The 60,948-nt window shown below is 38.5% G+C and overlaps 6 protein-coding genes across 11 annotated transcripts in view; 4 read left to right on the top strand and 2 right to left on the bottom strand.

Annotated features, from left to right (window-relative positions):
- The first annotated feature begins 2,041 nt into the window (after positions 1-2,041).
- LOC143571048 (ubiquitin-like domain-containing protein CIP73) lies at positions 2,042-8,716 on the top strand. Its single transcript, XM_077056566.1, has 19 exons — positions 2,042-2,149; positions 3,178-3,307; positions 3,394-3,511; positions 3,600-3,710; positions 4,251-4,360; positions 4,430-4,501; positions 4,610-4,756; positions 4,830-4,899; positions 4,991-5,145; positions 5,252-5,416; positions 5,488-5,559; positions 5,638-5,758; positions 5,822-5,881; positions 5,965-6,036; positions 6,129-6,169; positions 6,259-6,414; positions 7,192-7,695; positions 7,788-7,937; positions 8,493-8,716. Exons 2-19 carry the CDS (start codon positions 3,191-3,193, stop codon positions 8,550-8,552), a joined length of 2,301 nt encoding a protein of 766 aa, XP_076912681.1. The 5' UTR covers positions 2,042-2,149; positions 3,178-3,190; the 3' UTR covers positions 8,553-8,716.
- Positions 8,717-8,969: 253 nt separating this feature from the next.
- On the bottom strand, positions 8,970-9,636 carry LOC143571034 (heat stress transcription factor A-7a-like). The gene is made up of 2 exons (XM_077056547.1): positions 9,343-9,636; positions 8,970-9,260 (listed from the first exon to the last, which is right to left on the bottom strand). Exons 1-2 carry the CDS (start codon positions 9,634-9,636, stop codon positions 8,970-8,972), a joined length of 585 nt encoding a protein of 194 aa, XP_076912662.1.
- An 8,160-nt stretch (positions 9,637-17,796) lies between these two features.
- On the top strand, positions 17,797-24,758 carry LOC143571046 (ubiquitin-like domain-containing protein CIP73). Of its 4 annotated transcripts, none has more exons than XM_077056565.1 (19): positions 17,797-17,923; positions 18,949-19,078; positions 19,165-19,282; positions 19,371-19,481; positions 20,022-20,131; positions 20,201-20,272; positions 20,381-20,527; positions 20,601-20,670; positions 20,762-20,916; positions 21,023-21,187; positions 21,259-21,330; positions 21,409-21,529; positions 21,593-21,652; positions 21,736-21,807; positions 21,900-21,940; positions 22,028-22,183; positions 22,961-23,464; positions 23,557-23,706; positions 24,630-24,758. In XM_077056565.1, the coding sequence occupies exons 2-19, from the start codon at positions 18,962-18,964 to the stop codon at positions 24,687-24,689; spliced, it is 2,301 nt and encodes a 766-aa protein (XP_076912680.1). In that variant the 5' UTR covers positions 17,797-17,923; positions 18,949-18,961; the 3' UTR covers positions 24,690-24,758. The 4 variants fall into 4 exon arrangements, with proteins under 4 accessions (XP_076912680.1, XP_076912677.1, XP_076912678.1 ...); XM_077056562.1 differs by having other exon boundaries at positions 20,016-20,131; XM_077056563.1 differs by having other exon boundaries at positions 17,838-18,036; positions 20,016-20,131.
- Positions 24,759-33,920: 9,162 nt separating this feature from the next.
- LOC143571045 (ubiquitin-like domain-containing protein CIP73) lies at positions 33,921-40,519 on the top strand. 3 transcript variants are annotated; one of them, XM_077056561.1, is made up of 19 exons: positions 33,921-34,047; positions 35,073-35,202; positions 35,289-35,406; positions 35,495-35,605; positions 36,146-36,255; positions 36,325-36,396; positions 36,505-36,651; positions 36,725-36,794; positions 36,886-37,040; positions 37,147-37,311; positions 37,383-37,454; positions 37,533-37,653; positions 37,717-37,776; positions 37,860-37,931; positions 38,024-38,064; positions 38,150-38,305; positions 39,084-39,587; positions 39,680-39,829; positions 40,383-40,519. In XM_077056561.1, exons 2-19 carry the CDS (start codon positions 35,086-35,088, stop codon positions 40,440-40,442), a joined length of 2,301 nt encoding a protein of 766 aa, XP_076912676.1. In that variant the 5' UTR covers positions 33,921-34,047; positions 35,073-35,085; the 3' UTR covers positions 40,443-40,519. The 3 variants fall into 3 exon arrangements, with proteins under 3 accessions (XP_076912676.1, XP_076912674.1, XP_076912675.1); XM_077056559.1 differs by having other exon boundaries at positions 36,140-36,255; XM_077056560.1 differs by having other exon boundaries at positions 34,012-34,160; positions 36,140-36,255.
- Positions 40,520-41,988: 1,469 nt separating this feature from the next.
- Positions 41,989-44,752, bottom strand: LOC143571027 (cytoplasmic tRNA 2-thiolation protein 1-like). The gene is made up of 9 exons (XM_077056541.1): positions 44,607-44,752; positions 44,328-44,442; positions 44,094-44,236; positions 43,882-44,001; positions 43,363-43,475; positions 43,065-43,273; positions 42,909-42,975; positions 42,720-42,831; positions 41,989-42,166 (listed from the first exon to the last, which is right to left on the bottom strand). Exons 1-6 carry the CDS (start codon positions 44,697-44,699, stop codon positions 43,117-43,119), a joined length of 741 nt encoding a protein of 246 aa, XP_076912656.1. The 5' UTR covers positions 44,700-44,752; the 3' UTR covers positions 41,989-42,166; positions 42,720-42,831; positions 42,909-42,975; positions 43,065-43,116.
- A 16,038-nt stretch (positions 44,753-60,790) lies between these two features.
- Positions 60,791-60,948, top strand: part of LOC143571026 (tetraspanin-10-like) — a 1,873-nt gene continuing 1,715 nt past the window's right edge. The window contains exon 1 of the mRNA XM_077056540.1: positions 60,791-60,841. Within this exon, the coding sequence (XP_076912655.1) occupies positions 60,795-60,841 (47 nt within the window). The 5' untranslated portion in view covers positions 60,791-60,794. The remainder of the gene's footprint in view (positions 60,842-60,948) is intronic.

Here is a 60,948-nt window from a genome sequence, read left to right as displayed (position 1 = left end):
TTGAAATGACAATTATGTTTAAATTAACCAAATGACTAGCCATAAATTCACGGTGACTAATCAAATGGACTCTTTGAGTGAATAAGGGTTATTAAAATTGGATTGGGAAGTGATGATACGTTAATTTAATTAGTTATTTTCATAAGTCATAACAAAGCAAGTCTATATGATATCAAGAATAAGTTGTATTTTGCAATTCTATTTTGATACAAACAATACTCTTTAATGAATGAAAGTGAGTGATTCAATTTTCTAAATCATACAAACTAATATATATGACTATATGTCATCAGATATATAATCCAGACACTCGTAATGAAGCCCATTATTTGTGTTTTGTGTTTAAGTCAAAACTTATTCATTCAAAAAAGAAAAAGTTTCATTTAAACAAACGTAATTTTTTTACGACAATGTAACTCTATTTTCAAATTAAAATTGATTTGACATAACATGATTTGAACTCTTACTCTTTAGAAAGAAAAAAAAAAAAACCTTATCCACATAAAGATATTTATTATGTTAACTCAAAGACAGAATCATAAAAAAAATAATTTATTAGGTATATTTTATGTACATGTTAAATAGTTTACAATCACCAAAAGTACCAAAATTCACATATGCATTCATCTTTTCATCTCTTGTGCTTGTGTCTTTTTTATGGCTAGCAATCGGTTATATTACTATATATAACATAGATGGTCTAATCGTACATCGTAACACAATAGAATTCCCCTTTTAGTCATGTTGGGAATCTCTTGTCACGCAATACTCCGGTAGCTGCTCTCCACTTACACCATTATGCCTAAATGTAATGAGCTACATTGTTGCCTATATTCCCATCACTATTGACAAACAACTATAGATACTTAAACTTATTTGTATGTGGGACAACTTTCAATTTGGTAGTCTTCATCATCGTTTGTGTCATTAAAGTTACAATAAAGCACTCTGTTTTATAATGCCTCAATCCTTAAACGTTGTTGCTCGACACTCTCCGGTCACTCATTAGCCTTGTGTATTCTTTGCGACTAGTACAATTTCATTCGCAAAGAACATTCACCACACAATTGCTTTCCAGGTCGGCTTGGTGGATGCCGCCTTCACAGCGGAAAAAGTCGATGTCCCCACTAGTGCACACACATGTTTCAACCTTGTGATACACACCCTTGACTATCTCCATAGACCTCCTAAACACTCCTCTTTCTCAAGGCTATCCCATATCACTAGACGTGGCACATTTAAAGTAAGCCCTCTCAAAGTCAATGAAAATCATATGCAAGTCTTGTTTCTTCTCTTGATAACATCATTACACCAGCCTCGTTTTACCCTCTCTTGTCTATACTTTTTATACGCGAATTATTTATGCACACGATTTTTTATGAAAAATATTTTATACATTCACAAAATCAATCAAAATGAAATGATATTCTTTGTTATAACAATTGAAAAGAGAACAACTTTTATAACTTATAAATATAACCATTAAATAACATATTTATGACATTATCTTCCAGGAGACCACAATCCACACCCTAATATATGAATTGTCATGTTTTGATGCTACACACCAATAACATATATTATTGTGTGAATACATGCATAGTCAATTGAACGCCATCCTAGAATCAATTTAACCGAATACATATAGAAAACCGAATAAGATTAACACATGCCTTGTTTCATGATGCGATGGCGGGGGACTACTAACATCGTACATACTTATAATAGAGTGATACAAAACTTAAAACAACATACCTGATAATACATAGTCGATTTAAATCACTGCAAATTGAATTCCGTAACCGACTGAATCCCAACTGAACGCATGTTATAACCGCTCAATTCAATTATTAAAATATAACGAACAATAACGACTGTAATTAATATAACCATAACCGTAGATACAAGAAGCAACGCCCGAGATCAACCTGTAACATCACCAGGGTAATAAATATAACGGAATCTGATGGAGTGTCAAATTACCCGTTTGCCCATTCAATCCGATATACATACATACATATACAATATTATACATACATACATACATATAGTCAATTCTTAGTTTGTTTGTTCTAGATCGTTCTACGAATCTTCAGGGAGTCAATCAGCACGTCAGTCACTATTCGGCATTCAACCATCCATCCACTCTGTAAGTTATTAAGTAATATATATTTACACACACATACATACATATATATCATCCAAATTAACCTTCTTTGTAACTTATACGGATTGATTTCTGATCTCATCGACGTCAATCAAGTGAGTTATTATTCAATCAGAACCATCGATTGGCAAAACCCCCAATTTTTTACTGTATGATTGAAACCCAAAACCCTAATTAAGCTGTATGGTTTTGTTCTTGTTATAGATTGGAACTTTATTAGGATTAGCATCAGGGTTTTGATTCACGATCTGGGTAGTTGATGAATTGTTATAATATGTTGATATGGTCATGTTTGAAGCTGAATGTGTGCATTATGTGCTGCGGTTTACATATATTGATATTAGGTTTATATTACGTTTTGCTTAATTACTTGATCAGTAGTGATAGTAGCTCGTGGAGACGTAGGATTAGGGATTTCTAGGAGAACGTATCGGCTTTAGGGATTAGGCGTGCTTTTTGGTGTAGGGGAGCGCGTAAGCCTAGGTCGGTTGTGTGTGTGTGTGTGGGGGGGGGGATCTGAAAGTTTTTTAGGTTTTCGTTAATTTGTATGGGCCCTCGGGTGGACAAAAGTGAAATTGCATTAATTTTGACGTTATTTTACTAATCTCGTGAAAATAACGTTAAAAGTGGCGGAAGGTTAATCAGACATCATGTGGTGGTGTTGATAGAGGTAAGGCCAATGGTTGAGTGTTATGTGCCTTGTGTCCAAGGCTTGATGCAAAACCACTATCGAGCTGGGTGTTTCACTGGAAGCAACCTTTCTATTCCTATGGGGTAGAGGTAAGGCTGTCTACATTTTACCCTCCTCAGAACCTACCATAGCTTTGCTATTGGTGGGATTTACTGAGTACGATGATGATGTTAATACGTGCTTGTGTATGCCTTCCTGACAAGCTTTTTACATAGATTTTGATGTGTTGTTTATGTCTTGTTATGTGTTATGTGCGCGCTTTTTAGTGATGTTGGCATGTGTTTTTATTTACCTCATTGTGTTATGGTTCTTGTTTCAGATTCAACCATCCAATGGCAGACGAACATGCGAGCATGAGCAATGTTGCTGGTGAAAGTTCTAACTCAACAGTTGACATCCATATCAAGACACTTGAATCACAGCTGTACAACTTTCGTGTCGATAAAAATGTATCATGTGTTTATTTTTTACTTTACATATGTTTATTTTTGTTAATCAAATTGCTCATTTGGCTTTTTCTATGTCGAAACTTCAGATGCTAGTTTCAGCATTTAAGGAGAAAATAGCTAATGATGTGGGCCTCCCGGTTGGACAACAAAGACTGATCTTTAGGGGCAAGGTTCTGAAAGATGAACATCGTCTTTCTGAATATCGTATCCTATTTTTAATTAGTTTGCTTATTATTATTATGCTAAAAGTGAAGATCATATGTTCATGCTTCAAAGCCTTAACGGTTTATAGACGTTGAAAGCGGGCACACATTGCATCTTGTGGCTAGACAGCCTGTTGAATCACAACCTTCTTCTGGTTCTTCTGCCAACACAACTACAAATAGTAGTAACACTAACACTGGTATGAATATGATTACCTCTTTATCACATGAGTAAACTGCGGTTGCGTCTCTGTGGTTTGTCTAAATCTGCGGTTTTAGTCCGATAGTTTCAAATTTGTGATTTTCGTCCCTATGGTTTCATTTCACTTGCAGTTAAACCCGATCACACTAACGCCGTTAAGTTTGATCGTTAAACCCATCAGTTTGCCCCTTACGTGAGGGGCAGTTTTGTCCTTTTTTCCCCGAGTACACACCACCCCCTCTTGTGAGGGGGCTTGCGAATTAGGGTTGGGGTTTAGTTGGGGAGAATAAGGACAAACCTGCCCCTCACGTGAAGGGCGCTTTGATGGGTTTAACGACCAGACTTAACGGGGTTAGTGTGGTCGGGTTTAACTGCAAGTGAAATGAAACCACAGGGACAAAAATCACAAATTTGAAACTATCGGACTAAAACCGCAGATTTGGACAAACCACAAGGACGAAAACCGCAGCTCACTCTTATCACTTTATGCCATGTTAAGTGCTATAATTTCATTGTCGCATTATTGTTACAGGACCAGATTCTAATGCTCCTGGTTCACGTCCACGTGTTACTGTTTCACACAGTGTTGTACTTGGGACCTTCGGTGGTGGGGACCAGAATGCCGGTGGTGCTCAGGATATTAGTCGGGTGTGTTAGCCTTTTGGTGTTCTGTACTACGTTGTCTGTAAACTGATAATTTAAACCTTTTGGTGGTAGGTTATATCGGCTGTTTTAGATTCTTTTGGAGTTAGGGATGCTAGTGTGACAGTGCCACAACAAAATATGCAGGTGAGTTTATGTTGCGGTTTTGTGTATATTGTACTCAAATAGATATAAAAAAAAGAGAAAATAGGATTTTATCTGATATTATTTTTTTGGTTGTGTATCTGTTTACAGTTTAACATTCCTAGACAAACTAGCCAAGGAAATGAAGGTGGAGCTAATGTCAACAGTCAAAGTCAACCGGGAAACCCTAGTCAAACTGTCCCTCAAGGGGTGCAAATTCCTTTAGGAGCAGGAATAGCTATACCGACACTTGCTACGGTAGTAAAAAATCAACACAACTTTTTAAAACTTTTTTTGCAACTTGCTATATTGTCTTTTGTTTGTATTTCAGCCAATTCCCAATTCGTTAAACACGCTTTCTGAGTTTATGAACCGCATGGAGCAGGCGTTGTCAGAAAATGGTATTGACATAGAAACTATTTCTTTTGTTTCTGCTTTTTGTGCAAAAATAATATATCTGAAAGTTTTCTTTTTCTTTGGGATTATTGCAAGGTTATCAACCGAATCAACCTTCAAACGGTGCTGAACGCTCACCGCCTGTAGAATTACCTACCGGTGCTCGTGGTGTGCCATTACCTGCAGCTCTGGCTGTTGTTATGCGTCATGCACAACGGCTTCTCAGCGGGCCTGCTATCGATTCTCTATCTGTACTTACTCTCCTTTCACCCGTTTTAGTATTCTTTTATGAATACAAAGTTAAAAACAATTAATATACTTACTATGTGTTAATTGTAATATGCTGCAAAACTGTAGCATACTGCGGGCCGACTAGAGGAAGAGGAGAGTATTACTGACCCGACAGTTAGAACTCAAATTCAGTCGGAAGCAATGCAGTCAGGGCTTGCTATGCAACATTTAGGGGCTCTTTTGCTTGAACTCGGTCGTACGATGTTGACTTTGCGTGTTGGACAGTCTCCTGTATGTTCTTTTTTGTTTTTCTATTATCTTTAGATGAGCCTTTTGGTTTGATTAGGGTTTGCATGTTTTAGGCTGAGTCGTCTGTGCATTCTGGACCTGCTGTTTATATCTCCACATCAGGACCTAATTCTATAGTGGTTCAGGTTTGTTATTATATATCTCTGTCTGTGTGCGCGTGCATGCAAATACTTATAAGTATGCAATTTACTGTTTTCGTGCAGCCGTTTCCTCTACAAACGAATTCGCTATTTGGCGGTAATGCTATTCCTATAAATTCAACCGGGTTCGGTCCTGTTGGCATTGGTGCGGTTCCAAGACACATTAATGTTCATATCCATGCGGGTATGTATATAAGCTTCTTGTAATTTAATTAACAATATCTCACATTACGTAAGTTTTTTCTAGGAATTGGTCAAAGGGGAACTAATGCCGAGCCAAACCAAGGAGAACGTGCTAATGGAACAGGTAATATTTTATCTTATTTTTGCATTATAACAGTTAACAAACATTTGACTTTTGTTTTATCTCATATAATTGATTAATTTTAGCTGCAACTGGAGTCAATTCGCAACCTAGAGGAGCCGACGATAGCACAAGGACTGAAAATCAGGCTCCTGCAGGTATTATATTATGTCGAATGTCTAATTGTCTGCATTTTATGTTTAATTGGATTTTGTGTTTACTTTTTAAACTTTATTATTTGTAAATCCAGCCCAACCAGAAGGAAGCGTGCCAAAACCTGAGACCAAGAAGGTATTTTTTATTCATCTTTTTTTTTTTTTTTGGAAATTTTCAGTTTCATAAATGAAAGAAATAAAGAACACTTACCAAATATTGTGCAGGATACAGAAGGCACGGAAAGTACAACTTCCAGTAGCAGTGCAATAAAATCTACTAACGATGCAGAAAGCGCTTCATCATCAAACACGGTTACTGATAACTCGGGAAATGCCCCGACTGTTCCTCTTGGACTCGGCTTTGGAGGGTTACAGCCCAAGGTTTGCTCTTGCTCTGTATTTTTATGTACTTGTAGCGCATAAAAATCATAGTTGTTAAAATCGAGCGCTTTTTGCGCATTTAAAGCGCCAGGCGCGTTAATTGCGAGTTGCATGCCTCAGATATTTAAAGCGCCCATTAAATGTTCCCAACCTTCCCATGCATATTAAATATCAATTAAACAACCTGTTCATATTTTCTAGGAGTACCTAAAAGTCTAAAACTCCACTATTAAAGTACCATAATTTGTTCCAACCTGCCCATGTGTATTAAATATCATTTAAATGTCATTTGACTTCTTACAAAATGATTACAATATTCAAAATTCGTGATTAGGTTTTATTTTTTAATTTTTGGAAATCTGGATATTATGATAGATGTGGTAATGCTTCAATTGTGGATGGATCAAATTTTTGTTCTTGGCAGTTAAAAATGAATGCTTATAGAGTTGTTGAATCACTGGATATTATGATAGATGTATTAATGATTAGGTTTATTTTAATTATTAAGATGTACTTGGTACATGTTTTGGATTTTGGTGTTTGGTTTTTCTATGAACTATTTCAAGAATGAATGTATGTTTTCTTATTAAGATGTTCTATTTTAGTTAAAAAAAATTGTTTTTTTAATGTGCGCTTTTTTTTAAAAAAATCGGGCGTTTTTTTTTGCGCTTATTGCCTGAGCACTAGGCCCAGCCTCAACTCTTTTGAGCACTTATCGCATTTGATAACTATGATAAAAATATATAATTATTTATAATATTTATAAATGTGATTTAGAAAAAAAGTCGGCAGACAAAACCAGAGGCTACTAGTAGCAGTGCGCCTCCTGCTAATGAACCTGCTTCAACTCCTGTTGATGGTGAATTGAATTCTGCTGCAATGATGAATGAAGTTATTGCTAGTCCCGCTTTAGACGGTTTGTTGTCTGGAGTTGCAGGCCAAACCGGGATCGGGTCGCCAGATATGTTAAGAAATATGTTAGGTCAACTAACTCAGAACCCTGCAATGATGAACACAGTCAACCAAATAGCTCAGCAGATTGATGGTAATCAAGATTTGAGTAATATGTTTTCCGGTATGGGTGGACCTCGTGGCGGCAGCGGTGGCGGCGGTGGTTTTGATCTGTCAAGTATGGTTCAACAGATGATGCCCCTTGTTGCTCAAGCTTTTGGCGGTGGCGGTCCAGGTTCGGGTTCAGGTTCAAATATGTTTCAACCACCACCAACTGTAAATCGTGAACTTCAGTCCACAACGGTTAATGATATTTCAAGTGATTCTCAGGTTGGTTCTTGACTTAACGAAGAAAAGATTCATAAAAGCACAGAAAGTTTGGATCTTGACGAATAAAAATCTATCTTTTTGTTTGTTAGCAGGTGAATCTTCAAGATCTGGTTGAGAAGATTGAACAACAGGAGTCACCGGAAGTGGTTTTTTCGTCTGTTGTTGAAGCTGCTGCTCAATTGAATGATGATAATGCTGATGGGATTACTGATATATGTATTGATGAAGAGGGTCTTGCTCATGTTAGTATATTTATATTTTCTATTTTCTTTTTTTAACTTTGGGAGTATGTGGTTAAAAGTGGTGTGCAAGAAACCGAAAAAACCAAAAAACCCAAACCGAAAAAACCGAACCGAAACAAAAACCGACAGTTTAGTTTTATGTTTTTGTAGAAACCGAACTAACAGTTCGGTTTTGGTTTTGCATATAATAAAAACCGAAAAACCGAACCGAAATCCTAAATTTTTGTTTTTTATTTTTTATATTTTATATTAAGTAATTTTTAAGAATTTAATAAACATGTAACTCAAAATATTTTTGGTAAAATCTTTAATAGTCAATTATTTTACAATTAACAAAATTATTTATTCCTAAATTAATTATTTTTTGAAACCTTTTTTTTTTTTGACCTAAAGTTTTCAAGATCAAATGACAAAAAGCGAATAAACCAAAACCGAACCGAAACCGAAAAACCCGAAACTGAAGTTTTGGTTTTGGGTTCGTTTTAATCAAAACCGCACCGAACAGCACCAAGCACACCCTTAGTTAAAACGGTATTTGATCGTGCAAATGTGCAGGAATTTATGGAAATGTTGAAGCGTGATGTGTCAAGACGAGCTGAAGAAGAGGGAGAATGATGGTTTTGTTTGTTGATTCTTGTTATGTGATGATTGTTTTATAAAATTATTGTACAAAGAACCCTTGAGGCATTGGTATTTTGACATGATTGTTAAAATTAAATTATATATCTTCTATAACTTTAATAGACAGCTTGAGTATGAAATTTGATTTTGATGGGATTCATTTGGTTTTACTTTCTTATATGAAACAAAACACTTGATAGTCACTTACATTAATATTAATCAAGAACATTTAAGTAAACATTAGTTAAACACTAGTTGATAATCATGAAAATTAATTTTATGTTCATTGTAAATGCGTGTTCATCTCTTCAGGCATGATCTCATTTTTTGGAGTAAAGCTCGATTCGCATAACTCGCTACTTTCATGACTTTGTTGACCAACCAAAGTCAAACTCGCATCGTTATCTTCATCTACAACCTCATGAGAACGGTGGCGATCAAAGGCCGAATGGATAATGTTTGCAATAGCTTTAAGGACTTTTGTTGGTTAGATATAGTGTCATCTACATACGCTTTAAACGCATGTAGTTCATCATCAAGTTCTTTGGATTCGGTCTCAAGCTTGTTTGTTTCATGCGTTAGTTTCTCGTCAGTCGTAACTTGTTTGTTTCTCCTCTTGATGTTTATCAACAATTGCGGTTTTCCCTCTTGGAACCACTCGTTTGCATACTCACGACGATCCCACGAGACCTTCTTGAACCCCTGATTCATATATTAAGTTAAATGTATGGTTAGTTATTTTAAACTATAAAAAAATTTGGTTTAATATTCAGTTAAATCTTACATAGTTGTCAAGTTGGGTGATGAAGCTATCGAAATTATTACTTTTCGACATCAAAGGGAGGACGTTGTTAACGAAGTCCGTTACATTCCAAATAGCAAAGCTTGTAGCACCACCAGAAACTTGGTTTTCCATGCGGTTCGAAACCCATGAGATGGTGGAGTTGATGGCCTCATTACTAACCAACTCATAGAGCTTGGTCAAAAAATTAGGAGGCCGACCGCAGTTTCGTACACCCTTAATTGGTTCCGGTTCCGGTAACCCCTCACTACCATCACTCATCTCAATATCTGCCATGGTAACCAAAGGTTATATGAGAAAGTTTTGTGTATGAAAATGTTATGTGTTTACTGTTTAGTGATATATTTATAATAGAAATTGTGTGGGATTTTGGTACAAGTATCACACATATATTTAAGTGTTTGATTGGTACAACTAACACACTTATCAAGTGTTTTGAGGTACAACTTTCACACTTATAGCGTATGTTTAATGCACTCGATAGTCGGTATAGCAAATGAAAGGGAAAACCAATAATATAATCGTAATATGTCCAAAATTTGTTCGTTCTTTTGTATTTTTTTTAAATAATAGAAACTGTTCATGAACATTATAAGACAATCAAGGTTAAACATGTCTTCATCATCCTATATTACAAATTTATTTTTTAAACGATGAAAAATGTATATGTTTTTTTCAAATTAATTCATAACTATACTTTTGATTATATTATAAATAAATTACAAGTTTACTTATAATACATTTTCTTTTTCTATACATACAGAAAAACCTATTATATATTAAACAAAACTTTAAAAAAAAATAAAAAAAATAAAAAAACCGTCTTTTAAAAACCACACATCCTACCAACCCATCTTTCTTCTCCTTCAACTATACCTACAAGACAACCCATCTTTTTTTCTTCTTAAGACAATGTGTAATAGGGCGTTATCCCCTCTCATAAAGTAGTAGTGAAGGCTAGTAGTCATGATCTTTGATTCTTTGTTACTCATATTGCATTCATATGCTTTTCACTTTGCTCTAGGCTTACCGTAACCTTTAATATGTCTTACATCGATTTTCTAACTGTTTTATGTTTACTAATAGTGTACCAAAGTTATATATATATTAAAAATCAAATGATTGTTGTCTCACAAGACTTTTACATATATATTAAAATTTACTATAGTGTACTATTCATGAGTTAAATCAATAAGGCCTTTACATGTATATGCATTGCATCTCTACTTTCAATATAACTAGTTACAACAAATTCACTTTCAAATTTGATTTTAATATCATTTTATGTTTACATGAACATATTGATTTCCAAGAGTTTTGTCGCTATAGTTTGGCACATATACATTTTTAGTCACTAATTTTAAGTTTCACGTATATATGTTATTGGCCCCTCAAATTTAAGTATCACATGTATACGTTTTTTGCCCATCAACTTTTGTTCTCCCTGTCTCGCATATATATGTGGTTGGCTACTAAATTTTGGTGATTAAACTTTTGCCACGTAACCTTTGTCTTACGAATCGAACCCACACCGATTGATTTCACGTTGTCACACCCCCGTCTAAGGCCTAGGAGCGTGACCTAATAGTTGGTATCGTGATTGTAAATAAATCAGAGTTGCATTTAGTTGCGGAAGACTTATAAAACTTTAAGGATCGAAAGTGTAACTTTATATATATAATCAAAAGACGTGATTATAAAATACCCGTTTAAGTTATTACAAAATATTTATGTGTTTATGATTACAACCACCATATTAAGTTATTACAAAATAATCCGAGCCATCGGATATTAGTAGCACTTCGACACTCCAAGTGCTAAACTTGTTCACCTGCAAAATGTAAGAAAATACGTCAGCAACGAATGCTGGTGAACACGCTGACGCAAAAATAATTCTTTTACTTTATTACCCCTCGAGACTACGCCTGTCTCGCCCAACGTGGCTTAGGAATAACAAAGTCAAATAACACATTATAAACTAGAGCCTCTACACTAGGTCACCTCACAAACACCGCAACGTTTGACTTCATTAAGTACCCGTAAATATACACATACGGTCGTACTCCCTGCAGGAGAGCGTCCTACGACCAAGGGTGGTGCGATCATGCCCATACATCGCATAGTACCACCTATGTAAGGATCCAGACATATGTATACCACAGCCTGAGGGCTAGGTTTATACCCATAGTTATAACGGTTTTAGGAACACATAGTTCCTTGTAAACAATTTCATATAACAAGTTGACTCTTTTGGAAATAAGTTTTAAAAGTTTGGGGGCGTATTCACCTTGTCTCTTTAGGATCGGCTTCACTCACCGTCCAAGGGTCTTTCCCTTTCTTTTATCTCGAACCTATAGTTACGAGTATAAATGTTTGTTAGTCGGATACACGATCCGGCTTAAGACCTTTAGTCTTATATCTCAATCCTCGATTGAACCTCTAGTTCAATTCTTATTTACTTGAAAACCTCTTGTTTAAAACTAAATTTATAAACCTTTAGTTTATATTCAAAACCCGACGTTTCTTCTTCTCCAAGAAACGTAATCATTTTCTTTTATTATTTAAGAATACTCTTTATTCTTTAAATAATATTTTCATAACAAAGAATATAATCATATATACTTACACACATATATATGTTATCACTATATTCATCAATCATATTTTCATTCATTTCTTTGTTATGTTTTATTTTCTTTTATCAAGGCATCGAGTATAACCTCGACTTAAGGTTTAAGCCTTGAATACAATATTGAATTATATTAAGTTCGATATTACGCCTAACCTCAAGTGGCGTATAGAAACTCTAGGGACTCGAGCAGCATTCCAACGCTGCTTTACTTTGCTCGACACGCTAATCGAGAAATGCCAAATCTTCAACACTTGTTGACACGACTTTCGAGATTCATCACCATTATAACAAACACCTTTGATCGTATGTGGGTAAAGGGTGGCACAACTTCGAGGAAACGTTGTTACACAATTGAGGGATCGGGACACGCTTAACGAGGTATTAAAGCACGTTTATCGAGGTAAAGCTAGAGAGAGAGAGTAGTGAGATGTGAGGGCAATGTTGGTGTGCAGAAATGAGCTGCCCTTGGCCGCTATTTATAGACCAAATCTTGGGTCCCATCGTGTACCGCGCCCGGCTCCAAAGTACCCCGTCGCGTACCGCGACGTAGGGTTGATGACGCAGAGGTGTAGGCCTGCCACGTGTCGACACGTGGCAGTCACCGCTCCACGTGGCAACACGCGGCGGCAGTGTTGACACGTGGCAGCACATAGTGCCACCGTGTGCCACGTGGCACACGTGTCACACTGTGTCAGACTCCCCATTGCGTACCGCGATGGGAGTCTATTCTGACCTGTCGCGTGCCGCGATGAGTCAGGAAAATTAGATTTTACAATTTAGACCCTCAACTTTGGAATTTGGCAATTTCAGTCCCTAGATTTTGGAAAGTTGATACTTTGAACTCGAAATTTTCACAGTGTTACACACGTCGTGTGCTAATCGCAACACACAATAGCTTTTGAATTGTCACGCAAGTTTCACATATATATTTTTTGGCCCCTCAACGTTTGTTTCACATATTTTACTTTTTGGCTCATCAACTTTGGTAATGAATTTTTTACCCTTACGTATTTACTTTTTGGTCTACTCAACTTTGATAATACACTTTTGCCACAATACTTTTAGTGTAACACATCGAACTGATATTGGCCGACTTCTTGTCGCATACTTGCCACAATGCATGCTAGCTTTTCAAATATGTAACGCATTTAACCCACATACCTGCAACGCGCGGGTACAATTGCTTGTTATTATTAATACTCATATGTCTTGGCAATTTATGATTGTTTTAGTTATGTTGTACATTATTAAAACGTTTTTTTTTCATAACAAGGTTTTCAATGAGAGTAGCCTTTCTATCCCTTGAGATATTATTCGGCTTGTTCTCATCCTATCCTCTGTAGATCATACTAGTAGTTTTTGCTATAAGCAAGATTTTAATAGGTACATTTGTTTGTTTGTAAATTTTATAAATGAAATTTGTAACATTGATTTGTACGTTTAAGGTGGAAATGAACGCATTAAAATGTAAGATCGCTTCAGGGGCATCCGATAAAATTGTAACGATATTAACTTGTAAATACTTAAAAAGATGTAATAAGTAAAACTTGATTACAAAAATGAGTTTCCACATCAAAATTGTATCTTCACTTTACAATTAAAATGTTAGTGTGAAAGGGTGGAGACTGACGGGAATATGATAGCAACGAACGAGGTTTTGATGCTTGAAAGGATTGAAGGTTAAAAGTGGATAATTAAGCCTATAGTCGTCTTCAATCAAAGAAGAACAAGCGGTAAGCTTTTCTTTTGACACTAATCCTATAAATCCTCGAACAGAAATGAGTTTTGGGTGAAATGATGTTGTACGTAGAAATTCCGTTTTATTAACATTGTACGTGAGACTGTGAGTCTAGCCTTTCATTTATTAGACTTGAAAAGATGACGTGAATTTTTAAGCGCTAAGAAGCGATAAACAACACATGTAAGTGTTGTGTAAAAACTATGTATTCAACTTCATGAAATTAACCCAAGTTGGATTTTCTATATGGGTAGTACTATACACAATTACACACTATAACTTTATCAAAATGAATTATAATCATCTTTAATAAAGTTTTGAATAGAAATCCATTTATAAAGATTTACTAAAAAATCAGCTAAAGAACGAATAATGATTAAGTTTGGTGTTTGATGGTTTATATATGGGGGACTTTAAAAGACTTATTATAATGTCACTTCTGAAAGTGACATTGGCTTGCCATTTTATTACTATATATAAACTAGATTTTCACACGGCGTGTTACAATTGGCGCGTTACAATTGGTAAAACCTTAATGTTGAAACCTGAATGTTGGTACAACCTGAGCGTTACGTCGGTTTGAATTCAGCTAGTATCATTTACGTTTGTTACGACATAGACACCATTGGTTAACCTTAACGTCCAAAAAAATATATTACTCAAATTAACATATAAACAAAATAAATTATTTAAAATGGCGTTTTTTGGTGGATAAACCCAGGTGGTGTAAAACCCAAGTGATGTCGGGCCTCGACATTAAGGCTTAACTGCACAAAAATTCGGTCGGTTTTGGCTGCGTTTGTTACTGTAAGAAAGGGGGAAATATAATAAATTGAGTGTACCAATTGGGTGATGTCGGTCAGTAAACTCGGGCTTTAGTAAAACCGAGCATTGTCGGTCATGGGCGTTGAGATGTTGAGTCTATGCAAATTCAGTCGTTTTCCGTCACGTTCGGTATGATATTGGGATTAAAACAAACAAAAGAAAAAACAAAATTGTCATTTGACCAACTTCCATTATTTTCGTTATGATAACAGAACGAAACAAATACAAAAATAAAAACAAAATGTTATGGACAAGTTCGGTGACGCAAAGTGGCCCATTGGCGACTTAGCGGCACCAAACTTATCATTTATGTATATTAGATAATAAGGACATTGGTGCCGCAATTTGGTGACGTAAGTGGTTTATTGGGCCACTTGATGGCACCGTGTTGGTTAATGAATTTTGTTTTTTTTAATTCAGTTTCCATAATAAACGTAACTAAAACCGATCAACGCCAATTTTTTTTGTTTTAGTTCCGGTATCATAACAAACCTGAAAAAAACCGATCGCGTTCGCACATACTCCGACCTTATTTAAAGCCCAAGACCGGCAACACTCGGTTTTTACCAATGTGCAAGTTTATCGACCGACCGAACCCCCCCCCCCCCAATTGGTCCTTGGTTGGACCACCTCAATATTTATATTTTTTCAATTTTTAGTTCTGGCACCGTAACGTACATAATCAAAACCGACTAAATTTGTGTCAAGTTATCGCCTCAATGCTCGGGACCACAACGTTTGGGTTTCACCACTGGCCGGGTTTACCAACCAAATAAACATCGTCTTAAATACTTTGTTTTCTTATATGTTAATGTTTTATATGTAAAATTGACGAATTAAATTTTTGTGTAACGCTCAAATTTTACCAATTATGTCTATATCGTAACTGCAACTGATACTGACTGAATTCATGTCGACTCATTGTCGTAACGCTCGGATTTTACCATCTGCCCGACGCTACGCACCAGGTAGAAAAATCTAGTTATATAATACTTTGAATTGGTTGAATTTGTAACCACATGGAGAAGTTTTGAATAAAAACTCGGTTATCAAAGACTCATAAAATGAGTGGTGAGAAACAAAGATTTTTAACTCAAATGTATAATGTATAGAACTTTATGAAAATATGAAATTAATATTATATTATTATAAACATAACCAATTGTAAGTATTGTAGAAATGAACCGATAATAATAGGTTGGACTTTAAAAAGAAGATATTTTGAAATGACAATTATGTTTAAATTAACCAAATGACTAGCCATAAATTCACGGTGACTAATCAAATGGACTCTTTGAGTGAATAAGGGTTATTAAAATTGGATTGGGAAGTGATGATACGTTAATTTAATTAGTTATTTTCATAAGTCATAACAAAGCAAGTCTATATGATATCAAGAATAAGTTGTATTTTGCAATTCTATTTTGATACAAACAATACTCTTTAATGAATGAAAGTGAGTGATTCAATTTTCTAAATCATACAAACTAATATATATGACTATATGTCATCAGATATATAATCCAGACACTCGTAATGAAGCCCATTATTTGTGTTTTGTGTTTAAGTCAAAACTTATTCATTCAAAAAAGAAAAAGTTTCATTTAAACAAACGTAATTTTTTTACGACAATGTAACTCTATTTTCAAATTAAAATTGATTTGACATAACATGATTTGAACTCTTACTCTTTAGAAAGAAAAAAAAACAAAACCTTATCCACATAAAGATATTTATTATGTTAACTCAAAGACAGAATCATAAAAAAAATAATTTATTAGGTATATTTTATGTACATGTTAAATAGTTTACAATCACCAAAAGTACCAAAATTCACATATGCATTCATCTTTTCATCTCTTGTGCTTGTGTCTTTTTTATGGCTAGCAATCGGTTATATTACTATATATAATATAGATGGTCTAATCGTACATCGTAACACAATAGAATTCCCCTTTTAGTCATGTTGGGAATCTCTTGTCACGCAATACTCCGGTAGCTGCTCTCCACTTACACCATTATGCCTAAATGTAATGAGCTACATTGTTGCCTATATTCCCATCACTATTGACAAACAACTATAGATACTTAAACTTATTTGTATGTGGGACAACTTTCAATTTGGTAGTCTTCATCATCGTTTGTGTCATTAAAGTTACAATAAAGGCACTCTGTTTTATAATGCCTCAATCCTTAAACGTTGTTGCTCGACACTCTCCGGTCACTCATTAGCCTTGTGTATTCTTTGCGACTAGTACAATTTCATTCGCAAAGAACATTCACCACACAATTGCTTTCCAGGTCGGCTTGGTGGATGCCGCCTTCACAGCGGAAAAAGTCGATGTCCCCACTAGTGCACACACATGTTTCAACCTTGTGATACACACCCTTGACTATCTCCATAGACCTCCTAAACACTCCTCTTTCTCAAGGCTATCCCATATCACTAGACGTGGCACATTTAAAGTAAGCCCTCTCAAAGTCAATGAAAATCATATGCAAGTCTTGTTTCTTCTCTTGATAACATCATTACACCAGCCTCGTTTTACCCTCTCTTGTCTATACTTTTTATACGCGAATTATTTATGCACACGATTTTTTATGAAAAATATTTTATACATTCACAAAATCAATCAAAATGAAATGATATTCTTTGTTATAACAATTGAAAAGAGAACAACTTTGATTACTTATAAATATAACCATTAAATAACATATTTATGACATTATCTTCCAGGAGACCACAATCCACACCCTAATATATGAATTGTCATGTTTTGATGCTACACACCAATAACATATATTATTGTGTGAATACATGCATAGTCAATTGAACGCCATCCTAGAATCAATTTAACCGAATACGTATAGAAAACCGAATAAGATTAACACATGCCTTGTTTCATGATGCGATGGCGGGGGACTACTAACATCGTACATACTTATAATAGAGTGATACAAAACTTAAAACAACATACCTGATAATACATAGTCGATTTAAATCACTGCAAATTGAATTCCGTAACCGACTGAATCCCAACTGAACGCATGTTATAACCGCTCAATTCAATTATTAAAATATAACGAACAATAACGACTGTAATTAATATAACCATAACCGTAGATACAAGAAGCAACGCCCGAGATCAACCTGTAACATCACCAGGGTAATAAATATAACGGAATCTGATGGAGTGTCAAATTACCCGTTTGCCCATTCAATCTGATATACATACATACATATACAATATTATACATACATACATATAGTCAATTCTTAGTTTGTTTGTTCTAGATCGTTCTACGAATCTTCAGGGAGTCAATCAACACGTCAGTCACCATTCGGCATTCAACCATCCATCCACTCTGTAAGTTATTAAGTAATATATATTTACACACACATACATACATATATATCATCCAAATTAACCTTCTTTGTAACTTATACGGATTGATTTCTGATCTCATCGACGTCAATCAAGTGAGTTATTATTCAATCAGAACCATCGATTGGCAAAACCCCCAATTTTTTACTGTATGATTGAAACCCAAAACCCTAATTAAGCTGTATGGTTTTGTTCTTGTTATAGATTGGAACTTTATTAGGATTAGCATCAGGGTTTTGATTCACGATCTGGGTAGTTGATGAATTGTTATAATATGTTGATATGGTCATGTTTGAAGCTGAATGTGTGCATTATGTGCTGCGGTTTACATATATTGATATTAGGTTTATATTACGTTTTGCTTAATTACTTGATCAGTAGTGATAGTAGCTCGTGGAGACGTAGGATTAGGGATTTCTAGGAGAACGTATCGGCTTTAGGGATTAGGCGTGCTTTTTGGTGTAGGGGAGCGCGTAAGCCTAGGTCGGTTGTGTGTGTGTGGGGGGGGGGGATCTGAAAGTTTTTTAGGTTTTCGTTAATTTGTATGGGCCCTCGGGTGGACAAAAGTGAAATTGCATTAATTTTGACGTTATTTTACTAATCTCGTGAAAATAACGTTAAAAGTGGCGGAAGGTTAATCAGACATCATGTGGTGGTGTTGATAGAGGTAAGGCCAATGGTTGAGTGTTATGTGCCTTGTGTCCAAGGCTTGATGCAAAACCACTATCGAGCTGGGTGTTTCACTGGAAGCAACCTTTCTATTCCTATGGGGTAGAGGTAAGGCTGTCTACATTTTACCCTCCTCAGAACCTACCATAGCTTTGCTATTGGTGGGATTTACTGAGTACGATGATGATGTTAATACGTGCTTGTGTATGCCTTCCTGACAAGCTTTTTACATAGATTTTGATGTGTTGTTTATGTCTTGTTATGTGTTATGTGCGCGCTTTTTAGTGATGTTGGCATGTGTTTTTATTTACCTCATTGTGTTATGGTTCTTGTTTCAGATTCAACCATCCAATGGCAGACGAACATGCGAGCATGAGCAATGTTGCTGGTGAAAGTTCTAACTCAACAGTTGACATCCATATCAAGACACTTGAATCACAGCTGTACAACTTTCGTGTCGATAAAAATGTATCATGTGTTTATTTTTTACTTTACATATGTTTATTTTTGTTAATCAAATTGCTCATTTGGCTTTTTCTATGTCGAAACTTCAGATGCTAGTTTCAGCATTTAAGGAGAAAATAGCTAATGATGTGGGCCTCCCGGTTGGACAACAAAGACTGATCTTTAGGGGCAAGGTTCTGAAAGATGAACATCGTCTTTCTGAATATCGTATTCTATTTTTAATTAGTTTGCTTATTATTATTATGCTAAAAGTGAAGATCATATGTTCATGCTTCAAAGCCTTAACGGTTTATAGACGTTGAAAGCGGGCACACATTGCATCTTGTGGCTAGACAGCCTGTTGAATCACAACCTTCTTCTGGTTCTTCTGCCAACACAACTACAAATAGTAGTAACACTAACACAGGTATGAATATGATTACCTCTTTATCACATGAGTAAACTGCGGTTGCGTCTCTGTGGTTTGTCTAAATCTGCGGTTTTAGTCCGATAGTTTCAAATTTGTGATTTTCGTCCCTATGGTTTCATTTCACTTGCAGTTAAACCCGATCACACTAACGCCGTTAAGTTTGATCGTTAAACCCATCAGTTTGCCCCTTACGTGAGGGGCAGTTTTGTCCTTTTTTCCCCGAGTACACACCACCCCCTCTTGTGAGGGGGCTTGCGAATTAGGGTTGGGGTTTAGTTGGGGAGAATAAGGACAAACCTGCCCCTCACGTGAAGGGCGCTTTGATGGGTTTAACGACCAGACTTAACGGGGTTAGTGTGGTCGGGTTTAACTGCAAGTGAAATGAAACCACAGGGACAAAAATCACAAATTTGAAACTATCGGACTAAAACCGCAGATTTGGACAAACCACAAGGACGAAAACCGCAGCTCACTCTTATCACTTTATGCCATATTAAGTGCTATAATTTCGTTGTCGCATTATTGTTACAGGACCAGATTCTAATGCTCCTGGTTCACGTCCACGTGTTGCTGTTTCACACAGTGTTGTACTTGGGACCTTCGGTGGTGGGGACCAGAATGCCGGTGGTGCTCAGGATATTAGTCGGGTGTGTTAGCCTTTTGGTGTTCTGTACTACGTTGTCTGTAAACTGATAATTTAAACCTTTTGGTGGTAGGTTATATCGGCTGTTTTAGATTCTTTTGGAGTTAGGGATGCTAGTGTGACAGTGCCACAACAAAATATGCAGGTGAGTTTATGTTGCGGTTTTGTGTATATTGTACTCAAATAGATATAAAAAAAAGAGAAAATAGGATTTTATCTGATATTATTTTTTTGGTTGTGTATCTGTTTACAGTTTAACATTCCTAGACAAACTAGCCAAGGAAATGAAGGTGGAGCTAATGTCAACAGTCAAAGTCAACCGGGAAACCCTAGTCAAACTGTCCCTCAAGGGGTGCAAATTCCTTTAGGAGCAGGAATAGCTATACCGACACTTGCTACGGTAGTAAAAAATCAACACAACTTTTTAAAACTTTTTTTGCAACTTGCTATATTGTCTTTTGTTTGTATTTCAGCCAATTCCCAATTCGTTAAACACGCTTTCTGAGTTTATGAACCGCATGGAGCAGGCGTTGTCAGAAAATGGTATTGACATAGAAACTATTTCTTTTGTTTCTGCTTTTTGTGCAAAAATAATATATCTGAAAGTTTTCTTTTTCTTTGGGATTATTGCAAGGTTATCAACCGAATCAACCTTCAAACGGTGCTGAACGCTCACCGCCTGTAGAATTACCTACCGGTGCTCGTGGTGTGCCATTACCTGCAGCTCTGGCTGTTGTTATGCGTCATGCACAACGGCTTCTCAGCGGGCCTGCTATCGATTCTCTATCTGTACTAACTCTCCTTTCACCCGTTTTAGTATTCTTTTATGAATATAAAGTTAAAAACAATTAATATACTTACTATGTGTTAATTGTAATATGCTGCAAAACTGTAGCATACTGCGGGCCGACTAGAGGAAGAGGAGAGTATTACTGACCCGACAGTTAGAACTCAAATTCAGTCGGAAGCAATGCAGTCAGGGCTTGCTATGCAACATTTAGGGGCTCTTTTGCTTGAACTCGGTCGTACGATGTTGACTTTGCGTGTTGGACAGTCTCCTGTATGTTCTTTTTTGTTTTTCTATTATCTTTAGATGAGCCTTTTGGTTTGATTAGGGTTTGCATGTTTTAGGCTGAGTCGTCTGTGCATTCTGGACCTGCTGTTTATATCTCCACATCAGGACCTAATTCTATAGTGGTTCAGGTTTGTTATTATATATCTCTGTCTGTGTGCGCGTGCATGCAAATACTTATAAGTATGCAATTTACTGTTTTCGTGCAGCCGTTTCCTCTACAAACGAATTCGCTATTTGGCGGTAATGCTATTCCTATAAATTCAACCGGGTTCGGTCCTGTTGGCATTGGTGCGGTTCCAAGACACATTAATGTTCATATCCATGCGGGTATGTATATAAGCTTCTTGTAATTTAATTAACAATATCTCACATTACGTAAGTTTTTTCTAGGAATTGGTCAAAGGGGAACTAATGCCGAGCCAAACCAAGGAGAACGTGCTAATGGAACAGGTAATATTTTATCTTATTTTTGCATTATAACAGTTAACAAACATTTGACTTTTGTTTTATCTCATATAATTGATTAATTTTAGCTGCAACTGGAGTCAATTCGCAACCTAGAGGAGCCGACGATAGCACAAGGACTGAAAATCAGGCTCCTGCAGGTATTATATTATGTCGAATGTCTAATTGTCTGCATTTTATGTTTAATTGGATTTTGTGTTTACTTTTTAAACTTTATTATTTGTAAATCCAGCCCAACCAGAAGGAAGCGTGCCAAAACCTGAGACCAAGAAGGTATTTTTTATTCATCTTTTTTTTTTTTTGGAAATTTTCAGTTTCATAAATGAAAGAAATAAAGAACACTTACCAAATATTGTGCAGGATACAGAAGGCACGGAAAGTACAACTTCCAGTAGCAGTGCAATAAAATCTACTAACGATGCAGAAAGCGCTTCATCATCAAACACGGTTACTGATAACTCGGGAAATGCCCCGACTGTTCCTCTTGGACTCGGCTTTGGAGGGTTACAGCCCAAGGTTTGCTCTTGCTCTGTATTTTTATGTACTTGTAGCGCATAAAAATCATAGTTGTTAAAATCGAGCGCTTTTTGCGCATTTAAAGCGCCAGGCGCGTTAATTGCGAGTTGCATGCCTCAGATATTTAAAGCGCCCATTAAATGTTCCCAACCTTCCCATGCATATTAAATATCAATTAAACAACCTGTTCATATTTTCTAGGAGTACCTAAAAGTCTAAAACTCCACTATTAAAGTACCATAATTTGTTCCAACCTGCCCATGTGTATTAAATATCATTTAAATGTCATTTGACTTCTTACAAAATGATTACAATATTCAAAATTCGTGATTAGGTTTTATTTTTTAATTTTTGGAAATCTGGATATTATGATAGATGTGGTAATGCTTCAATTGTGGATGGATCAAATTGTTGTTCTTGGCAGTTAAAAATGAATGCTTATAGAGTTGTTGAATCACTGGATATTATGATAGATGTATTAATGATTAGGTTTATTTTAATTATTAAGATGTACTTGGTACATGTTTTGGATTTTGGTGTTTGGTTTTTCTATGAACTATTTCAAGAATGAATGTATGTTTTCTTATTAAGATGTTCTATTTTAGTTAAAAAAAATTGTTTTTTTAATGTGCGCTTTTTTTTAAAAAAATCGGGCGTTTTTTTTTGCGCTTATCGCCTGAGCACTAGGCCCAGCCTCAACGCTTTTGAGCGCTTATCGCATTTGATAACTATGATAAAAATATATAATTATTTATAATATTTATAAATGTGATTTAGAAAAAAAGTCGGCAGACAAAACCAGAGGCTACTAGTAGCAGTGCGCCTCCTGCTAATGAACCTGCTTCAACTCCTGTTGATGGTGAATTGAATCCTGCTGCAATGATGAATGAAGTTATTGCTAGTCCCGCTTTAGACGGTTTGTTGTCTGGACTTGCAGGCCAAACCGGGATCGGGTCGCCAGATATGTTAAGAAATATGTTAGGTCAACTAACTCAGAACCCTGCAATGATGAACACAGTCAACCAAATAGCTCAGCAGATTGATGGTAATCAAGATTTGAGTAATATGTTTTCCGGTATGGGTGGACCTCGTGGCGGCAGCGGTGGCGGCGGTGGTTTTGATCTGTCAAGTATGGTTCAACAGATGATGCCCCTTGTTGCTCAAGCTTTTGGCGGTGGCGGTCCAGGTTCGGGTTCAGGTTCAAATATGTTTCAACCACCACCAACTGTAAATCGTGAACTTCAGTCCACAACGGTTAATGATATTTCAAGTGATTATCAGGTTGGTTCTTGACTTAACGAAGAAAAGATTCATAAAAGCACAGAAAGTTTGGATCTTGACGAATAAAAATCTATCTTTTTGTTTGTTAGCAGGTGAATCTTCAAGATCTGGTTGAGAAGATTGAACAACAGGAGTCACCGGAAGTGGTTTTTTCGTCTGTTGTTGAAGCTGCTGCTCAATTGAATGATGATAATGCTGACGGGATTACTGATATATGTATTGATGAAGAGGGTCTTGCTCATGTTAGTATATTTATATTTTCTATTTTCTTTTTTTATCATCATCTACAGCCCTGCTTGCAGTGCGCACATATGATGTATATATGTGTGAACCCTCGGGTGGGCAAAAGTGAAATTGCACTAATTTTGACGTTATTTTACTAATCTCGTGAAAATAACGTTAAAAGTGACGGACGGTTAATCAGGCATCATGTGGTGGCGTTGATAGCCGAAAGACAAGGGTACATGCACCGATCAGCCGGTGTCCCGATGATTGAGTGCTATGTGCCTTATGTCCAAGGCTTGATGCAAAACTACTATCGAGCCGGGGGTCTCACCGGAAGCAGCCTCTCTATCCCTATGGGGTAGAGGTAAGGCTGCCTACATCTTACCCTCCTCAGACCCTACCATAGCTTTGCTATTGGTGGGATATACTGAGTACGTTGATATTGATATTTTCTTTTTTTAACTTTGGGAGTATGTGGTTAAAAGTGGTGTGCAAGAAACCAAAAAACCCAAACCGAAACAAAAACCGACAGTTTAGTTTTATGTTTTTGTAGAAACCGAACTAACAGTTCGGTTTTGGTTTTGCATATAATAAAAACCGAAATCCTAAATTTTTGTTTTTTATTTTTTATTTTTTATATTTTATATTAAGTAATTTTTAAGAATTTAATAAACATGTAACTCAAATATTTTTGGTAAAATCTTTAATAGTCAATTATTTTAGAATTAACAAAATTATTTATTCCTAAATTAATTATTTTTTGAAACCTTTTTTTTTTTGACCTAAAGTTTTCAAGATCAAATGACAAAAAGCGAATAAACCAAAACCGAACCGAAACCGAAAAACCCGAAACTGAAGTTTTTGTTTTGGGTTCGTTTTAATCAAAACCGCACCAAGCACACCCTTAGTTAAAACGGTATTTGATCGTGCAAATGTGCAGGAATTTATGGAAATGTTGAAGCGTGATGTGTCAAGACGAGCTGAAGAAGAGGGAGAATGATGGTTTTGTTTGTTGATTCTTGTTATGTGATGATTGTTTTATAAAATTATTGTACAAAGAACCCTTGAGGCATTGGTATTTGACATGATTGTTAAAATTAAATTATATATCTTCTATAACTTTAATAGACAGCTTGAGTATGAAATTTGATTTTGATGGGATTCATTTGGTTTTACTTTCTTATATGAAACAAAACACTTGATAGTCACTTACATTAATATTAATCAAGAACATTTAAGTAAACATTAGTTAAACACTAGTTGATAATCATGAAAATTAAATTTATGTTCATTGTAAATGCGTGTTCATCTCTTCAGGCATGATCTCATTTTTTGGAGTAAAGCTCGATTCGCATAACTCGCTACTTTCATGACTTTGTTGACCAACCAAAGTCAAACTCGCATCGTTATCTTCATCTACAACCTCATGAGAACGGTGGCGATCAAAGGCCGAATGGATAATGTTTGCAATAGCTTTAAGGACTTTTTGTTGGTTAGATATAGTGTCATCTACATACGCTTTAAACGCATGTAGTTCATCATCAAGTTCTTTGGATTCGGTCTCAAGCTTGTTTATTTCATGCGTTAGTTTCTCGTCAGACGTAACTTGTTTGTTTCTCCTCTTGATGTTTATCAACAATTGCGGTTTTCCCTCTTGGAACCACTCGTTTGCATACTCACGACGATCCCACGAGACCTTCTTGAACCCCTGATTCATATATTAAGTTAAATGTATGGTTAGTTATTTTAAACTATAAAAAAATTTGGTTTAATATTCAGTTAAATCTTACATAGTTGTCAAGTTGGGTGATGAAGCTATCGAAATTATTACTTTTCGACATCAAAGGGAGGACGTTGTTAACGAAGTCCGTTACATTCCAAATAGCAAAGCTTGTAGCACCACCAGAAACTTGGTTTTCCATGCGGTTCGAAACCCATGAGATGGTGGAGTTGATGGCCTCATTACTAACCAACTCATAGAGCTTGGTCAAAAAATTAGGAGGCCGACCGCAGTTTCGTACACCCTTAATTGGTTCCGGTTCCGGTAACCCCTCACTACCATCACTCATCTCAATATCTGCCATGGTAACCAAAGGTTATATGAGAAAGTTTTGTGTATGAAAATGTTATGTGTTTACTGTTTAGTGATATATTTATAATAGAAATTGTGTGGGATTTTGGTACAAGTATCACACATATATTTAAGTGTTTGATTGGTACAACTAACACACTTATCAAGTGTTTTGAGGTACAACTTTCACACTTATAGCGTATGTTTAATGCACTCAATATTCGGTATAGCAAATGAAAGGGAAAACCAATAATATAATCGTAATATGTCCAAAATTTGTTCGTTCTTTTGTATTTTTTTTAAATAATAGAAACTGTTCATGAACATTATAAGACAATCAAGGTTAAACATGTCTTCATCATCCTATATTACAAATTTATTTTTTAAACGATGAAAAATGTATGTGTTTTTTTCAAATTAATTCATAACTATACTTTTGATTATATTATAAATAAATTACAAGTTTACTTATAATACATTTTCTTTTTCTATACATACAGAAAAACCTATTATATATTAAACAAAACTTTAAAAAAAAATAAAAAAAATAAAAAAACCGTCTTTTAAAAACCACACATCCTACCAACCCATCTTTCTTCTCCTTCAACTATACCTACAAGACAACCCATCTTTTTTTCTTCTTAAGACAATGTGTAATAGGGCGTTATCCCCTCTCATAAAGTAGTAGTGAAGGCTAGTAGTCATGATCTTTGATTCTTTGTTACTCATATTGCATTCATATGCTTTTCACTTTGCTCTAGGCTTACCGTAACCTTTAATATGTCTTACATCGATTTTCTAACTGTTTTATGTTTACTAATAGTGTACCAAAGTTATATATATATTAAAAATCAAATGATTGTTGTCTCACAAGACTTTTACATATATATTAAAATTTACTATAGTGTACTATTCATGAGTTAAATCAATAAGGCCTTTACATGTATATGCATTGCATCTCTACTTTCAATATAACTAGTTACAACAAATTCACTTTCAAATTTGATTTTAATATCATTTTATGTTTACATGAACATATTGATTTCCAAGAGTTTTGTCGCTATAGTTTGGCACATATACATTTTTAGTCACTAATTTTAAGTTTCACGTATATATGTTATTGGCCCCTCAAATTTAAGTATCACATGTATACGTTTTTTGCCCATCAACTTTTGTTCTCCCTGTCTCGCATATATATGTGGTTGGCTACTAAATTTTGGTGATTAAACTTTTGCCACGTAACCTTTGTCTTACGAATCGAACCCACACCGATTGATTTCACGTTGTCACACCCCCGTCTAAGGCCTAGGAGCGTGACCTAATAGTTGGTATCGTGATTGTAAATAAATCAGAGTTGCATTTAGTTGCGGAAGACTTATAAAACTTTAAGGATCGAAAGTGTAAATTTATATATATAATCAAAAGACGTGATTATAAAATACCCGTTTAAGTTATTACAAAATATTTAAGTGTTTATGATTACAACCACCATATTAAGTTATTACAAAATAATCCGAGCCATCGGATATTAGTAGCACTTCGACACTCCAAGTGCTAAACTTGTTCACCTGCAAAATGTAAGAAAATACGTCAGCAACGAATGCTGGTGAACACGCTGACGCAAAAATAATTCTTTTACTTTATTACCCCTCGAGACTACGCCTGTCTCGCCCAACGTGGCTTAGGAATAACAAAGTCAAATAACACATTATAAACTAGAGCCTCTACACTAGGTCACCTCACAAACACCGCAACGTTTGACTTCATTAAGTACCCGTAAATATACACATACGGTCGTACTCCCTGCAGGAGAGCGTCCTACGACCAAGGGTGGTGCGAACATGCCCATACATCGCATAGTACCACCTATGTAAGGATCCAGACATATGTATACCACAGCCTGAGGGCTAGGTTTATACCCATAGTTATAACGGTTTTAGGAACACATAGTTCCTTGTAAACAATTTCATATAACAAGTTGACTCTTTTGGAAATAAGTTTTAAAAGTTTGGGGGCGTATTCACCTTGTCTCTTTAGGATCGGCTTCACTCACCGTCCAAGGGTCTTTCCCTTTCTTTTATCTCGAACCTATAGTTACGAGTATAAATGTTTGTTAGTCGGATACACGATCCGGCTTAAGACCTTTAGTCTTATATCTCAATCCTCGATTGAACCTCTAGTTCAATTCTTATTTACTTGAAAACCTATTGTTTAAAACTAAATTTATAAACCTTTAGTTTATATTCAAAACCCGACGTTTCTTCTTCTCCAAGAAACGTAATCATTTTCTTTTATTATTTAAGAATACTCTTTATTCTTTAAATAATATTTTCATAACAAAGAATATAATCATATATACTTACACACATATATATGTTATCACTATATTCATCAATCATATTTTCATTCATTTCTTTGTTATGTTTTCTTTTCTTTTATCAAGGCATCGAGTATAACCTCGACTTAAGGCTTAAGCCTTGAATACAATATTGAATTATATTAAGTTCGATATTACGCCTAACCTCAAGTGGCGTATAGAAACTCTAGGGACTCGAGCAGCATTCCAACGCTGCTTTACTTTGCTCGACACGCTAATCGAGAAATGCCAAATCTTCAACACTTGTTGACACGACTTTCGAGATTCATCACCATTATAACAAACACCTTTGATCGTATGTGGGTAAAGGGTGGCACAACTTCGAGGAAACGTTGTTACACAATTGAGGGATCGGGACACGCTTAACGAGGTATTAAAGCATGTTTATCGAGGTAAAGCTAGAGAGAGAGAGTAGTGAGATGTGAGGGCAATGTTGGTGTGCAGAAATGAGCTGCCCTTGGCCGCTATTTATAGACCAAATCTTGGGTCCCATCGTGTACCGCGCCCGGCTCCAAAGTACCCCCGTCGCGTACCGCGACGTAGGGTTGATGACGCAGAGGTGTAGGCCTGCCACGTGTCGACACGTGGCAGTCACCGCTCCACTTGGCAACATGCGGCGGCAGTGTTGACACGTGGCAGCACATAGTGCCACCGTGTGCCACGTGGCACACGTGTCACACTGTGTCAGACTCCCCATTGCGTACCGCGATGGGAATCTCTTCTGACCTGTCGCGTGCCGCGATGAGTCAGGAAAATTAGATTTTACAATTTAGACCCTCAACTTTGGAATTTGGCAATTTCAGTCCCTAGATTTTGAAAAGTTGATACTTTAAACTCGAAATTTTCACAGTGTTACACACGTCGTGTGCTAATCGCAACACACAATAGCTTTTGAATTGTCACGCAAGTTTCACATATATATTTTTTGGCCCCTCAACGTTTGTTTCACATATTTTACTTTTTGGCTCATCAACTTTGGTAATGAATTTTTTACCCTTACATATTTACTTTTTGGTCTACTCAACTTTGATAATACACTTTTGCCACAATACTTTTAGTGTAACACATCGAACTGATATTGGCCGACTTCTTGTCGCATACTTGCCACAATGCATGCTAGCTTTTCAAATATGTAACGCATTTAACCCACATACCTGCAACGCGCGGGTACAATTGCTTGTTATTATTAATACTCATATGTCTTGGCAATTTATGATTGTTTTAGTTATGTTGTACATTATTAAAAGGTTTTTTTTTCATAACAAGGTTTTCAATGAGAGTAGCCTTTCTATCCCTTGAGATATTATTCGGCTTGTTCTCATCCTATCCTCTGTAGATCATACTAGTAGTTTTTGCTATAAGCAAGATTTTAATATGAACATTTGTTTGTTTGTAAATTTTATAAATGAAATTTGTAACATCGATTTGTACGTTTAAGGTGGAAATGAACGCATTAAAATGTAAGATCGCTTCGGGGGCATCCGATAAATTGTAACGATATTAACTTGTAAATACTTAAAAAGATGAAATAAGTAAAACTTGATTACAAAAATGAGTTTCCACATCAAAATTGTATCTTCACTTTACAATTAAAATGTTAGTGTGAAAGGGTGGAGACTGACGGGAATATGATAGCAACGAACGAGGTTTTGATGCTTGAAAGGATTGAAGGTTAAAAGTGGATAATTAAGCCTATAGTCGTCTTCAATCAAAGAAGAACAAGCGGTAAGCTTTTCTTTTAACACTAATCCTATAAATCCTCGAACAGAAATGAGTTTTGGGTGAAATGATGTTGTACGTAGAAATTCCGTTTTATTAACATTGTACGTGAGACTGTGAGTCTAGCCTTTCATTTATTAGACTTGAAAAGATGACGTGAATTTTTAAGCGCTAAGAAGCGATAAACAACACATGTAAGTGTTGTGTAAAAACTATGTATTCAACTTCATGAAATTAACCCAAGTTGGATTTTCTATATGGGTAGTACTATACACAATTACACACTATAACTTTATCAAAATGAATTATAATCATCTTTAATAAAGTTTTGAATAGAAATCCATTTATAAAGATTTACTAAAAAATCAGCTAAAGAACGAATAATGATTAAGTTAGGTGTTTGATGGTTTATATATGGGGGACTTTAAAAGACTTATTATAATGTCACTTCTGAAAGTGACATTGGCTTGCCATTTTATTACTATATATAAACTAGATTTTCACACGGCGTGTTACAATTGGTAAAACCTTAATGTTGAAACCTGAATGTTGGTACAACCTGAGCGTTACGTCGATTTGAATTCAGCTAGTATCATTTACGTTTGTTACGACATAGACACCATTGGTTAACCTTAACGTCCAAAAAAATATATTACTCAAATTAACATATAAACAAAATAAATTATTTAAAATGGCGTTTTTTGGTGGATAAACCCAGGTGGTGTAAAACCCAAGTGATGTCGGGCCTCGACATTAAGGCTTAACTGCACAAAAATTCGGTCGGTTTTGGCTGCGTTTGTTACTGTAAGAAAGGGGGAAATATAATAAATTGAGTGTACCAATTGGGTGATGTCGGTCAGTAAACTCGGGCTTTAGTAAAACCGAGCATTGTCGGTCATGGGCGTTGAGATGTTGAGTCTATGCAAATTCAGTCGTTTTCCGTCACGTTCGGTATGATATTGGGATTAAAACAAACAAAAGAAAAAACAAAATTGTCATTTGACCAACTTCCATTATTTTCGTTATGATAACAGAACGAAACAAATACAAAAATAAAAACAAAATGTTATGGACAAGTTCGGTGACGCAAAGTGGCCCATTGGCGACTTAGCGGCACCAAACTTATCATTTATGTATATTAGATAATAAGGACATTGGTGCCGCAATTTGGTGACGTAAGTGGTTTATTGGACCACTTGATGGCACCGTGTTGGTTAATGAATTTTGTTTTTTTTAATTCAGTTTCCATAATAAACGTAACTAAAACCGATCAACGCCAATTTTTTTTGTTTTAGTTCCGGTATCATAACAAACCTGAAAAAAACCGATCGCGTTCGCACATACTCCGACCTTATTTAAAGCCCAAGACCGGCAACACTCGGTTTTTACCAATGTGCAAGTTTATCGACCGACCGAACCCCCCCCCCCCCCCCAATTGGTCCTTGGTTGGACCACCTCAATATTTATATTTTTTCAATTTTTAGTTCTGGCACCGTAACGTACATAATCAAAACCGACTAAATTTGTGTCAAGTTATCGCCTCAATGCTCGGGACCACAACGTTTGGGTTTCACCACTGGCCGGGTTTACCAACCAAATAAACATCGTCTTAAATACTTTGTTTTCTTATATGTTAATGTTTTATATGTAAAATTGACGAATTAAATTTTTGTGTAACGCTCAAATTTTACCAATTATGTCTATATCGTAACTGCAACTGATACTGACTGAATTCATGTCGACTCATTGTCGTAACGCTCGGATTTTACCATCTGCCCGACGCTACGCACCAGGTAGAAAAATCTAGTTATATAATACTTTGAATTGGTTGAATTTGTAACCACATGGAGAAGTTTTGAATAAAAACTCGGTTATCAAAGACTCATAAAATGAGTGGTGAGAAACAAAGATTTTTGACTCAAATGTATAATGTATAGAACTTTATGAAAATATGAAATTAATATTATATTATTATAAACATAACCAATTGTAAGTATTGTAGAAATGAACCGATAATAATAGGTTGGACTTTAAAAAGAAGATATTTTGAAATGACAATTATGTTTAAATTAACCAAATGACTAGCCATAAATTCACGGTGACTAATCAAATGGACTCTTTGAGTGAATAAGGGTTATTAAAATTGGATTGGGAAGTGATGATACGTTAATTTAATTAGTTATTTTCATAAGTCATAACAAAGCAAGTCTATATGATATCAAGAATAAGTTGTATTTTGCAATTCTATTTGATACAAACAATACTCTTTAATGAATGAAAGTGAGTGATTCAATTTTCTAAATCATACAAACTAATATATATGACTATATGTCATCAGATATATAATCCAGACACTCGTAATGAAGCCCATTATTTGTGTTTTGTGTTTAAGTCAAAACTTATTCATTCAAAAAAGAAAAAGTTTCATTTAAACAAACGTAATTTTTTTACGACAATGTAACTCTATTTTCAAATTAAAATTGATTTGACATAACATGATTTGAACTCTTACTCTTTAGAAAGAAAAAAAACAAAACCTTATCCACATAAAGATATTTATTATGTTAACTCAAAGACATAATCATAAAAAAAATAATTTATTAGGTATATTTTATGTACATGTTAAATAGTTTACAATCACCAAAAGTACCAAAATTCACAGATGCATTCATCTTTTCATCTCTTGTGCTTGTGTCTTTTTTATGGCTAGCAATCGGTTATATTACTATATATAACATAGATGGTCTAATCGTACATCGTAACACAATAGAATTCCCCTTTTAGTCATGTTGGGAATCTCTTGTCACGCAATACTCCGGTAGCTGCTCTCCACTTACACCACTATGCCTAAATGTAATGAGCTACATTGTTGCCTATATTCCCATCACTATTGACAAACAACTATAGATACTTAAACTTATTTGTATGTGGGACAACTTTCAATTTGGTAGTCTTCATCATCGTTTGTGTCATTAAAGTTACAATAAAGGCACTCTGTTTTATAATGCCTCAATCCTTAAACGTTGTTGCTCGACACTCTCCGGTCACTCATTAGCCTTGTGTATTCTTTGCGACTAGTACAATTTCATTCGCAAAGAACATTCACCACACAATTGCTTTCCAGGTCGGCTTGGTGGATGCCGCCTTCACAGCGGAAAAAGTCGATGTCCCCACTAGTGCACACACATGTTTCAACCTTGTGATACACACCCTTGACTATCTCCATAGACCTCCTAAAAACTCCTCTTTCTCAAGGCTATCCCATATCACTAGACGTGGCACATTTAAAGTAAGCCCTCTCAAAGTCAATGAAAATCATATGCAAGTCTTGTTTCTTCTCTTGATAACATCATTACACCAGCCTCGTTTTACCCTCTCTTGTCTATACTTTTTATACGCGAATTATTTATGCACACGATTTTTTATGAAAAATATTTTATACATTCACAAAATCAATCAAAATGAAATGATATTCTTTGTTATAACAATTGAAAAGAGAACAACTTTGATTACTTATAAATATAACCATTAAATAACATATTTATGACATTATCTTCCAGGAGACCACAATCCACACCCTAATATATGAATTGTCATGTTTTGATGCTACACACCAATAACATATATTATTGTGTGAATACATGCATAGTCAATTGAACGCCATCCTAGAATCAATTTAACCGAATACGTATAGAAAACCGAATAAGATTAACACATGCCTTGTTTCATGATGCGATGGCGGGGGACTACTAACATCGTACATACTTATAATAGAGTGATACAAAACTTAAAACAACATACCTGATAATACATAGTCGATTTAAATCACTGCAAATTGAATTCCGTAACCGACTGAATCCCAACTGAACGCATGTTATAACCGCTCAATTCAATTATTAAAATATAACGAACAATAACGACTGTAATTAATATAACCATAACCGTAGATACAAGAAGCAACGCCCGAGATCAACCTGTAACATCACCAGGGTAATAAATATAACGGAATCTGATGGAGTGTCAAATTACCCGTTTGCCCATTCAATCTGATATACATACATACATATACAATATTATACATACATACATATAGTCAATTCTTAGTTTGTTTGTTCTAGATCGTTCTACGAATCTTCAGGGAGTCAATCAACACGTCAGTCACCATTCGGCATTCAACCATCCATCCACTCTGTAAGTTATTAAGTAATATATATTTACACACACATACATACATATATATCATCCAAATTAACCTTCTTTGTAACTTATACGGATTGATTTCTGATCTCATCGACGTCAATCAAGTGAGTTATTATTCAATCAGAACCATCGATTGGCAAAACCCCCAATTTTTTACTGTATGATTGAAACCCAAAACCCTAATTAAGCTGTATGGTTTTGTTCTTGTTATAGATTGGAACTTTATTAGGATTAGCATCAGGGTTTTGATTCACGATCTGGGTAGTTGATGAATTGTTATAATATGTTGATATGGTCATGTTTGAAGCTGAATGTGTGCATTATGTGCTGCAGTTTACATATATTGATATTAGGTTTATATTACGTTTTGCTTAATTACTTGATCAGTAGTGATAGTAGCTCGTGGAGACGTAGGATTAGGGATTTCTAGGAGAACGTATCGGCTTTAGGGATTAGGCGTGCTTTTTGGTGTAGGGGAGCGCGTAAGCCTAGGTCGGTTGTGTGTGTGGGGGGGGGGGGGATCTGAAAGTTTTTTAGGTTTTCGTTAATTTGTATGGGCCCTCGGGTGGACAAAAGTGAAATTGCATTAATTTTGACGTTATTTTACTAATCTCGTGAAAATAACGTTAAAAGTGGCGGAAGGTTAATCAGACATCATGTGGTGGTGTTGATAGAGGTAAGGCCAATGGTTGAGTGTTATGTGCCTTGTGTCCAAGGCTTGATGCAAAACCACTATCGAGCTGGGTGTTTCACTGGAAGCAACCTTTCTATTCCTATGGGGTAGAGGTAAGGCTGTCTACATTTTACCCTCCTCAGAACCTACCATAGCTTTGCTATTGGTGGGATTTACTGAGTACGATGATGATGTTAATACGTGCTTGTGTATGCCTTCCTGACAAGCTTTTTACATAGATTTTGATGTGTTGTTTATGTCTTGTTATGTGTTATGTGCGCGCTTTTTAGTGATATTGGCATGTGTTTTTATTTACCTCATTGTGTTATGGTTCTTGTTTCAGATTCAACCATCCAATGGCAGACGAACATGCGAGCATGAGCAATGTTGCTGGTGAAAGTTCTAACTCAACAGTTGACATCCATATCAAGACACTTGAATCACAGCTGTACAACTTTCGTGTCGATAAAAATGTATCATGTGTTTATTTTTTACTTTACATATGTTTATTTTTGTTAATCAAATTGCTCATTTGGCTTTTTCTATGTCGAAACTTCAGATGCTAGTTTCAGCATTTAAGGAGAAAATAGCTAATGATGTGGGCCTCCCGGTTGGACAACAAAGACTGATCTTTAGGGGCAAGGTTCTGAAAGATGAACATCGTCTTTCTGAATATCGTATCCTATTTTTAATTAGTTTGCTTATTATTATTATGCTAAAAGTGAAGATCATATGTTCATGCTTCAAAGCCTTAACGGTTTATAGACGTTGAAAGCGGGCACACATTGCATCTTGTGGCTAGACAGCCTGTTGAATCACAACCTTCTTCTGGTTCTTCTGCCAACACAACTACAAATAGTAGTAACACTAACACAGGTATGAATATGATTACCTCTTTATCACATGAGTAAACTGCGGTTGCGTCTCTGTGGTTTGTCTAAATCTGCGGTTTTAGTCCGATAGTTTCAAATTTGTGATTTTCGTCCCTATGGTTTCATTTCACTTGCAGTTAAACCCGATCACACTAACGCCGTTAAGTTTGATCGTTAAACCCATCAGTTTGCCCCTTACGTGAGGGGCAGTTTTGTCCTTTTTTCCCCGAGTACACACCACCCCCTCTTGTGAGGGGGCTTGCGAATTAGGGTTGGGGTTTAGTTGGGGAGAATAAGGACAAACCTGCCCCTCACGTGAAGGGCGCTTTGATGGGTTTAACGACCAGACTTAACGGGGTTAGTGTGGTCGGGTTTAACTGCAAGTGAAATGAAACCACAGGGACAAAAATCACAAATTTGAAACTATCGGACTAAAACCGCAGATTTGGACAAACCACAAGGACGAAAACCGCAGCTCACTCTTATCACTTTATGCCATATTAAGTGCTATAATTTCGTTGTCGCATTATTGTTACAGGACCAGATTCTAATGCTCCTGGTTCACGTCCACGTGTTGCTGTTTCACACAGTGTTGTACTTGGGACCTTCGGTGGTGGGGACCAGAATGCCGGTGGTGCTCAGGATATTAGTCGGGTGTGTTAGCCTTTTGGTGTTCTGTACTACGTTGTCTGTAAACTGATAATTTAAACCTTTTGGTGGTAGGTTATATCGGCTGTTTTAGATTCTTTTGGAGTTAGGGATGCTAGTGTGACAGTGCCACAACAAAATATGCAGGTGAGTTTATGTTGCGGTTTTGTGTATATTGTACTCAAATAGATATAAAAAAAAGAGAAAATAGGATTTTATCTGATATTATTTTTTTGGTTGTGTATCTGTTTACAGTTTAACATTCCTAGACAAACTAGCCAAGGAAATGAAGGTGGAGCTAATGTCAACAGTCAAAGTCAACCGGGAAACCCTAGTCAAACTGTCCCTCAAGGGGTGCAAATTCCTTTAGGAGCAGGAATAGCTATACCGACACTTGCTACGGTAGTAAAAAATCAACACAACTTTTTAAAACTTTTTTTGCAACTTGCTATATTGTCTTTTGTTTGTATTTCAGCCAATTCCCAATTCGTTAAACACGCTTTCTGAGTTTATGAACCGCATGGAGCAGGCGTTGTCAGAAAATGGTATTGACATAGAAACTATTTCTTTTGTTTCTGCTTTTTGTGCAAAAATAATATATCTGAAAGTTTTCTTTTTCTTTGGGATTATTGCAAGGTTATCAACCGAATCAACCTTCAAACGGTGCTGAACGCTCACCGCCTGTAGAATTACCAACCGGTGCTCGTGGTGTGCCATTACCTGCAGCTCTGGCTGTTGTTATGCGTCATGCACAACGGCTTCTCAGCGGGCCTGCTATCGATTCTCTATCTGTACTTACTCTCCTTTCACCCGTTTTAGTATTCTTTTATGAATACAAAGTTAAAAACAATTAATATACTTACTATGTGTTAATTGTAATATGCTGCAAAACTGTAGCATACTGCGGGCCGACTAGAGGAAGAGGAGAGTATTACTGACCCGACAGTTAGAACTCAAATTCAGTCGGAAGCAATGCAGTCAGGGCTTGCTATGCAACATTTAGGGGCTCTTTTGCTTGAACTCGGTCGTACGATGTTGACTTTGCGTGTTGGACAGTCTCCTGTATGTTCTTTTTTGTTTTTCTATTATCTTTAGATGAGCCTTTTGGTTTGATTAGGGTTTGAATGTTTTAGGCTGAGTCGTCTGTGCATTCTGGACCTGCTGTTTATATCTCCACATCAGGACCTAATTCTATAGTGGTTCAGGTTTGTTATTATATATCTCTGTCTGTGTGCGCGTGCATGCAAATACTTATAAGTATGCAATTTACTGTTTTCGTGCAGCCGTTTCCTCTACAAACGAATTCGCTATTTGGCGGTAATGCTATTCCTATAAATTCAACCGGGTTCGGTCCTGTTGGCATTGGTGCGGTTCCAAGACACATTAATGTTCATATCCATGCGGGTATGTATATAAGCTTCTTGTAATTTAATTAACAATATCTCACATTACGTAAGTTTTTTCTAGGAATTGGTCAAAGGGAAACTAATGCCGAGCCAAACCAAGGAGAACGTGCTAATGGAACAGGTAATATTTTATCTTATTTTTGCATTATAACAGTTAACAAACATTTGACTTTTGTTTTATCTCATATAATTGATTAATTTTAGCTGCAACTGGAGTCAATTCGCAACCTAGAGGAGCCGACGATAGCACAAGGACTGAAAATCAGGCTCCTGCAGGTATTATATTATGTCGAATGTCTAATTGTCTGCATTTTATGTTTAATTGGATTTTGTGTTTACTTTTTAAACTTTATTATTTGTAAATCCAGCCCAACCAGAAGGAAGCGTGCCAAAACCTGAGACCAAGAAGGTATTTTTTATTCATCTTTTTTTTTTTGGAAATTTTCAGTTTCATAAATGAAAGAAATAAAGAACACTTACCAAATATTGTGCAGGATACAGAAGGCACGGAAAGTACAACTTCCAGTAGCAGTGCAATAAAATCTACTAACGATGCAGAAAGCGCTTCATCATCAAACACGGTTACTGATAACTCGGGAAATGCCCCGACTGTTCCTCTTGGACTCGGCTTTGGAGGGTTACAGCCCAAGGTTTGCTCTTGCTCTGTATTTTTATGTACTTGTAGCGCATAAAAATCATAGTTGTTAAAATCGAGCGCTTTTTGCGCATTTAAAGCGCCTGGCGCGTTAATTGCGAGTTGCATGCCTCAGATATTTAAAGCGCCCATTAAATGTTCCCAACCTTCCCATGCATATTAAATATCAATTAAACAACCTGTTCATATTTTCTAGGAGTACCTAAAAGTCTAAAACTCCACTATTAAAGTACCATAATTTGTTCCAACCTGCCCATGTGTATTAAATATCATTTAAATGTCATTTGACTTCTTACAAAATGATTACAATATTCAAAATTCGTGACTAGGTTTTAGTTTTTAATTTTTGGAAATCTGGATATTATGATAGATGTGGTAATGCTTCAATTGTGGATGGATCAAATTGTTGTTCTTGGCAGTTAAAAATGAATGCTTATAGAGTTGTTGAATCACTGGATATTATGATAGATGTATTAATGATTAGGTTTTTTTTAATTATTAAGATGTACTTGGTACATGTTTTGGATTTTGGTGTTTGGTTGTTCTATGAACTATTTCAAGAATGAATGTATGTTTTCTTATTAAGATGTTCTATTTTAGTTAAAAAAAAATTGTTTTTTTAATGTGCGCTTTTTTTTTAAAAAATCGGGTGTTTTTTTTTGCGCTTATCGCCTGAGCACTAGGCCCAGCCTCAACGCTTTTGAGCGCTTATCGCATTTGATAACTATGATAAAAATATATAATTATTTATAATATTTATAAATGTGATTTAGAAAAAATGTCGGCAGACAAAACCAGAGGCTACTAGTAGCAGTGCGCCTCCTGCTAATGAACCTGCTTCAACTCCTGTTGATGGTGAATTGAATCCTGCTGCAATGATGAATGAAGTTATTGCTAGTCCCGCTTTAGACGGTTTGTTGTCTGGAGTTGCAGGCCAAACCGGAATCGGGTCGCCAGATATGTTAAGAAATATGTTAGGTCAACTAACTCAGAACCCTGCAATGATGAACACAGTCAACCAAATAGCTCAGCAGATTGATGGTAATCAAGATTTGAGTAATATGTTTTCCGGTATGGGTGGACCTCGTGGCGGCAGTGGTGGCGGCGGTGGTTTTGATCTGTCAAGTATGGTTCAACAGATGATGCCCCTTGTTGCTCAAGCTTTTGGCGGTGGCGGTCCAGGTTCGGGTTCAGGTTCAAATATGTTTCAACCACCACCAACTGTAAATCGTGAACTTCAGTCCACAACGGTTAATGATATTTCAAGTGATTCTCAGGTTGGTTCTTGACTTAACGAAGAAAAGATTCATAAAAGCACAGAAAGTTTGGATCTTGACGAATAAAAATCTATCTTTTTGTTTGTTAGCAGGTGAATCTTCAAGATCTGGTTGAGAAGATTGAACAACAGGAGTCACCGGAAGTGGTTTTTTCGTCTGTTGTTGAAGCTGCTGCTCAATTGAATGATGATAATGCTGATGGGATTACTGATATATGTATTGATGAAGAGGGTCTTGCTCATGTTAGTATATTTATATTTTCTATTTTCTTTTTTTAACTTTGGGAGTATGTGGTTAAAAGTGGTGTGCAAGAAACCGAAAAAACCAAAAAACCCAAACCGAAAAAACCGAACCGAAACAAAAACCGACAGTTTAGTTTTATGTTTTTGTAGAAACCGAACTAACAGTTCGGTTTTGGTTTTGCATATAATAAAAACCGAAAAACCGAACCGAAATCCTAAATTTTTGTTTTTTATTTTTTATATTTTATATTAAGTAATTTTTAAGAATTTAATAAATATGTAACTCAAATATTTTTGGTAAAATCTTTAATAGTCAATTATTTTACAATTAACAAAATTATTTATTCCTAAATTAATTATTTTTTGAAACCTTTTTTTTTTTGACCTAAAGTTTTCAAGATCAAATGACAAAAAGCGAATAAACCAAAACTGAACCGAAACCGAAAAACCCGAAACTGAAGTTTTGGTTTTGGGTTCGTTTTAATCAAAACCGCACCGAACAGCACCAAGCACACCCTTAGTTAAAACGGTATTTGATCGTGCAAATGTGCAGGAATTTATGGAAATGTTGAAGCGTGATGTGTCAAGACGAGCTGAAGAAGAGGGAGAATGATGGTTTTGTTTGTTGATTCTTGTTATGTGATGATTGTTTTATAAAATTATTGTACAAAGAACCCTTGAGGCATTGGTATTTGACATGATTGTTAAAATTAAATTATATATCTTCTATAACTTTAATAGACAGCTTGAGTATGAAATTTGATTTTGATGGGATTCATTTGGTTTTACTTTCTTATATGAAACAAAACACTTGATAGTCACTTACATTAATATTAATCAAGAACATTTAAGTAAACATTAGTTAAACACTAGTTGATAATCATGAAAATTAAATTTATGTTCATTGTAAATGCGTGTTCATCTCTTCAGGCATGATCTCATTTTTTGGAGTAAAGCTCGATTCGCATAACTCGCTACTTTCATGACTTTGTTGACCAACCAAAGTCAAACTCGCATCGTTATCTTCATCTACAACCTCATGAGAACGGTGGCGATCAAAGGCCGAATGGATAATGTTTGCAATAGCTTTAAGGACTTTTTGTTGGTTAGATATAGTGTCATCTACATACGCTTTAAACGCATGTAGTTCATCATCAAGTTCTTTGGATTCGGTCTCAAGCTTGTTTATTTCATGCGTTAGTTTCTCGTCAGACGTAACTTGTTTGTTTCTCCTCTTGATGTTTATCAACAATTGCGGTTTTCCCTCTTGGAACCACTCGTTTGCATACTCACGACGATCCCACGAGACCTTCTTGAACCCCTGATTCATATATTAAGTTAAATGTATGGTTAGTTATTTTAAACTATAAAAAAATTTGGTTTAATATTCAGTTAAATCTTACATAGTTGTTAAGTTGGGTGATGAAGCTATCGAAATTATTACTTTTCGACATCAAAGGGAGGACGTTGTTAACGAAGTCCGTTACATTCCAAATAGCAAAGCTTGTAGCACCACCAGAAACTTGGTTTTCCATGCGGTTCGAAACCCATGAGATGGTGGAGTTGATGGCCTCATTACTAACCAACTCATAGAGCTTGGTCAAAAAATTAGGAGGCCGACCGCAGTTTCGCACACCCTTAATTGGTTCCGGTTCCGGTTCCGGTAACCCCTCACTACCATCACTCATCTCAATATCTGCCATGGTAACCAAAGGTTATATGAGAAAGTTTTGTGTATGAAAATGTTATGTGTTTACTGTTTAGTGATATATTTATAATAGAAATTGTGTGGGATTTTGGTACAAGTATCACACATATATTTAAGTGTTTGATTGGTACAACTAACACACTTATCAAGTGTTTTGAGGTACAACTTTCACACTTATAGCGTATGTTTAATGCACTCGATAGTCGGTATAGCAAATGAAAGGGAAAACCAATAATATAATCGTAATATGTCCAAAACTTGTTCGTTCTTTTGTATTTTTTTTAAATAATAGAAACTGTTCATGAACATTATAAGACAATCAAGGTTAAACAAGCTAGTTCTTAAAAAACAAATAAATAAACAATCTATATCTTTTACAAGCAGTTTGCAATACATCATTCCTTTAATACTATTTGTTTACTCCAAATATTAAATGATCAAAACTAAGGCTCAAGACATAAACTTCATTAGAAATCAAGACCTCCACAAGCTTTGCTCCGTAAATTTTTCACACCATTTTGTTGACCATCCTTTGGAGTCTCACCGTTTACCCCTCGAGTCCTCCCAATCCCGAGCTTTGGCAAACCCCGATTCAACCCGTCCAACAAAACACACGCTTTACACCATTTCTGCAAGTTTATAATAAACATGTGAAATAAAATCAAAAAACTATAATAATATGAGTGAATTGCGGCTTTCGTCCCTATGGTTTGTCCAAATCTGCGGTTTTAGTCATATAGTTCGTCCATGTGGTTTCATTTCACTTGTAATTAAACCTGACCCCACTAACCCCGTTAAGTCTGGTCGTTAAACCCATCAGCATGCCCTTCACGTGAGGGGTAGTTTTGTCCTTCCCCCCCCCCCCAAATACACACAGCCCCTCACGGCTCACGTGAGGATGCTTGCGAATTAGGACGGGGTTTTATTTGGAGAGGAAAAGGACAAAACTGCCCCTCACATGAGGGACACGCTGACGGGTTTAACGACCAGACTTAACGGGGGTTAGTGAGATCGGGTTTAATTGCAAGTGAAATGAAACTACAGGGACGAAAATCGCAAATTTGAAACTACTGGATCAAAACTGCAGATTTGGACAAACCACAAGAACGAAAACCGCAGTTTACTCTAATACTATTATTATTTATTATAACAATAACAATTTAAATAAACAAATAAATTTACCTGGCTAGATATATAGCCACATCGTTGGCACGTTCCCTGCTCAGGCATCTTCGTAGACGTCGCGATCCTGAAATCCTCGCCTGATTTTATGATGTCAAGTATTGCTCGAGGTCTATATTGTCAAACCGTTTAAATTAAACAAAACTCACGCTTGTATAAAAATCTGCCGTTACATATATGTAAACAAACCTTATTCTCTCTAAATCTTTAATAAACTCCCGAGCAAAACCACGATACGCGTTTGGTGAATATATGCCTGCATTTTAAAAAAACACAACTTTTTTTAAGAAAAACAAAAAAATAAAAAATGTTGCAACTTTTATAGAGGGTATATAACGAACTTACATTCTGTTGAAAAGTAGTCGAGTTTCTTAAAGTATGCATACGTAACCAACGATTAAGGTTTTGCAACAAAAATCATAAAATACAAAAAAAAAAAAAAATTAACAAAGAAAGGATATATAACAATTTCTTTCTCATATGTGTACTTAAACGGCTTGCATCTAGGAATCGGTCCATCTTCACCAGTAATTATAGACGTGCATCTGCTTAATCTACAAACATAACCAAAGTAGATTAATACATTAATATTCACACTAAACATAATTATAGAAACAAAAAAAATAACTTTTATTTAAATTACCTAGCAATGTCGCCTCGCAAAATATTTAAAAGAACCGTTTCAGCAATATCATCAGCGTTATGTCCGGTAGCTAACTTGTCTACTTTTAACAAAGCAGCACCACGATCAAGAGCCTAAAGAATAAAAGTAATCAAACACTAAGGCTATGTGTAGTGGAGGGGCTACAAAATGGGCGTTTTGCGCCATGTGGCGCCCAGTCAGCAAAGGATGAGTTTTTGTTTTTGGGGTGTAATGGTGTTGTGGCCTAATATATATATATATATATATATATATATATATATATATATATATATATATATATATATATATATAACACAAACAAATATAATAATAATAATAAAAAGAAAAGGGAAGAAGGCGATAAAGAGTTGCCCCCCCCTATCGCCCAACAAATCGCCCGGGGGGGGGGGTGTTCTCGCCCATTGTCGCCGGATTTCGCCCAAACAAGGCGCCCACTACGGGTGGCCTAACAAATAATAATGAAACTAATATTATTAACATTAAGTATAAATGGCTGACCTGGCGGCGAAAAACGCCACAAAACGTGCAATTATTCTTTAAACCGATCATCTTGACAATCTCGTCCATTGTCCACCCGTACAGATCCTTATATGAAACAACTTTGAGTGGCAAACCGTACTGCAAATCATGCATATATATTTTACGAACAAAAACTTTAATTTTACAGTCCAAAAACTTTCCTTTTTAATGAATATAACGATAATTTATACCTGAACCTCGTTTCGTTTAACGGTTTCAAGCGAGTCATCTCTGTAGCCCGTAATCCCTTCATCAACCGATAACAGAAACAGATCTAAACCATAGTTGTGGCGTCGGTTTAACTCCGACATCACATACGCAAGAACCGTAGAGTCTGCATACAAAAATCAAATCTTTTATAACAAATTCTCTAAATTATGGCACAAGTTTAGTTTTTTTTAAAGCTTAACAATAAAAGTAACTACCTTTTCCACCGGAAGCTCCGATGGCGATACGCTCCCCGGGCTTAAAGAGGTTATTGTCCATAATTGCAGTATGAATCTCTTCCTCAAATACCACATAAAAACATTCCCTGCAAATCTTTATAATAACCAAAATAATAAAACCCATAAATATTAGAATGAATTTATATAAATTAATTTTAATAATAAAGATTAATCCTAAAGAATAAAGGGTTTTAATTTATAAGGTTTAAATTAGTTAACTGAAGAAGTAAAAGCAGATTTGTGGAAGTGAAGTTAAACCTGTTGAAGGGTTTTGGGTCGTTTGAGAGCTGGTCGCCGGAGGTTGCAGATGCTGCATAGCCGGAGGCTTCTGGTCTTATCGCCGCCGTCCATCACCGCCGTTGGGTGGTTGCTTGCTTGCAGTCTTATTAATTTTTATGTTTTATAATTTTATTAGGGGAATTAATAAGATTTTATTATTTAACTTATTTCACCTTCTTGTTTTTTTTTTGGTTTTAATCGAACAAACGAGAATTGTCTAGGTATTTCGTATGGGTGATAAAGTGATAAAATGATAAAAGTTCACCGTTGGATGACACAATTCAGTCGTATGTAGCCCTTAAGAATTTTCAGGTTATCTAAAGTTTAGGGAAAACCTATCCGTTCGAAAGTCTACCGGTAGTAAAACCCGGACGCCATCAGATTTGAACCAGAGAACACAACGATCGTGGTTTTCCTTCATTGCCACACATCTCCCCTCAAAGTATTGTATGTGAGGATTAAACATGGGTCTAAAATGAAAAACCCAAGCTTCCCATCATTACGCCACATTAGAAATGACTTATTCGGATTCAACGGTTAATAGTTTTAATTTTTATAGGGGTATACGTTTTTATTAATCACAACTACCATCTTTTGGTCATTGCTATCAGAACTAATGAACTGACTGATAACGATCTCACATTTTATCATATTTGTTCTCAACAATCAGCGACTAACAAATTGCTAACACCGTTAGTTGGAGGTTACCATAATAATGTTTTTGGCTAAAACAAGTCATATTTTTTTGTCAGGAAACTCAACCTGAACATCACTACCAATTTAGTCACCACTACCACTTGAGCACCACTAATCGATTCTGCCGATGGCTCTAGTGTTCTGGTGGTTAGTGAAATGTTACTAGAAAAAGTTCATAAATGTCCGTTCTAAGGTTACAAGTATGTTTGGGACGAAAATATTGAGTTTTCTAGCCAAATACGTTTTTCCTGCGACCTGCAACTAAAGACATTAACATTCTGTTAGTCGTGGACCGTTGGCAACAAATATGATAAATGTGGGATCGTTATCAGTCAATTCGTTAATTGGGACCGCCAACAACCAAAAGATAATAGTTGAGATTAATAAAAGCAAATACACTTTTTTTATAACAGTAACGAATCCTCCAAACGGGCTACTTACGAAACTCAACACATCGGGATACACTCACGTAGTCTTCCATCATCACCAGGTGCCGTCAAAACAAAATGGAGACATGAATTAAACCTGGGTAACATGGAACATCACGGCTCTTTTTTATCACTCTACTACCAGCTCGTTGACTAAATTATGATCTGTTAATTTATGATTTTGTTCACTGTTTATTTAATTTTTTCATACATCACTCGTCACTGCCACTTTCATAATCTTGAATCAATTTTTTGCCACCTTATATAATACACAAAATTTAACATGTAAATATAGTTTTTCTTGTAACTACACAATTAAGTAGAAAATACAAGGGGTAATAATAATATGTATTATTTCCTAAGTATTCTTAAAATTCTTAAAATTCCAAATTCACCAAAACATGCATATGTATAGCTCCACCCTTGATGCCAAAACAATCTTGTCCAGTCAATAACACCATTTCATATTTTTATACTTCAAACCATTAATTTTTTTAGGTTGTTTCTCCATTTTAGTTTTCGTTTGTTTTTTTCAAAAAAAAAAGTTAGAAGCGTGGTAAGAAATGTCATTTAGCGGGACAATTCAGAAATGCAGGGCTTGTGATAAAACCATTCATTTCGTTGAAATGATTTCTGCCGATGGAGTCCCGTATCATAAAATATGTTTTAAATGTGTCCAATGCAATGGAAAACTTTCGGTATGTTTGTTGTTTTATAGTTTTATTCATTCATATTGTTTCAAATCACAAATTGTTACATATAATTCTTTAGAGCTTGTTCACATCCAAAATTGATTAATCGGTGTTAGAAGATTTTCAGTTTCTTTATTTCTTTCCTTAATTACAGATAGGATCGATCTAATACGTTTGATCATTTTTATTAACAAAAGTTGGTTTGGTTTTAAAAAATTATTTTATCATGTTATTAAAAAATCACCTTACCACCCAAACCATACGTGAAATATAAACTTAACATATTGTTCTTATTACCACTATTTTTATTTTCGGACATTATGTTATAATGTCTATGTGTTAATGAGTAGCTACATTCAATTGGATGATCACTCTATTGTAAACCTCATTTCGATCAAAAGTTCAAGGAGCTTGGAGGCGCTGCGAGAATGCCATGTATGCTTTCTACAAATTAAATTATTGATTGCTATGTAATTATCTCGTTAATATTTTTTATTGACTTGAATTTCCGTGTTTATCAGCTAGCAGAGCAAATGACATGGTATGTAAATTAACGCTCTTTGTAAGAGCTTCCATTGCGATAACGAACAGGAAAGGAGACAACGGGTCAAAACCTCTTGTGCACGGAGACCCGTTTAACAAAACCGAGGCCTGGGTTGAAGATAGGAAAATTCATTTGTTCCAAGAATACCCAATTTAAGCTTTTTCAATATCCACCTTGAATAGCATACTCATGTTTATGTTTCTTAATTAGGTCTGAATAATAATAATAATAATAAGAACATGAGTACTACAGGAACAAGCACATTTGTTATCAGATGGGTTAATTTCTTGTCAATGGTATGTCTCTAAATCATTTAGTTTTGTCTTTTTGCTTGAATGCACATCAACTGTTTGATAAAATGCTTGACTGACAAGTGACAACAACTTCACATTTTAGCTAGTAGGTGTGGTGGGTATAGGATTTGGAGTGTGGATGAGGAGTCATCATGATGGTTGTTATAAGTTCCTCACGATACCGGTTATGACACTCGGTTTCTTAATCTTTATAATGTAAGTTAGTTGTCCCATTAGGGGTGCAAACGAGCCGAGCCGGCTCGTTTAACTTACCCAGAGCTTGAGCTCGGGCTCGGCTCGTGAGTAGATTTTCAAACTCGATCTCGGCTCATTTACTATTTATCAAATATTTTTTATATAATTATAGTTATTTTTATATATATTTTCTACTGTAGTTTTATGTATAAAATAATATATATTATTTAGTTATTTTTATTTATATTTTCAAAATATTATATTTATTAATTAATAACTATTAAATATATATTTTAAAAAATTATATAAATGACAGGCTCGATAAGTGAAGCTCGGGCTCGTTTATTAAACGAGCTTACTTTTAGGCTCAAGCTCTGGCTCGATTAAGCTCGGCTCGATCGAGTTTTTAACAAGCCGGTCTCAAGTAGCTCGGCTCGTTTGCACCCTTACCTGTTATCTTTCATTCAAAAACTAGTTTCTTTGTTTGATGATTGATCTCAGAGTTATTATATTTTTATGTTTGCATTTTCTAGTTCGGTCATCGGGTTTTTGGGAGCACTAAAGAACAACTCTGAAGAGGTAGGTCCCAGCAGAGACCAGTTGGTCCCGCAAGACTCACCTTGAACAGGGACGTCTGCGCAAAGGCCATCTGCTCCCGCAGGACCCACCATGCTCATAGAATCTTACGCGCAGTACGCAAGCTGTACACGCAGGGAAAGCCTCCCAATGGTGAAGTACCCCGCCTGTTCCCGCAGTTGCGGATACAAGCCATCAGGGAAGGCTACCCGCAGACAGCAGGGCTACACGCACAAGACACTAGATACTTCAGTAGTCACACGAAGGAATGAGCAAGGCGGGAACAATCCCGCCTAAATGAGCCAGTCTGTATGATTCTGAAAGATCTTTTGTACTATACCTACCAAGGTATGGATAGGACAGACGATCTGACCAGAACAGCCCATGAGCCAATCACAGGGTGACAGCTCACCGACAACAGTGCGAGGAGGAGCACCCTCTAGTACTGTTTGTCACTATTAGCCGCTGCCTACTCACCAACCCTTACTGTGGGACATGCGCAGCCTACAGTTGGTGGAATAGTGTTACTGTTGGCCGTAACCTATTCACCAACCAGCATGGCATGCGTACAATCCACAGTAGGTGGGACGTGCATAATCTACAGTTGGTGGAATAGTGCAGCCGACTTTGTCACTGTTGGCCGTAACCTACCCACCAACCAGTATGGCCTGCACATAGTCCACTGTTGGTAGAACAGGAATACTATTCAGCCGGCTGTACCTTCTAGGAAACCTACCTTCGGCTATAAATACTCCAACATCTTGGAATGGTAAGATCATCTGTTATCCAGTTATCTAGCAATCTCTTAATATACACTTATATTCAGAGCAATCTAGTCTGATTCTCACGCCGGATGGTGGTCACAAGGAGGAACCCCCCCTTCTCAGTGACGAGCTTACGGTGTTTATTTTGCAGGTCTCCAGAAGAACAACCGTCTCTGTTGGACCTCATTCTCGTGGGAAACATTACTTAACCCCAGATTATCTATAATCTGTACCGGGTCACTTAGTGTTTCTTCATTGGCGCCATCCGTGGGACAAAGCTAGAACTATTTTAGTTTTTTCACAATTTCTGAAGAAATGGTTAACGTTACTCCGGTCCAAAGGCCAGTAACCGACCAAGAAACCCCGGTAACAACCCCAGCAACTGGGGGGAACACCGGCGGTTATACAATCCTTACGAACACTACCCCGACTACCCAAGCCGGGGCAAGTGCAGTAAATATTCCATTGGGGTTCACCGATACCCAGCTGGAAAAACGAACGAAGGTCCCTCGCCAAACACTAGATCAAGTGAAGGCGTGGGCCGAAGGACGGCAAAGAGAATTCCAAGCCGAATTGGATGAACGCTTGCGTTCAGTTCAACAGGCTGACGAATTCGCCAGTACTCGCCAACACCTCAATATGAGCAGTGACTGCGAATACTCGGACGACGAGTTGGAGTCCGATACCGACGCAAACCCTCGCCATAAGGCGAAAGGGAAGCGTAAGGAAACGGACGTCCAACCAAAAAGGAATTTTGGGGAAGCTTTTAAACCAATCGCGGAGAGAAACCCGCGTGACTTCTCCAAAACCTTTAGACCAACTGCTACAAATGCAGGAAAGTCAAAATTCGCAAGGGACATTGCGGAAGCAATCGCCCCGAGAAGTGCCAAACAAATGTCCAACATTGGCACTTATGATGGTCTATCCGACCCAGACGACCATTTGAACAGGTTCATTGCGGGGGCTACCGTCAGCAACTGGACGGAACCCACGTGGTGCTACATGTTCCAGATGACTCTGGTCGGAGCGGCCAGTGCATGGTTCGATCGTTTACCGATCCACCACATATATGACTGGGCGGACTTTCAGAACAAGTTCAGCCAGCACTTCAGCCAACAGAGGAAGTACACTGAAGAGCAGTGGACGATCCTCAACTGCGTGAGAGAGGAGGATGAATCTTTACTAGACTTCATCACTCGCTTCAACTCCAAAAAGCTAAGTCTCGGCAACATAAGTGAGGATCTGGTTCGCGCCGCCTTCATCCAAGGCGCCGAATACCCAGAACTTATCCGCACATTGACGGGTAAGGATGGCATGCCATCAACATGGGATGCCATCATGACGGCGGCAAAGCGCTTTGCCGAGACGGAAAAGCAACTGGGAAGGGATCTTCCCCAGAGTACACACCTCTACACGCAGAGGACAAGAGAAAACAATGTCCGGATCGCCCGGCAGAACAAAAAGAGGAGGCTAGGTATTTGGCAGTCAAGGGTAAACTTTGACACCTCATCCAGCTCTCGCCCTCTTGTTGGCGGAAGGGACAACACACACCCTTCAAACCGAAAACACCGGTGGACGCCACTCACGAAGAGCGTCACAGAGATATTTGCCACGGAAAAATTGCCATGGCCTAAAGCCCCATTGATCCGGCAGAAACCTAATGCGGATCAAAGCAAATCCTGTGATTTCCACGGGACAAAGGGTCATGGTACTGAAGAGTGCACATCCTTGAAGGATATTATTGAGACATTTGTCAAGGATGGAAGACTTGCACATCTCGTGGCATCGATCAGGAAGGGAGGAAGGAACGACAACAGGTACAGAGGTAACGGACGAAAGCCCGTCGACATCAGCATCAACATGGTTCATGGCAAGGTCAGAGGAAGAAAAAGACGGGTGACAGAACCATGCGCGTGGAAGGAAGCTGAGGTGCGCTTCCCGCGAGTGCCAGGAGGCCCCAGCAAAGAAGGCCCCATCGTCATCAGAAGCCAGCTGGGGCATTACATCACTTCCCGCACTCTTGCTGACAACGGCGCTTCGTCGACAGTGATGTACAGGCAGTTCTTTGATAAGCTGGGTGATGAAGACAAAGAACGCCTGGAAACGGTCTACGCTTCAATGGAAGGGTTTGACGGCAGTACAGAAACCCCCCTGGGTATCCTATCTTTCCCCGTTACTCTTACTGATGGGAATCATTCACGCACAGAAGACGTGGATTTTGTCGTGATGAAAAAGCCACACCACACGTACGACATCCTATTCGGAAGAGACGGGATGGCAAGATTCAACGCCGTGGTATCTTCAGTCCACGGCATGATGGGATGGCCAACAGCTGAGGGTGTAGCGATGATCACTGGCATTCCCCAGGTATGCATCGCATCTGTCTCATCTAAACCCAAACCAAAGATGGCTAAACCAACCATAACCGAACCGGAAAAATGGGCCTTCAATGGCAAATACCCCGACCAGGCCGTTACCATTGGACCAACAATCGTTGATCCCACCCGCACCTTACTCAAACGCTTACTGCAGAAAAACGCTGACATCTTTGCGTGGGCACCAGCTGACATGACTGGTGTACCCCGAAGTAAGGCGGAGCATAAGCTCAAGTGCGATCCGGCTGTCACGCCAGTCGTACAAAAGTGCAGAGTAATGGGGCCTGAACAAACTAACGCGTGTAGAACCCAAGTCAAGGAACTCCTTGACGCAGGCATCATACGCGTTAGTAGATATCAAACATGTGTTGCAAATCCCGTAATGGTACCGAAGAATGACAAACAATGGCGCATGTGCATAGATTTCAAAGATTTGAACAAAGCATGCCCCAAAGATTGTTATCCGTTACCAGAAATTGATCTTAAGGTGGATTCGTTGGCACCATTTCGCCTTAAATGCTTCTTGGATGCATATAAGGGGTACCATCAAATCCACATGGCCATAGATGACCAGGACAAAACCGCATTTCGGACGCCCGATGGTACATTTTGTTATAAAATGATGCCATTCGGACTTAAGAATGCAGGGTCCACGTACCAACGACTGATGGACAAAGAGTTTCATGCCCAAATCGGGAGAAACTTGGAAGTCTATATGGATGATTTGGTCATCAAAAGCCCCGAGCCAGAAGCGATGTTGAAAGACATTGAAGAAACTTTCAACACGCTCAGAAAGATAAACATGAAGCTCAACCCGAGCAAGTGTTCATTTGGGATGGAAGAAGGGAAGTTCTTGGGAGTCATTGTTACTAAAGATGGCTTCAGAGCGAACCCTGAAAAGGTCGAAGCCATTATTAAAATGGAATCACCTACCACCATCAAACAGGCTCAGACACTGAATGGACGACTAGTCGCACTTAATCGCTTTTTGGCAAACCATGCGGATAAGTCGTTTCCTTTCGTGTCAACATTGAGAAACTGCTTAAAGAAAACGCACTTCCGCTGGACACCAGAAGCGGAAGCAGCTTTTCAGGAGATTCGGTCACGCCTGATCGAACTCCCAACACTTACAGCACCACAAGCGGGAGAGGAGTTAATCCTATACCTTTCCGCAACAGATAGAGCAACCGGGGCAGTCCTGCTAATAGAACGAAAAGGCATCCAGATGCCAATCTATTATGTTAGCCGTGTACTAACAGACGTAGAAACCCGTTACTCTACCCTCGAAAAATTGGTCTTAGCACTTATACACGCTTCACGCAGGTTAAGACGATATTTCCAGGGCCACCCAATCACCATTCTCACCAACTTCAAACTCTCAAACGTTCTAGGCAAACCCGAATTATCGGGACGTCTAGCCAAATGGGCAATTGAATTGGGAGAATATGCAATTAAGTACAAGCCAAGACCAGCCATAAAAGGCCAGGTCCTGGCCGATTTTATTGCAGAAGTCCCCGCTTCGCGGGAGAAAGAGTGCCAGGAGGAGGCTCAACCCTCCCCAGCACAGGACATCAATGATGTCTGGCGACTCTACACTGATGGAGCAGCCAATAACGAGGGTTCAGGCGCAGGGTTAAAATTAACCAACCCAGCAGGCCAAGAATATACTTACGCTATTCGGTTGGATTTTCCAAGTACGAATAACGAAGCCGAATACGAAGCATTCTTGGCCGGTTTGAGAATTGCGCGTAAGATGGGAGTGAAAAATTTGGAAGCCCACGTGGATTCCATGCTAGTGGCCAACCAAATAAATGGGACGTACACGGCTGTAAACGACACAATGGCCCTGTACCTCTCCCAGGCAAAAACCCTTATGCGTGATTTTAATGATTGTAAAGTCATACACGTCAAGCGCAGCGAAAACAAATCTGCGGATGCGTTAAGCAAGCTTGCATCACTAGCCTTCACCCACTTGGGAAAGGACATCCGCATTGAACTCCTCGAAGCACCATCAGTCCCGCACAAGGAAATTTGTGTCATCCAAACCGGTACAGAAACGTGGATGACACCAATAATAAATTACCTTGCAGCAGGAACACTACCAGAGTCAACAACACAGGCAAGAAAACTACGCTGTAAAGCACTAAATTATCAGCTCGTCAACGACATCCTTTACAGACGTAACTTTCTTGGCCCACTCTTGAGATGCGTGGACAACCAAGATGCTGACTACCTCCTAAGGGAAGTACACGAAGGCATCTGTGGAGTACACGCAGGTCCTCGCGCTGTTGTAGCCAAGCTAAACAACACGGGATACTTTTGGCCGGGGATGCATACGGATGCACTGGCATACATCAGAAAATGCAGGTCTTGCCAGCTTTACGCACCCAACACGCACCGCCCAAAGAATGAACTTGTTCCAGTCACTTCTTCATGGCCATTTCAGAAGTGGGCCATCGATGTGACAGGCCCATTTCCTACAGCAGCAGGAAATGTTCAGTTCCTAGTGGTAGCCATCGACTACTTCACCAAGTGGATAGAAGCAAAACCTTTAGCCCAAACAACCGCGAAACATATCAAAAAATTTATTTGGGAATTTATTATTTGTCGTTTTGGACTTCCACAGAATTTGGTGAGCGATAACGGCACCAACTTTGCTGACAAGAAGCTACAACAGTGGCTAAAAGAACTTCAAATCACCCACACCTTTACCTCAGTGGCACACCCGCAAGGTAATGGTGAGGTAGAAAGAGCAAATAAGAGCATTGTCGAAGGCATCAAGAAGAGACTATCGGAACACAGATCCGGCTGGGTGGACGAGCTTCCGCACGTCCTTTGGGCAAACAGAACGCTGAAGAAGGCCAGTACGGGAGAAACCCCGTTCAGCCTCACTTATGGCACTGAAGCCATGGTCCCGGTCGAAATTGGTCTACCCTCACCAAGGGTCTTGAGTCAGCCAGAAGACAATGATGCGGAAAGACGGTTGGATCTAATGCTAACCGAGGAACGCAGAGACTTAGCCGCAGTGCGTGAAGAAAACTACAAACGACAAATGCAAAAGTACTACAACACGCGGGTAAAACTCTGCAACTTCAATATAGGAGACTACATACTGCGTAACAACGAGGCTTCAAACCAAGAGCGCCCAGGAAAGCTGGCCCCGGTCTGGGAAGGGCCATACATTATCAAAGAAATCCTGGGAAAGGGCGCATACCGGCTCGAAAGGCTCGATGGCACTCTCATCCCAAGAACATGGAATTGAGCTCAATTACGCAAATGTTATATGTAGATCAATTCCAAAACTTGTAAAGAAAAGGCCTAGAGCCACTTCTAATGGAAATGATTCTCCTTTCATAATGTGTTTACCTTTATACTTATGAACTTCCCACTGATACCGGTATTCACCGCGTAAACGGGAAGAAGTAAGTCGTTACGTGTGGAAGGCGGAAAAAACCCGCATAAACACAACGTTAAGGGAAACCTAAACGCAGGTATGATGTAAGTAAAGTTTAGCCATCCTTGTAAGTGCAAGTGACGGTCTTACCCGCACAATCACGAACAAGGAAGCAAAACTTCAACCTATCATATACCACGTTCAAAGGTTATCCTAAAAAAAAAAAAAAAAAAAAAAAATGAGGAAAACCTACACGCAGGTCAGATATGGGTAAAGTTTAGCCATCCTACTAAGTGCAAGTGACGGTCATACCCGCACAATCACGAAAGAAGAAGCAAAACTTCACACCTATTATCTACCACGTTCAAAGGTTAACTTATCCTCAAATAAGGTAAACCTACACGCAGGTCAGATATGGGTAAAGTTTAGCCATCCTACTAAGTGCAAGTGACGGTCATACCCGCACAATCACGAAAGAGGAAGCAAAACTTCACACCTATTATCTACCACGTTCAAAGGTTAACTTATCCTCAAATAAGGTAAACCTACACGCAGGTCAGATGGTAAAGTTTAGCCATCCTACTACGTGCAAGTGACGGTCCTACCCGCACAATCACGGAAGAGGAAGCAAAACTTCACACCTATCTACCACGTTCAAAGGTTAACTTATTCTAAACACTTGGAAAATTGCTAATTTAAACTTATGTAAGTCATATAACGTTTATAAAGCAAAGAATCCAATGAATCAAGCGGTCTTAGCCGCACAAAGATTTACATTTCATAAATATTCGTTACAAGAATGGCCGGGTAACTACCCGCCTACAAGAAAGTAAATCTATACAAACTAAATCTATCCTAGTAGTGGGAAGGGATCTTCAGGATCAGGCTTCAGGGCCACTTCCACTTGGACCAGCGCCGTCAGTAGAGCGTGGCTGTTCAAAGTAAGCCTTAAGGATAGGTAGCCCGTCATCAGCAGCAGCAATTTCATTCACCTTCTCCACCACCGGATGCGGGAAGGCGGCGTATTGATTTACTGCTTGGTCATATATGGCTTCGGTATCTACATTGTACAAAGGGAAGTTGGATGGCGGGACGCCTTTCTCAACAAACCCTAGACCAAGCAGGAAGCCGACCCGTTCCCCATCCTCGTGAGAAGCGTTGAGGGCTGCGCTCATTGCATCATCGTAGGATGTCTCTGAGAAGACCCGATGCACAACCTACATAAGAAAATATACAAGTGTCAGCACCCTATCTACAAAGAAAAGCGTGAAGACATGAGGATAGACTTGCCTGAGACAACGCTTCTCGAAGAAGCCATTCCTTGGCAACCAGAGCTTCTTGAAGGGCGGCTTGAGCTTGGGTGCAGGCGCGTTCGGCTTCGCTTTTGTTAAGATTGGCAAGTAGAACTTCCTTTGCGGCAGCCTCTTCGACGCCCTTAAGCTTCCGCTCGGTATGGTCAAGCACGCCCCTCTGGTCCAAGATCTCCTGGAGCTTCTTGGCATCTTCCATCGCCAAGGCATCATGAGCACGCTGGAGAGCCTCTAATTTGGCCTTGAGCTCCTCATTCTCCACACGCAAAGGCTCAGCAATGGCTTCAGCCTTGGTGGCCCTCTCGGTTGCGTTCCTCGCAGTCTCCTTAGCCAGCCGAAGCTGTTCGTTAACAGCTTGGGCAGCCTTGGAGCGGGCCTCGAGTCGCGCTTGAACCTCAACCTCGAGGGCCTTGAAGGCCTTCTCCTTCTCCGCAGCAGCTGCGGACAGCTTTTGGTTCTCCTCCCGAAGAGCCCGCGCTTGGGATACTTCCTTGGCGCGAGCTGCTTTCAACTTGTCGTTTTCACGACAAAGCAGCTCGACGCGCGGCTGCATCCGGGCTTGGAGAACTCGAAGCTCGTTGGTTAGCCTACCCTCCTGGTAGCTAGCCATGGCTTCCCCCAACGCACCATGGGGAGCAGCGTGGCGAGCCCAGTCCACGCACTCCACAGGGGTACGAAGGGTTGTTCCTCGGCGTATGTTCCATCGCGGAACATACACTTCATTGGAATCCGAAACTGCAGAAAACAAAAAGCAGTTAGGAAAAGATGATAAAATATATAAGTGAAAAAGGGCCAAAGGAACCCTACGCACCTGTAGGGTCAATTACAGGCCGATAGCCGCCGAACCCATCACCTGAACCCAATGGAAATCCATCCAAGAGGTCAGGCAGATGGGAAGGTGGCGGAAAGATGCGAGAAGCCCCACGCGTACCTGAGGGTCCGGCCGTCGTTGCCGGGGGCATGGTAGCAGCCGCCGTGGTCGCCGCCGCGGTCGCTGCCGCAGAATCCGCGGCAAAAGTAACCGCCGGCTCTGTGAAGGATGCTGTAAAAATTGCACTCACAGCCGGCGGTGACGTCATCTCGGCTGGAACAGTCGGCTCAGAATGAGCAACTGAACCAGCGGAAGCAGGCGCAGGCGCCTGGGTCGACGCCTCAGGTAGGCTGACCAAGCCTACCGTCATTGGCGGAGAGGTTGTACTCGGCCCCTCACCCTGGAATGCGCCAACATCCACACCTGCGTAAAGAAGAAAAGTGTTAAAAAGACTTGAAGATTAAACTACGAAGATAAAAGCTAAGAGAGTTGTACTTACAGGTTTTCTTCAGCTTGAACGTACGGACGGGCGGGGACGAACCCGATGGAGCCGGTCTCTTGATGCCGGTCACCGTCGTCGTCATTGGTTCTCCAGAGGTAACAGTCGTAGCCTCCGGAACAGTGGTCTTCTCACCACCGGGCTTCCCCCCCGCCTCTTCACTATCTGACTCAGTGTCAGATAGGAGCACTGGATCGGCTGTGGAGGCCGCCTTCTCCTTCCCTTTCCCGCTGGCAGCCCGCTTCTTCCGCACTAACGGAGGACCATCTGCGGATTCCTCAGAAGAAGACAGGGTGTAAGGAATTCCAGCAGCGGGTACAGCACTGAGGGGTGGAGGAGAGAATAACGCCTTACCTGGCCGCCGGTGGCTCAGGATCTCGTGGCCCAGCGGATAAACCTCCACAAACCGATCCGCTGTTTGCTCCAGGGTGGGCAACTCGTTCTCATCAAGAGCACGAGTACCCATCCGCACAGGATCGTCAGCTTCCCGCGGGTACAGGAGCGACTCCAAATTGTTCCCCTCTGAAAGAAAAGAAACAGTTAGAAGACAAACTCATATCAGCAAGAAAGACAAGACATACCATAAGGAGTAGAGTTCAAACCGTATTCGAGAAGGATGGGAACCTGAGACGCCTCCTTCCATACCCAGCTCATCCCCAGCATCACCATCCCGGACTCCGCAAACCGGTAAACCGGAGATTGGACCCGGGATATTTTTGCAAACCATTCCGCCTCCTGGTAGTTGGTGGCGTGGTGGCTCGGAATTGCTTGGCCATTTTTAAACTTCATGGCAATGGGGATGGCGCGGGCAGAAATGTAGAAGAACTCCCGCTTCCACGATCGGAGACTGCGCTCGGTCGCGCAAATCTTCAAACCCTTGATTCGGGTTGTCAGGGTGTACCACCCCTGGATGCACCTCCAAGTATAGAAGGTCATCAGGCGGTCCACATAGGGCTCAATGCCCAGAATCCAGCACACCCACTCGAAATGGCGAATCTTGGCGATCGCCATGGGGTGCAACTCGGTCAGATGAACACCGTGCCTCTCAAGGACACGGTAAACAAACTTTGTCAATGGGAACCTAAGATTCCCATAGACAAAGAATGCTGCATAAACCCCGATCTTGCCTCGGGGGGCATCGTACACGGTCTGATGGGGTTCAGGAAACTCAGGCTCGAAAGGATCGAGCATGAACTTCCTAACAACATACCGGTACTGATCGCCGGGTAGAGCACACTGGCACTCACCAGCAGTACTCCTGTCATCGGTGGTAGACTCGAGATCATGTGAAGACATCTTGCAGAAAGCGATTTCGGGAAAATGCTTGCCTAAAAAGGGGAGTATTTGCCGGAAATCGCTAAGAAGAAGAAGAGAAGGGTGAAGGTGTGAATTAAAAAGGACCCTCTCCCTCTTTATATACTAATCGCAATTAATGCGGTGAATTTAATGCGGAGGAGAGAGAAATCGAGGGTGCAATGAAACTATGACGCGTGGCAAAAAGCAAGCTGGCAACAACTGTAAAAAGTACGCGTGCCAGAAATTTCGCGGCCACGCGCCCGAAAAATCGCGTCCACGCGCCTGAAAAAGCGTCTGGATTGACCATGTACTGTCACGTCACCATAACTTCCTGCACGTCCTGACACAGTCAGAAGAAACCGTCGCACGACGTTTCAGATGTTTGGACTGTCCTTATCCTTACCAACCTTTCGAATTTCAAAATTCAAAATTCAAAAAGATTCAAAAGTAAGCGGGAAAATACCCCTTACCTTGGCAACCAAGTAACCATAAGACGGATGCGGGTACAGTGTTAAGGCAAAACCCTTCACATACCTAGCACCCGCAGGGAATTGAAGCCAAGAATACCCCGGCAACAAAGTAACTATAAGACGGGTGTGGGTACAGTGTTAAGGCAAAACCCTTCACATACCTAGCACCCGCAGGGAATTGACGCCAGGGGTACCTTGAAAGTAAAGTAACCGTAAGACGAGCGCGGGTACAGTGTTAAGGCAAAACCCTTCACATACCTAGCGCTCCGCAGGGAATTGAAACCAAGAAGGATCTTCTGGGCAATGCTTGCGGAAACGGAAATAACATCCCCGCATAGCGGGAACGTCGAGAACTACATTGTTTGAGGCTCCAGGATGGAATTGGTGGTTTAAACATAATTGATCACTATGTTCAAAATCACTAAAACCTCAAGGAGAATCCACACAAGTGAGACTCAACGCTCCTGACTTGCGAGAAGGTTACATACCTACCCGCATCATACCCAAAGATCAAGCAAAAAAAATCGGGAATTTTTGCAAGTGACATTAGGAAACCCGCGGGAAGAATCCCCACGGAGAACCTTAAAACTAAAAACCCTTTTCAAAACCCCTTGCTTAAAGTCCAAAAGTTCACCTCACTTTATTAAACATTCATGAGAAGAACATTGGACTGGGGGGACTTGAAGAGGTAGGTCCCAGCAGAGACCAGTTGGTCCCGCAAGACTCACCTTGAACAGGGACGTCTGCGCAAAGGCCATCTGCTCCCGCAGGACCCACCATGCTCATAGAATCTTACGCGCAGTACGCAAGCTGTACACGCAGGGAAAGCCTCCCAATGGTGAAGTACCCCGCCTGTTCCCGCAGTTGCGGATACAAGCCATCAGGGAAGGCTACCCGCAGACAGCAGGGCTACACGCACAAGACACTAGATACTTCAGTAGTCACACGAAGGAATGAGCAAGGCGGGAACAATCCCGCCTAAATGAGCCAGTCTGTATGATTCTGAAAGATCTTTTGTACTATACCTACCAAGGTATGGATAGGACAGACGATCTGACCAGAACAGCCCATGAGCCAATCACAGGGTGACAGCTCACCGACAACAGTGCGAGGAGGAGCACCCTCTAGTACTGTTTGTCACTATTAGCCGCTGCCTACTCACCAACCCTTACTGTGGGACATGCGCAGCCTACAGTTGGTGGAATAGTGTTACTGTTGGCCGTAACCTATTCACCAACCAGCATGGCCTGCGTACAATCCACAGTAGGTGGGACGTGCATAATCTACAGTTGGTGGAATAGTGCAGCCGACTTTGTCACTGTTGGCCGTAACCTACCCACCAACCAGTATGGCCTGCACATAGTCCACTGTTGGTAGAACAGGAATACTATTCAGCCGGCTGTACCTTCTAGGAAACCTACCTTCGGCTATAAATACTCCAACATCTTGGAATGGTAAGATCATCTGTTATCCAGTTATCTAGCAATCTCTTAATATACACTTATATTCAGAGCAATCTAGTCTGATTCTCACGCCGGAGGGTGGTCACAAGGAGGAACCCCCCCTTCTCAGTGACGAGCTTACGGTGTTTATTTTGCAGGTCTCCAGAAGAACAACCGTCTCTGTTGGACCTCATTCTCGTGGGAAACATTACTTAACCCCAGATTATCTATAATCTGTACCGGGTCACTTAGTGTTTCTTCAAACTCTATATTGATATGGACGGTATATTCATGTACCGAAGTTGTTATAATATTCTTATGATTTTGTTACAGTCTTGTAATTGTTTCTGATATTTTTAAAACTTAATTGCAGTATTTAGTCATGCTGTTTTTGGTTTTGGTTGGGATTCTTGTGCTTACGGTCTTGGTGTAAGTGTACTTGGTTGATTATATACATGGTGATTTCGTGATGAGATTAGGGGTGTAAACGAGCCGACCCGAGCCTGAGCTTGGCTCATTTTGACTTACGAAAGCTC

Source organism: Bidens hawaiensis, unplaced genomic scaffold (genome assembly GCF_021521415.1).
Source record: "Bidens hawaiensis isolate Kalapana, Puna unplaced genomic scaffold, B.hawaiensis_p1.1 tig00025185_1, whole genome shotgun sequence".
Taxonomy (NCBI): domain Eukaryota; kingdom Viridiplantae; phylum Streptophyta; class Magnoliopsida; order Asterales; family Asteraceae; genus Bidens; species Bidens hawaiensis.
Note: the sequence above shows the minus strand (reverse complement) of the source record. Positions and strands in the feature narration are given on the sequence as shown.

Bases quoted from the DNA above. Each gene is read 5' to 3' on its own strand.
- LOC143571045 (XM_077056559.1), top strand. From the start codon at position 35,086: ATGGCAGACGAACATGCGAGCATGAGCAATGTTGCTGGTGAAAGTTCT. The intron at 37,654-37,716 runs GTATGTATATAA...AGTTTTTTCTAG, and splicing joins TAATGTTCATATCCATGCGG to GAATTGGTCAAAGGGAAACT. The intron at 38,306-39,083 runs GTTTGCTCTTGC...AATGTGATTTAG, and splicing joins TTGGAGGGTTACAGCCCAAG to AAAAAATGTCGGCAGACAAA.
- LOC143571048 (XM_077056566.1), top strand. From the start codon at position 3,191: ATGGCAGACGAACATGCGAGCATGAGCAATGTTGCTGGTGAAAGTTCT. The intron at 3,308-3,393 runs GTATCATGTGTT...TCGAAACTTCAG, and splicing joins ACTTTCGTGTCGATAAAAAT to ATGCTAGTTTCAGCATTTAA. The intron at 5,882-5,964 runs GTAATATTTTAT...GATTAATTTTAG, and splicing joins AGAACGTGCTAATGGAACAG to CTGCAACTGGAGTCAATTCG.
- LOC143571046 (XM_077056562.1), top strand. From the start codon at position 18,962: ATGGCAGACGAACATGCGAGCATGAGCAATGTTGCTGGTGAAAGTTCT. The intron at 21,808-21,899 runs GTATTATATTAT...TTGTAAATCCAG, and splicing joins TGAAAATCAGGCTCCTGCAG to CCCAACCAGAAGGAAGCGTG. The intron at 23,465-23,556 runs GTTGGTTCTTGA...GTTTGTTAGCAG, and splicing joins ATATTTCAAGTGATTATCAG to GTGAATCTTCAAGATCTGGT.
- LOC143571034 (XM_077056547.1), bottom strand. From the start codon at position 9,636: ATGGCAGATATTGAGATGAGTGATGGTAGTGAGGGGTTACCGGAACCG. The intron at 9,261-9,342 runs GTAAGATTTAAC...TATATGAATCAG, and splicing joins TCACCCAACTTGACAACTAT to GGGTTCAAGAAGGTCTCGTG.
- LOC143571027 (XM_077056541.1), bottom strand. From the start codon at position 44,699: ATGGACGGCGGCGATAAGACCAGAAGCCTCCGGCTATGCAGCATCTGC. The intron at 44,237-44,327 runs GTAGTTACTTTT...TTTTGTATGCAG, and splicing joins CGGAGCTTCCGGTGGAAAAG to ACTCTACGGTTCTTGCGTAT. The intron at 43,476-43,881 runs GTCAGCCATTTA...TTTATTCTTTAG, and splicing joins GTGGCGTTTTTCGCCGCCAG to GCTCTTGATCGTGGTGCTGC.